The sequence below is a fragment of the Cydia fagiglandana genome, chromosome 24, assembly GCF_963556715.1.
Source record: "Cydia fagiglandana chromosome 24, ilCydFagi1.1, whole genome shotgun sequence".
In the NCBI taxonomy this organism is placed as follows: domain Eukaryota; kingdom Metazoa; phylum Arthropoda; class Insecta; order Lepidoptera; family Tortricidae; genus Cydia; species Cydia fagiglandana.
The window spans coordinates 7,702,195-7,761,808 of record NC_085955.1 but is presented as its reverse complement, the minus strand read 5'-3'; the positions used below and the strand labels follow the sequence as shown (position 1 = coordinate 7,761,808).

Below are 59,614 nucleotides of genomic sequence, written 5' to 3'. Positions count from 1 at the left end.
TTTTAAATACTTACAGTCAAATACCCTATTGTGCAAACTTGTATGGACTGACATTTTTCTGACATGGCTATTTGTACGTTACGTACAAATGATGTAGAAATAGCCATACATTTGACGTGCCCCTCCCCCGAAAAAATCGGCAGACTGTTTAATACAGAAAATGACCGCCAAGGCGTCTCCACTTACTAAATGCTCTAAGTTGTAAGATAGGGAACGGGCATCAACTGTAGGGGGCAGCATAGGAGCCCCCCGTTTATGGGTTTGGCCGGTCGAAGTATTTAGCAGATGGCGTCAGCATATCTTGCCCTGTCAATCCCTAGAACTGTGACAATTTTTTTTTTAATGGACTTGTAAGCCGTGGGGATACCAGCCCTTAAAGGCCTGGCCAAACACAGAGCGCGATGCAGCGCCGCGTGATGCCGACGCGATGCCTGGTCAAACAGGGCGCGCGCCGATCGCGCCGGCCTCACGCTCTCAACACGCCCTCATCGCGCGCGTGAGCGCGGCGCGGCCGCGTGGGAACGCGGCGCACCGCTCGCTGCCTAACATCCGATCCGACTGATGTGACCCAGCGCGACGCGGCGGGCCGCCGCGTCCGCGCGGCGTAGCGCTGCGCACGCGCCGCGTGGACGCAAGGTACGGCGCGGCGCGGGGCGCGACAGAAGCGGGGCGTGATACCGGCGGGACGCAGTCTGTTTGACGTCGGTAACCTGTTAGCATGTGCCGCGGTCGCGCGGCGCGGACGCGGCGCTGCGTCGCGCCGTATGTTTGACCAAGCCTTAAGCCAAATCACATAGAAAAACCGGGCAAGTGCGAGTCGGACTCGCGCACGAAGGGTTCCGTACCATGAAGCAAAAACAACTAAAAAAAATTGCAAAAAGAAAACGGTCACCCATCCAAGTACTGACCACGCCCGACGTTGCTTAACTTTGGTCAAAAATCCCGTTTGCTGTATGGGGGCCCCACTTAAATCTTTATTTTATTCTGTTTTTAGTATTTGTTGTCATCATCATCTGTGAAAATTTCAACTGTCTAGCTATCACGGTTCGTGAGATACAGCCTGGTGACAGACAGATGGACGGACAGCGAAGTCTTAGTAATAGGGTCCCGTTTTACCCTTTGGGTACGGAACCCTAAAAAGGGGCAAGCTATGATGGAGCCATCTATGCAAACCTTTGACAGTTGCCAAACCCATTGGCGGGAAATGTAAATTGTAAATGTCAAGTTTAAGCTTCCAATGTAGCCCACAAGAGGGCAGAACCTACAATGCACAAGATAACGTGAACTGTCATGCTGCGCCGTCAAATAGAACAGAAAGCGTTGGGCCCTTGCGTCAAACTCAAAAGTGGTTACGTTTTCTCATTGGTAGTCTGACTCTTTCGCACTCATGGGATGTTCATATACGTGATGGGTTCCCTTTCGCACACTTAAGCTGTCTGTCAAGCGCGAGCGCGGATTCTAGGTCTATGGGTAGAATTAGTGGCAGGTTCTGCTGGTACCTATAATGGTCAATCGATTTAAATTACCTACACCTATGTATTATAAATTAATGGCTACAAATATAATGACCACCAAAAAATACTTTGGTACCCTAAATAAAAAAATCATGCTTACCAAAAAAAATTACTGAACACCAAAAAAATAAGGCCTAAAATTACAAAAGTACCACCGTTTTAATTACGACTGCACTTCAAATTGTATTCGAATACCAAATATATTGAATGATTACCAAAAATCATTAATGATCACCAAATCTTGAAGACCAAATTAATGCGATATTTTCACCTAAATAAACACTATGATTACCAAAAAATGTATACATATTACCAAATAAAGTAAAATGCTGCCTAAATTATTAGCCCCTCCCGCTCAACCCCCCGTACCCCGCACCATATACCTATCTAACCTAACCTACTTTTCTAGGAGCATACTGAAATGCTACTAGAAAAGTAGGTTAGGTTTGTACTGCTATCAGTTAAGTGGGCTAGGTTAGCACTGCGACCCTTACGGAAATGAATTGCTACTATAAAAGTGGGTTAGGTTAGGTTTAAACTGCGACCCTTACAGAAAAGAAATGCTACTAGAAAAGTGGGTTAGGTTAGGTTTGAACTGCGACCCTTACAGAAACGAAATGCTACTAGAAAAGTGGGTTAGGTTAGGTTTGAACTGTGACCCTTCCAGAAACGAAATGCTACTAGAAAAGTGGGTTAGGTTAGGTTTGAACTGCGACCCATACAGAAACGAAATGCTACTAGAAAAGTGGATTAGGTTAGGTTTGAACTGCGACCCTTACAGAAACGAAATTCTACTAGAAAAGTGGGTTAGGTTAGGTTTGATCTGTGACCCATACAGAAACAATTGTGGTTACAGTTTTGGTGGTCATTTACTATATTCGGGTTTACAATGATTATTTTGGAGTCATTTGCTTTAATAGGATAGCAAGATTTAAAAATTTGGTTATAATTTTACATTAAAATGGAGTTCTAATTTTGGTGGTCATTTACTATTTTTGGGTTTACAATGATTATTTTGGTGTCATTTTATTTAATAGGATATCACGATGTGAAAATTTGGTTATCAATTGACATTAAAATGGTGTTTGAAATTTGGTAATCATTTACAATTTTTGGGTTAATAATGATTAGTTTGGTGTCATTTCCTTTAATAGGATAGTAAAATGTAATAAAATTGGTAATCATTTCACATTAAAATGGTGTTATAATTTTGGTGATCATTCATTATTTTAGGGTGGTAAAGTACATTTTTTTGGTATTAAATTTTATTAAATCTGGTGATCAGTTAAATAGCAGCCTAAATTAATTATACGCGATATAATCTGTTTTCATAGTTTTATTTTATGAGTAACTATCGCGGTAACCCGGGTAACCCATGGTCTAAAAAAACATGGTCTTCTCTTCCCAGAGTGACACAGGCTACGTCACAATAGCATTGCCACTTTATTTCAACATAACATGTTACATGGGTACATTATACCTATGGTTAATAAGTTAGGGTTAAAATATTTCTTTATAATTTTCATTTATATGTATTTTATCTTAAATTTTACAATAACACGTCATTTTTAGGGTTCCGTACCCAAAGGGTAAAACGGGACCCTATTACGAAGACTTCGCTGTCCGTCCGTCCGTCTGTCACCAGGCTGTATCTCACGAACCGTGATAGCTAGACAGTTGAAATTTTCACAGATGATGTATTCTGTTGCCGCTATAACATATGTATGCCTCATAAGAAGGCTCAGTCACCCAAAGGGCAATGGAGAGGGCTATGCTTGGAGTCTCTCTGCGTGATCGCATCAGAAATAAGGCCATTCGCAGCGGAACCAAAGTTTCCGATGTAGCCCTCCGAATCGCTAAACTTAAGTGGCAATGGGCGGGGCACATTGCCCGTAGAACCGATGGCCGTTGGGGCGGAAAGGTTCTCGAGTGCCGACCACGAAGGCGCAGCGTAGACCCCCCACAAGGTGGACTGACGACCTGGTTAAGGTCGCGGGAGTCCGCTGGATGCGGGTGGCCCAAGACCGGTCCTTGTGGCACTCTTTGGGGGAGGCCTATGTCCAGCAGTGGACGTCCTTTGGCTGATATGATGATGATGATGATGATGATGATGATTTTCTGTAATTACTATATTAATACTCGTATACTTGCACCAGTTGCACCATTCACTAACCCGGGATTAACCGGTTATACCTCGAGTTACCAGGGTTACCAAATTACCAGTACAATTTGACACTGGGGTAACGGTTTAACCGGTTAACACCGGGTTAGTGGGATGGTGTAATTTAATTTTATGCAATTAATGTCTTAGCAGGTTGAATTATGAAAGGTTCTGGGATAATGGTAAATGAAATATGTTATGGGGTTTTACTATTTAATTAAAGATAGTTTTCTACATAACACTTGTTTTATTTTATATAATCAATTAAATTGTACAGATCCACTTGAGATTTATTAAGTCATGGTTGATGATTGCACTCGCGCCTCGTGACTCGGCTCGTGGCTCTGCCACGGTATCGTCTTGGGTCGTCCCATTCGTTTTTCGTCAAGTTCTTAAATTAGTCCTATTCTACTTTCGTCACCCATTCTACATTCGTCACAATCGTCGGTGGCTTTCAATGTAGAATGCGTGACGAAAGCAGAATACTGTATAATAAAATCAACAAACGGCTAGACATCTATAGATTAAACCGGTACGATTGCAAATCTAAGTTATTAACCTGGCTCCAAACACAAACTTACCAGGAGACTGAAATACTTTTAAGCTGCCTAAAATAATTGTACCTTGTAAATTGTATTAAAGTAATTAAAACAAAGTAGATTGAACTTCTCTCTTATTGTTACATATTACAACTGAAACATTGTATTCTTTTTTTTTCTTATACATATTGTATCGTACAACTTTTGTTAAAATAGCTTTTATTTTTGCCACCACTACTGTGTAACCTTTAGCGGAGGAATCGCTGACTCCCGAGTCACAGGCTCTGACCTAGTTCGGGAGACAGAGGCTCGACCTTGGTGAAACTGTCACAAACCTAATTATAAGCTTTCTGTATCTACCATAATATCGACACTCTGTACTATTTTAGGTTTTAAGTGAATAAAGATTTATTATTATTAAAAAAAAAAAAGAATAGGACTACTTTAGAGTCTGTGCGGAAAGAGAAGAGTCGTGGGATTTGAGGGCGCGCCAGTGCTATTTTATGGTTTTTGCTATGCTGACAACACTGGTCACGTGATTATAGTACGACACTAAAGGTCATGATACTTGAATCCCTTTTGTTCCGGTTTTTTTACCACGGCTTACATACTAAACGGAGCCTGGTGGTGGTGTCGGCTCGTCAACTCAATCCTCTGATTTAGCGCAGGCACTAGTTTTCTTTTTAAAACACACTTGTTTTTATGTCTCAGATACTAAAAAGTGACTGCGATTGACAAAACTGCTAAAACTAGTTAAGAATCTGCCCAATACAACTGTAATTTTAGTACCAAACAAGATAGAGTCTCATTTATGTACTGCATTTGTTTTTATTCCAACAGTTATTTAAAACGGGTAGATCGGGTAGAAATTGGGCAATAGAACTGTAATTTTATCTGGGATATATTTCACCCATTGTAAACTTGACTTGTAATGTATGTGTACATTATTAATAATAAATATGAATATGAATAAAAATAGTGCATAAGTAGGTAGGCCTTATTGGGATATGTCCGGTTCTCTCATCTCACGATATTACGCCGTCAATCACGATACGAAAAGTCACTGCTAAATATGAAATATAATTTTGTTTTGTAACTAACATAACCTACAAATAAAGAAATATTTTATTAGGAAAAGTTTTATTCAGAACCTAGTAAATGAACTTACAAATAAAGAAATATTTTATAAGAAAAAGTTTCATTCTTTGTAATCGAAGTCTGAATTAAAATATTCAATGTCACTTATGTTTGAGCTAGCTTCAAAACAACCAGGGACACTCATAGAACTATCTTCATCTGAACTGGATGTGCTTGAATCCGGCACGTAGATTACGAATTCTTGCATATCACCTACTTAGCGGTCTTTTATTCGAGATACCGTAGGTACTTTTACACAATCCTGAAAAAGAAATTACATATAAATATGCATAAAATGGCAAGTATCAACTATTTGTCAGTTATTTTAAAGATCATGAATGACCTGCATATTTATGAAAATTAATATATTTTGAATGAATACACTTACCGATTATGTACCGGAGACAAGTTACTTAGGGGGCTTATTAAATAGGTAATTATTTAATATTAAATACAACATCAATACCCGCGAATAGCGGAAACACGTTCCGCGACTTTTTGTAAGTCGATAGTCGGCTTTTAGCCGTTTCTTCCCACTGACAAAACCGAACAATGTTAAATATAATTTTCCTTGTGGTTTTATGTACGGTTTTATCGTGTTTTGAAAATATTTTATACATAAAACTTGCGGTTTTTGTTAATAAAAATATACATTGACAGAAGTTTGTTTACTTTTTACAAGACAGGTGTCAAAGGTTTGATTGCCATATAAAATTTAAAATGTTAGTTCCCGTTTCTGCCACGACTCTTCTCTTTCCGCACAGACTCTAAGAATGAATGAATGAAAACATTTATTTTCAGGCAACTATTGGCCCAAAACTTAACGAAACTTAAGAACTTGACGAAATACGAATGGTTACGGCCTTAAGCCCCCTCCAGATTTTCGCAGACAGCGAAATCGACTCCACACTCGCGTTCACGGCTTCGCCCGCGATTCACGCGCATAGTCTGGAGGGGGCTTTAAGCGCGGGGCAGAGGGGCTACCGCCAAAACCGAAATTCGCAAATTGCGGGGATCTTTCTCTTTCACTCCAATGAAGGAGTAATTAGAGTGACAGAGAAAAATGCCCGCAATTTGCGAACTTCGATTTTCGCGGTTATAGCCCAGAATTCATGGACGCCACTAATGCACAGCCAAGTAATGCTCAACCTAAGAATGTACAGCCCAATAATTGGGTAGGTAAAGTTTTTTGAAGATAGGCAAATTATATTTTTTCCCGATAGTATTCATTATAGCGATCACGGAAATGCAGCTCTTTTATTTTTATATCATTTTATTGATTAAATAAAATTTTTTAAATGATCGATATGACGTTTGTGAGGTGAAATGGCAGATTCCAGTAATTAATTCCTTGGCGCGTAGTAAATGGGATGAGATAGAAAAAAAATCGATGTCAACTGTCAGTGTCATTCTTGGAAAATAACTTGCAAATAATTGGAAAATAATGGTCGGACGAAACATTTGTGTTTTCTTGTAATTGGATGTCGGTGTGATTTCTAGAATAAGTATTTTTAACGTCCCTAGCACGATCAACACGGATATTTTGATAATGATAACGATTGCTTTCGACTACTTGGCACTGCTTCTTGGAGAACATTTTCATTAACGCCTCCACCACGACTCTTGGACTGCTACACGAGTCATTTTGGATCTCAGTATCAACACAATAGATGGAGACGATCCCGGAAACGTTCGAATGGAAATATAATATTACAGAGATGAACTCAAAGTGCGTCGTACCGTCTTGTAGGAAGTACAGATACGTTACTTTCCAAATTCAGCGTATTTGAGCACACCAAAGTCTTTAACAGCGATTCGGTGCCAAGCTTTGAAGATATATTGGCCAAAATGGTAACTTATACGTTTGTGAGGACTATATAAACGTGATTGTTGTATTATACATACATAATGATTAAGATTGTAATAGTCTTATAACTAGGTCGTTATTGGCTATTATATATGGGCTCGGCAAGGTGTTCACAATATCTGAACACGCACGCCCTGATAATAGAGGCGTGTTCAGATATTTATGAGCACCCTAGCTGCACCAATATATCTGATGGCGACTGTACTTTAGAAAACTTATAATATAAATTCTTCTATCTGTGAGTACCTGTAATTGGCTTTGTATTGTTACCTAAATCTATATAATGTTTTTGCAGCTGTTGGTACTCCTTACAAAATAAAATAAAATAAATCCAAAATAATATAATATAAATCCAGTAAATTTCGTTTCGTTTTATTTTAAAATCCACAAATTATTATCCTTAAGCATTAACATTACAACAGTATATAGAATCACGCTGTGTGGCGTGCCCTTGAAGAGAGTTGAGCGGTTCAAATATGGTCAATATGGATAAGTATGTCTGTAGGGTAAATGTGCTTCACGTTGGGGCCTGTTTACATATTGATTAGTGTTGATTGCGGGTTTAATACATTTGCCACTATACACAAGTAGCAAGTGTATCAACTCGCAAAAATACTACATTTTTGCTTCCATTGAGGTATACATAGTAAGCACTATTCTCAAATTATGTGAGGAAATAAAACAAATTCAATTTATTAAAGCGTATTTAATAGGGGTAAAGTGACGCGAATACAATTAAAAAAACAACGCATATTCTTAGTTTATATTAAATGTAGATGGCTTTTTAGTTTTCACTTGGTCACAGAAATACGCTAAAAACCACATTCAGAGTAGGTGTTTCTTGCGTTTTGGCTGTCCTTCTTGTGTCCTTCCACAGCATGAGCATGTCGTAAGTCCTGTTGTATTTGTCCCAGGACTTAGCAGGAAGCTAGTTATTCATTATTAAGTTTGCTTCTGCTTTCAAATGAGGCGGTGCATGCCGTCTATTCCAGGTCGTTTTCGTCACTTGAACTCATTTTGTTTATTACGAGTATTAAAATAACAAGCGGTAACTTATTGAGTATTGCACAACGAATAAACTTTGCCGCCTTTTATTTGCATATTTTTTAAAATTATATTACCATAGATACAAAGCATACGGTACGCGCATGCGTCAATCCGCGCGCACCGCGCAGCGCCCTTTCGCGGTGCTAAAGCGGTATCCAGACGGGACTGATCAAATCGGTCGATCTGATCAGAAATGAAATTGGCGTCAATCTCCAATTTTAGATTTATGGTGATATTAGACCCATTTAAGTTGAAAAAATGCCCCATAACGAAAATACTAGCCTCACAAATTGGTGTTCTTGTGTCCGCACCTCATTTTATTGGTCATTATCGGCGGTTGAATTCGGCGAGCTAAATTGGCGTTTGCGTCCATACGTCCCGATTCGATCGGGCAATTTAATCAGATTGGCGAAAAATTGACTAATCTGGATACGCCTTAAGCAAAGAATATAATACTCACTAGGAGAAGAACGGTAACTCCATACAAAAAAATGTCCCCAACCGTTTATACGTTTATACTACTGGCGCCCTCGATGTGTACCAATGGAACTAAAGTTGACAACCGGTTTAGCCTGGCGGGTATTGGTATTATAGGTATATAGTAATTATGTTGATAAACATATTTGTTATCTTCATATCACGAAATATATGAAAGATGCAAATATTACCCCTTGTTTGTGGTATTATCTATTGATTTAAATAAAAGGCATATTTATGTTTATAACATTGTATTATGTTTTACATATAGAAATATACACTGAAAATTAAACCCTGACAACTTAATAAAAATAGACATTAATAAAGCGCATTCACAAAGTTTTCAGTATTATACAAATAACATTAGGCATGCCTACCTATTACACTTTACACACAGATACACTACACTTTACACACGGCATTTTACACAGATTTCTAACTTGTATTCATTCATACATTTCTTCACGGTTAATTAATACGCTTTCCAGATGCGTTATGACTCGGTTCCTTCTGAACCCACTAAAGCTGTATAAATTTCACTCTAGCTGCTTCAACAGCCGTTGCTCCGCATTTAGCACATTTTCTATGTGCATTGCTGTAATCTATGTAGGTACAGACTTACAGTCTTAAGTGGTTGTACCGCTACGTTGTATTTATTATTTAAAGATTTAATAAATAAAATTTTCGTTATGAACTTTAACCACAGCAGTTGGACAGAGTCATTGACAAATATATTTGTTTATTATGGTGGGTAGACGTACCTACCCTCCATATATTTTATGAATATTGATAAAGACAGTTGGAAGCAAATATTCATTATAAAACTTAATCGCGTGTAATTAAGTTTTAAGCGTTTTAAGTCCCGTTTTATGATTAATTATGTATAAAATTCGTGATAATTTAAATCAGAGTTGGGAGCAATGTTGCTGTAGAAAAATGTTTTTATTTTTATTACTCGCAACTTTTTCTCGGAGGCCAACGCACACATAGAAGCTTCAGGCGCACACATGCGCAATTATTTGGGGACATAACTTTCTTAGGAAGTGAACAGGCCTTGGCCTTAAGCAACATCGAGTTCACGATAATTTGACATATAATAATAATAGATTTTTAGCATAAGTTGCATTTCATAAAACTTAACCCAAATCATTTGTACATTTTCAAGTCAAAGATAAAGACATGTTGGTTTTAAAATTTTAATAAGTATAGACCATAACATTGTCATGATCTTCTAACATTGTTAAAATAAGAGAGTCTCCCATTTTCATTTTATTGCATTTTTTATAAAATGTCTTTAGATTCTCGGGATATCTTGGTCCTAATTCGATTGCTCTTTTTTATGGAAATAATTATATCCTTCAGATTCACAGGATGCTCGGAGAGGCTTAGCCGAATAACACTGCAAGGAAGTATGTCATGGCTCAATGGTTCTAATTAGCCATCAGTATAATACCGCCAATGAATGTTTACATCCACCTGAAAATAAGAACAACATTCATAAAATGAGGATAACCACACAAAACTAACAGATGGTTGAAATTGTTAGAAAAAATTAGACCGATTTCTTGTTTACGAACTTAACAGCTCATGGCAATTTAATAATAAAAATCAAAACACAAGTGAAGAAAGTTTTATGTACCTATGTATTTCACGGATACGTACTCCTGTACGGCCATTGCTCCTCTAATTCAACGGCATTGTGCCTATCACTGTTATGATAATAATTTCAAATTTGTTAGAATCTGCTCGCAATCTCGTATGAACTCGCTTATTTTTCTTGCAAAACTCTGTCCAAGGGTCAGCGTAGGGGCCGTCGTGTAGGGGTGGGGAAGAAAACGTTGTCCAATAATTTATGCAGTGCCAAGTTATCGAAAGTAAATTCAATCTTTGTCCAAATACGCGCAGATGTCGTGGGGAATCAGAAGTCCGTGGGTCGTGCTGAGGTCGCCGAAAATCTCAATGATAACATTAATAGCAATTCGCAAGGTAACATGAGGCTTGTCCGTTATTTTTCGGGAATGAGAGCTAAGTGACACTGACAGTTGACATCGTTTTTTTTTCTATCCCGTCCCATTTACTACGCGCCAAGGAATTAATTACTGGAATCTGCCATTTCACCTCACAAACGTCATATCGATCATTTAAAAAATTATATTTAATCAATAAAATGATATAAAAATAAAAGAGCTGCATTTCCGTGATCGCTATAATGAATACTATCGGGAAAAAATATAATTTGCCTATCTTCAAAAAACTTTACCTACCCAATTGGCGTCCATGATGTAAAGCCTAACAAGTTCCTTTTTAGCCCTCGCCACGTTGCGGATTTTCGATGGAACTAATTTATTTTAATGGCAATTATTTTGTTTGACATCCGACATTGAAAGTCATTGAATGTCACCGATGTAAACAAATCGAAAATGATTGTAAATATTTCAGGATAATAATAGATTTTGCAATCAAAATGCCCAAAAAAATTCACACCGATGCTAAACAAATAATTTTAAATACATTAATATACTTGCGACAGAAAAAGGATACGGGATTCAGTAGCATTCCATTAAACAATGTTGTGAAATTATTTGTTGACATGACGGGTACTGATTTTCATAGTGAGTTTGTAATAAACTGGTTAGTTTTGTACTAAATATGAATATTAATTATTAAATTATTATTTTTCTCATTTAAGGCGTCTTTAGTGCTATAATCAAAAATATTTATTATAAGAATGAGCCATTACCACCACGAGTGACTGAATCTGGTAAATATATATACGGAGGTCGAATATTTAGAATCAAATTATGGCGGATAGGTAAATTATTCATACTTAATTATCAACTAAACATGCTCTTTCGATTGGGTTTCGATTGGGAAACATACTTCTACAACTCACATGTACATAATTGTATACCTCACTCGCTCTTGCACGATGCCAATACACACTGTCCCGACTATTCATGACGTACACGTATTGTTGCTATATGTAAGCTGTTTGTAGCGACATTATATCAGGGCTAAAAAAGAACTTGTCAGGCTATACATCGTTTATTCTAATCAGAGATGTGAAAATTACTTTATAAAAAGTATTTAAATACAAAATACAAATACTTCCTTGATAATACTATTTCAAATGCAAAATACAAAATAGTTTGTGAATTTGTATTTAAATACAAAATACGAAATAGGTATTTTCATAATACTTTTTAAAAATACAAATACTTTGCGATAAAAGGTACTCTGAGTAGTGAATACCTAGTCTGAATTTAAAAGTATTACTAGGAATTTCCGAGTTGAAAAGACTCTCTTTATTCTTTGAAATCAATCCCCTATCTATAGTTCGTTTTTTTAGCATTAGAAAGAACTTGCAAGAAGGTAGGCGATCTTGACATGTCTTTTAATTGAAAAACGCTTTTTAAAATTCAAAAACTATTACTTATGAAGCAGAAGAATATAAATGATCGTATTAGATTCATAATTGTTACATATTTGCCGTAAGTTATTTTTTAAATGTGTTTTTCAATTAAAAGACACCTTAAGATTGTTTACCTAATTTCTAATGCTAAAAAAAACGAAGTATAAAGTGCATTTTCTAGTTGTTTGCTCATATTAACCGGTAGGATGTAGTGTAGGTATGGATGATGGTTTTTAACGGCCAACTTTAAAAGCATTAATTTGTAATGTTTTACACCTAGTATAATGCCTCTCGTTAGTGTGATGAAAATGACTCGTTTGTGTTTCACCAGGGCAGAAAAGTTTGTTCTCCTCTCGTGCCTTGAAACCCTCGCAACACTCAAGATCCCACTTTTTTAACCACTCGCTACGCTTGTAGTCATGTGCGACGTTACTAAACAGATTCAACAGTTCCATGTTAAAAGAATCAGAGAGAGAGTTGCCAGGATTGTAACATCAGCTGAGATTGTAACTCCTACCTACATTAATTACCTACCTACTATAAAGTATTTTGTATTTTGAAAATAGGTCCCAAAAACTATTTCAAATAAAATACAAAATAGTTTTCTTCAAAAGGTATTTAAATACAAAATAGGTATTTTGCATTTTGTATTTGCATTTTAAATACAAGTATTTCAAATAAGTCACATCTCTGGTGATTATATTCTCTTTGGTTTATTCTTGCTAGAGTTAGACCAAGATAAGTCTGCAACAACTACGTGTGCTATCAAAACCGTCGCAGAATTGTCTTGGACTAACTCTAATCATGTATAGAGTCCTCCTAGTGAATATTGTATTCTTTGCTCGAAATGCAAGGGCCCACCATGTAGGGCGTCAAGGGTGTGTCGCATAGATATCTATAGATCCGCTGTCATCGTCAGATAAGATAAGCTTAGTCGAGTGGCGATTATTTTAGCTAACTAAAATCGGTCAACTGACCAAAAGTCGTTCGCACTATAGACGAGCGAGTTACAAGTGAGTAGAAAATGAAAGGCTGGTTCGGTTCGGAGTATGATGTAAGTGTGGCCTTGTGGCTCTGCAGCTGGTGAAGAAACTGGTAGTGATGAGTTATCCATGCCCTCTACAGGTGGCAAATCGGGAGATGGCAAGTGATTATCTGAAGGTGACCTTACTGGCAATATCGGCACTAAGTTATGCTGTACCTGTTCAGGCAGCGGCGATAACGATCCTGAGTTCATATCTAGGTTCACCTCAGCGATAGGCGATGATGGAAAAGGAAGCTGGTAAACACTCCTCTCTGCAGCTCGTGGTGAAAGAGGAGGCGTTGGCATATTCTCCATTTCTCCAGGTGACTGTGATGCACGAAGTATATTATTTTCAAATAATAAAGGCAAGCCAGGGAGAGATTCAATTGACATAGTATCTGCCTCAGCCGCATTTGTACTGAAAGCCGACGAAGCTAGCCCTTTTGGTGGGTTTACGTGTCGTGCGTAAATTAAATATGCTTCCAGAACTAAAGGAATCGCCAGAATCTGAATCATTTGAAGCCGAAGTTTCGATTTTAGATGTAGGTGGTTTTGAAGTAGAAGGTCACGTGTAACTTACAGAGCTGTCACTTTCTGAAGAAGTCCTGGATCATAATCCTCATCGGTACCGTATTCCCCGTCATCGCTAAAGGAGTCCGGCGAACCTTCTCGGGACGAAAAGTCTTGAAACAGTTTCAGAGATGCCTTGTTTTATTACATGAGCGGACTCCGATGCGGCACACAGCGAATACTGCGGGGTGCACCGACACTTTGGGCGACGTGAATGAACGTTGTGTGTGTGAATGTAGTCATGTGTGCGTGTGTCAAAGTCGTTCACATAATACCGACAAAACTTGATAAATTGTGGCGGTAGGCATTTGATAATTGTAAGCGTTGTGGCACAGGAATTAGCTACTAGGGTCATAGTAAGGGCTCTTGGCGTTATACGACGTAGTGCGAATTAATGAACATTTAAAGTTGAAGTCAATAGACGTTGTGTCTCTTATTATGATATAATATTGACGTTATAAAACGTTGCTGGGCCGAACGTGTTAATTTAGTCAAGTGGCTAGTATTTGAGATACTAAACGTGTCTGAACACCAAAAATTTAGTCAAGTAGATTACTAAGAGTGGTGGGGGAGCTAACTCGCCAGAAAACATAGATTATAATGGATCCACTTGATTAATTCACTGACTACCTTATCTACTCGACTAAATGTGTGTTATCAATTTAAATTTTCTTCTTAGTTTTAAGTTAGTGATAAGTTAGGTCCCCACCGAAAATCAGCGCTGCGGCTTACCGTCGTAGCATTACGCTGAGTGGGGGTCCTATTTAACGTCTATGTCTCGATATTAAATTTGTAATTTAAGTTGTTGGTAAATAAATGTATTTTCTTTCTTTTCTTTCTTTCTAAATTGTTGGTGTTCGGACACGTGATACTCGCCACTCGACTAAATTACTAACGTTAGTCCGAACTAGGCTTTAGTATGATGTCACCGCGGTTAAAAATGTTTGCATTTCAACTACATTTAGAATATTGTACGCTTACTCACACATAGACAGTGTACTTAGACGTGCGATCTTGCGCTCTAGTTGGTACACACACACGCTAAATTGATGGTAAAAATGACAACCGAAAGGGTAATACAATATTATTTCTCGACTCGTACCAAAAATGCGCAGCCCAATATTTGAAAGAGATTAGTGGATGCGGATTATGGGGTCGTACATTATATCCCTGTGAAAAGAGTGGCTTCGAATTATCGCCCCGGACCAAACTTGCGCGGACCGAGAATGCTCAACACAATAATTCACGTATAGCCTGACAAGTTCTTTTTTAGCCCTGATATAATGTCGCTACAAACAGCTTACATATAGCAACAATACGTGTACGTCATGAATAGTCGGGACAGTGTGTATTGGCATCGTGCAAGAGCGAGTGAGGTATACAATTATGTACATGTGAGTTGTAGAAGTATGTTTCCCAATCGAAACCCAATCGAAAGAGCATGTTTAGTTGATAATTAAGTATGAATAATTTACCTATCCGCCATAATTTGATTCTAAATATTCGACCTCCGTATATATATTTACCAGATTCAGTCACTCGTGGTGGTAATGGCTCATTCTTATAATAAATATTTTTGATTATAGCACTAAAGACGCCTTAAATGAGAAAAATAATAATTTAATAATTAATATTCATATTTAGTACAAAACTAACCAGTTTATTACAAACTCACTATGAAAATCAGTACCCGTCATGTCAACAAATAATTTCACAACATTGTTTAATGGAATGCTACTGAATCCCGTATCCTTTTTCTGTCGCAAGTATATTAATGTATTTAAAATTATTTGTTTAGCATCGGTGTGAATTTTTTTGGGCATTTTGATTGCAAAATCTATTATTATCCTGAAATATTTACAATCATTTTCGATTTGTTTACATCGGTGACATTCAATGACTTTCAATGTCGGATGTCAAACAAAATAATTGCCATTAAAATAAATTAGTTCCATCGAAAATCCGCAACGTGGCGAGGGCTAAAAAGGAACTTGTTAGGCTTTTTTTTACTCCCATCGAGACCACGGTAGTAGTCCGGCTGAACATGACATGGGGGTGCATTAAATTTCGACACTGACAAGTTGACATTGACAGTTGACATACGGAAATAAGACAATCGACACTGTTTGGATTTGGAATTTCCATTGCTCTGCAAGCATTTTTGGAGTCTTCCCAATCCCATTGTTATTTCTATAGTAAATAAAATAACACAATAGATGTTTCTATCTATTTAACCGTGTTCACGTACTGAATTTATGAGTTTTCAGAATGGAAGCTCAATTCCCGGTACTGTGTGCTTTTACGCCTTTGAAACCTGGTTCTGAGAAATTCCAAAGAATCCCTATTACAACCAACGTCGTAAGTATTTCGAGAAAGCAATTAGTGAGCAGTAATTAGCTTAAGAGATCGATTGTAGCTCCAACTCTTGAAGTAGTGTATTTATTTTCTAAATAGCACAAGTACATCCGTTCCACACCAATTTTGGTGGCTAGCCATAAGCCGCGCGTGGCGCTGTCGCCACCTAGCCGCCATATCTGTCCTGATCGTAACAGACGCGCTTTGTTAGAGAGTGAGTCTTCTGTACCTAGTACTATTATTTATTCTGTGATAGCACACACAGTTTATTGTATTAATAACATTATCATAGACTCTTTAATTCCGTTACGAGTGTTTTGTTTAAATATAAAACTATTTTTTTAAATCATCAATCATTATAACAAACAAACAGTATATACTGTAAACAATAAAATGTAATGTTGTTAAATTGCACAATTAGTTGCAACTGTAGAAGAAAATAGCACAAAAGAAAATAACAATATGGTCTTTATTAACACTTTCGCAACCGGGCAAAAAACGGCGCACTACCCCAGAAACCGGTCGTCTATATCTGCGTATAAAACAACCCTCGGGGCGGGTTGTCCGGCATCTGAGCAAACATTACGAGTGCCTACCAGGTGGGTTCTCGGTAGTGAAAGTGTTAACTTTCATTTACAGTCGATTTCTGTTTAATTTCTGAAAGATTGATAAGAAACATTCCTATGAATAAAGTTTTGTATTACATTTTATCATCATTATCTACTATATTAGAGATAAAGTAAAGGGACTATTCAGTAATTACGTCATTTCAAGGGGTGGGGGGGGGGGGGTCTGGACTGGACATCAGATGATGGTAGCAAGACGTAGGAGGAAACAGGGTCATTTGAAGCATCATTTTTGGATCATTTTAGGGGGGGGGGGGGACAAAAATGATCAAAAGTAAATGACGTATTTTATGAACAGCCCCAAAGTGCCATCATAGCTATAAGACAGTGTCAAGTATGGATATGATTATTGCACTTTTACCCCCTTATTCATAAACGTTTGCTAAAGTTGACAAGCCGATAATAATCGTTTGTCCCTTTCCGACGTATTGGTATGGTGAAAAGGGACAAACGATTATTATCGGCTCGTCAACTTTAGTACACGTTTATGAATAAGGGGGTTAGAGTCTTGTCATGTCATGCGTCACTCTCACTTACACACTAGTTAGAAATGGTGTAGTGGAATGGGTTTGGTTATTAAGTAATAGTTATTTATAGTAATAGTAATAGTTATCGAGGAATATTCACACTTGTATCGTACAAACTTTTACAGTACATATGGCCCTTTAAACTTTTAAGTTTTAACATACCCACGAAAAGTGCTATTTTACGCACTAGTGCGGGAAAATAGGACCATATGTACTGTAAAATAATGTAAGCTCTGTAATTTTCAGTTCAAGCTTGGCCGTGGACAGCACAACACAGTTGTCATACCCTACAAATGCCTCTCAAAAGACCATTGCTTATTCAAGAAAGTAGAAAGCAATTGGCTGATAGAAAACTGTAGCTATTCCAGTATAAAAGTTAACGATAATAGGCTCCGTAAAGGTGAAACACACAAACTGTGTGATCAAGACATTATTAAGTTGGAATCATCGAACGAATTGGTTTACAAATTCATGTCAAATACAAATACGAAAAGCCCAAAGTGCAAGAGACGCAAACTCGATGAAAATGTACAAAATGATAATAATTTAAAGAAAACTGAGTCGACAAGAAGTATGCGTAGTGATATCAATAAGAATCTAAACGATACACAGATAAATATGAAAGAGCAGATATTATTGGAGCAGAGTAAGAGAGAGAAAGAGATATATGATGACTATGCTGTTCGTATTGAGAAACTGAAGGGGTCTAAAAAGAATGTGAAGAACCAGAAGGCTTTGCTTAAAATGCGGAGAAATGCTCAGCTGGAAATCAATAAAGTGAAAATGGAGGAACGGATAGCTTCTGCGATGGTAAGTTTTGTATTTTCTTTCATCTATAATCTATTAAGATGCCCGGCAAACGGAAACATGGTCGCCCTAAATCGACTTGGCGCCGTTCTGTGGAGCAAGAGCTGGGTGTATTGGGGATGGGGTGGGAGGAGGCTACCCAAGCTGCCCAGGACCGGAGTCAGTGGAAGAAAAAGATTCGAGCCCTACACCCCAGCAGGGGGTAACAGGATGGAAAGAAGATAATCTATTAAGCCCTTTTATTCTGAATTAAAGTATGTCTCTAAGGGATCATCCATTAATTACGTCACACGAATTTCTAGGTTTTTTGGCCCCTCCCGTAATTACCCTTGTCACGCTTGGTCACATTTTGCAAATCCCTCCCCACCTGGTGTGACGTCACATTTTAGGCAATTTTGTTTTCAACGAAATCGGCAATACTAACTCGGCATTATTTTTATAATTAAAAAAATATTTAACCTAAAAGAAATATTAGTAATTTTATAACACAAAACCAATTAAGAACGAAAATTGCCTACTTCCAAAACTTCATTATTTAAATGTACAGCGAATGAAAATATATAAATTAATTTTCGGTTACTTACTGATGAATAGTGATGAAGTTAAAATGACGTCACAATGTTTGTGACTCCCCCCTCCCCCCTGTCACAACATGTCACATTTTCTTGACCCCCTCCCACCCCCTAAACGTGTGACGTAATTAATGGATGACCCCTAAGCTCAGTGTGCCGCTTGGCAAAGGCCTTCTCCAGCTCTTTCCATTGGGGTCTGTCGCAGGCCACTCTTCTCCAGTTCGGGCCCGCTGTGAGTAGGGTTGCCAACTTTTTTTTGGTGGAATATTAGTATTTTCCAGAATAAGGCATCAAAAATATAGTACATTTCAAAAAAATATAGTACTTTTCCCACCCACAAAATGGACGGACGACCTTGTTAAGGCCGCCGGAAGACGCTGGATGCGGGTCGCTTCCAACCGGTGCGAATGGAGGTCCAAGGGGGAGGCCTATGTTCAGCAGTGGACGTCTTATGGCTGAGATGATGATGATGATGATGATAGTACTTTTAGATAAAATACTAAACATGAGTGTAATATACGTTTAATCGGAAATATAGTATTTTAGCGTACTATATATTTTTTCAAAAGTATATAGTACAAGTAAGTAAGTATATAGTATATAGTATATAGTACCGGGGAGCCGGCAGGCCTCGTCGGCGATGGCGGGATAACTTGGACTCCTTCTTGAGAGGCTGGCCAGATATTGCACTAAATAGAGACGAGTGGAGAAAGAGGGGGGAGGCCTTTGCCCAGCAGTGGGACACAGTGGGCTCTGAATAATAATAATAATATAGTACAGAGAGCCAAAATATAGTACAATACTATATAATATAGTACGGTTGGCAACCCTAGCTGTGAGTTTGAGTTCGTCCTCCCATCTTGTTCGAGGTCTCCTCTGGCTCCGTATGCAACCTCTTGGGTACCAATATGTTACGATTTTGCTCCATTATTCCTGCCTGTCTCTCAACATGTGGCCAGTCCTCCACTACTTTGTATGTTACCACTCAATTACAAGTCTATGTATACATGTAAACAGTTAAATACAGAGAGAAAAAAAACCGGGCAAGTGCGAGTCGGACTTGCGCACGAAGGGTTCCGTACCATAATGCAAAAAAAGGCAAAAAAAAAACGGTCACCCATCCAAGTACTGACCCCGCCCGACGTTGCTTAACTTCGGTCAAAATCACGTTTGTTGTATGGGAGCCCCACTTAAATATTTATTTTATTCCGTTTTTAGTATTTGTTGTTATAGTCTGTAGGAATCCGGCCTGTTTTGAAAAAAGTCGTCGACATCTCTTCTAAATACCTAAAACTGGTATGGATGTGTTCCTCGTGATCTCTAGAATACGAATTGACCGGTTTTAGTTTATGGAGGGGGGGACGTAACGAAAAAAAGGGGGGCAAAGATGGCGGCCGACCATCATTGATATTTGTTCACATCTTGAGTCCTATGGGACCGATCGGTTCGTGTGAGGTGTCTTTTGAAAGAGTATTAAACGTGCTATTATTGTTTCATAATAACCGTAGTCATAACTGTAGTCGTTTACAAAATATTTTATAATATTTGATTTTTTACCGTGCATGGATGGCATAAGTACTGCTTAAATATGCGTCTAACTTAATAAATTACAACTATACCGCAATTATTTTATTACAAAATATACGAGACATTTCATTAGCTTACCAAAAACATAAGTTTTATTGGTGTATGATATTATATAACCAAGTAATAACGAATTTTGTTCAGCATGGGTCACTACACAGCGTCACGTAAATGGCGGGCGACCGACGTGAACTTTTCATTATTTCTCGGGTTCTAATTTATTGATCAATTGGTGATAGATACCATTTGAAAGAATATTAAACGTACTATAATTGGTTTTCAATAACTGTAGTCATAACTTTAGTCATTTTTAAAATAATTGAAAACATATAATTTTTTACCGAGCATGCATATGAGTACTACTAAAACATGCTTCTAACTCAATAAATTATAACTTTACCGCAATTAATGTTATTACAAAATATACGAGACATTTCATAAGCTTTCCAAAAACATAAGTTTTATTGGTGTATGATATTATATAACAAAGTAATAATGAATTTTGTCCAGCATGGGTCACTGCGCACTGTCATATAAATCCCAACAGATAATTAGGCGACACTTAGCACCTATTTTCTTACCTAAATACATAGCCTGGCTAGATATCTAGAATAGCTACATATTTAGTCTTAGTTTACAGTTTACAGGCTCTGGTGACATAAAAGTGTTTTTAAAGGTTCATCTAAAGATTTAAGATCTACAGTAGCTGTTTTGGGCGCTATAATGCATGTTAAGCTGCTAGTGTTATAGCTTATAGCTCAAAGTGAATTGAACAAGCTTAACATCAAACATCAAACATCAAACATCAACATTTATTCAGCAAATAGGCCACAAGGGCACTTTTACACGTCAACATTGAATTTACATAAAAGCAAAAATAATAACATCAACAATTTTATAAAATAAAACTAACAATTCAATCTAACGTATTACAATTACTAAGAGATGTATATGGTCTCTTAATGTCGAATTACATACAAAATACAGATAAAAAAACACACAAAAAAAATCTATAATATTTAGAGGTGTAAATGTCTCTAGGTGTCAGAACTATAATATTATATAGTAACAGCTATATGAGTAATAATCTGCAATTTGCACTTAAGGTTCTAAACGTGTGATAAAGTCTTCTACTTATAGCTTTTTATATCGCAATCGCTACTTAACTCTCTTGTATGACTTACAGTCGAATAGAGAAGTTGTGAGTCGCTATTATAGATCTAAGATCATGTAGTTACAAACGAGCGTTATTTAAATACCGTAGCACTCTCTAATCTCATAAATGTCAATAGAGTCATACGTATAAGCTAAAACTACAATGCCAAACGCCAATGAATCAATAGATAAGCGAAAACTATAAATTAGACCGTAAAATAAAATAGTAAATAAATATAGATATTTTATTCAATAATGACTGGTTTTTATTTACTCGCCATTAGATTTTACTTCAAGTTATCACATTGTGAGCTTACAAAAATGCAACGAAAGTAGATAGTGGCAAAGGAAAATAATGTGCAATTACCTTCTTGAGTGCCTAATCGCCTATTACAAATGTTGACCATAAATGCTTATTTAACATCTAAAGCTGAAACTATCACCTATGTGGACCTACGCTGCTACTCAAATAGTAGTCACTTATTTTGCATCCTGGAGCGTGCGGCGCAAATATCCATTTAAAACGCCACAAGCCTCAGATCTCAAGACAATTTTAAATTATTAACTACGGAGTGGGTTTGAAAACGTTTTACGTGTAGACGTGAGTCAAATAACAACACAGATATTAAGTACTTTATATACAGTGATCTTGCAATCATGAAAGCTACGAACTTAACGATGTTATAAACCTAGAACTGGGCTTTTGTCAAAACATACTTAAGTTTCCTGTGATAAAAGACAAAACAAACAAACCATCATTTTATATCGATATTTTATAACATAACCTCACATTTTGGATACCTACATTAAAAAATGTACTGTCTAACAATAATAGAATGCTGCTGGTAGACCAACAAGCAAACACACGGCGCGGCGAGCACCTTCTACCAGGCGCTCGCCGCGCCGTGTGTTTGCTTGCTTGCTTGGCGAAATTGGTCCTGGCATACATATATGTTTATAGTTGTACGGTAACTAAACAATATTTTTGGAAAGTTAATCAATACTTTGTTGATTTTATCCCAAAAATTTCTCGCTATATTTACTACATTTCTCGCTATATTTACTACATTATCTCTTTCTCAAATTATTTCAGCCACTAAGCAAACCTCTATAGGTAAAAATTAAACATCATATTTAATATTTTTTTAAATGGTTAATTTTGGGTCTGAGATTTCAAACAATCAAGTATTCACAGAAAATTTAATATGCTTGCACATGGTATCCACCAAGTATTAGAAAAATAGAACCGGAAATATAATGAAAACTCAACGATGGCCGGGCGGCATTTACGTGACGGTGCACAGTATCTTAGCTGAACAATTAATGATTACATAGTTATACAACATTATACAGCAATAAAACTTATATTTTTGGATAGCTAATAAAATTTCCCGTATATTTTGAAAACATTTATTGTGGTGGTGTTATAATCTATTGAGTTAGAAGCATGTTTTACCAGTACTTGGTCCATGCACGGTAAAAATCATATATTTTCAATTATTTTGTAAATGACTACAGTTATGACTACGGTTATTAGAAATCAATTATAGTACGTTTATTATTCTTTCTAAAGGTATCCATCACCAATTGATCAGTAAAATATAACCCGAGAAATAATGAACAGTTGAGGTCGGTCGCCCGCCATTTACGTGACAGCGTTTAGTGACCCATGCTGAACAAAATTCGTAATTACTTGGTTATATAATATCATACACCAATAAAACTTATATTTTTGGAAAGCTAATTAAATTTCACGTACATTTTGTACGAATATTATTGGTGTAAAGTTATAATTTATTGAGTTAGGCGCATATTTTATCAGTACTTATGCCATCCATGCACGGTAAAAAAATCATATATTTTAAAATATTTTGTACATTACTAAAGTTATGACTACAGTTATTAGAAACCAATTATAGTACGTTTCATAACCTTTCAAATAGTACCTATCACTAATTGATCAATAAATTAGAACCCGAGAAATAATGAAAAGTTGACGTCGGTCGCTCGCCACGTGACGTTTACGTGACGCTGCGTAGTGACCCGTGCTGAACAAAATTCGTAATTACTTGGTTATATAAGATCATACAATAATAAAACTTATATTTTTGGAAAGCTAATGAAATTTCTCGTATATTTTGTAATAACATTAATTGCGGTAAAGTTATAATTTATTGAGTTAGACGCATGTTTTGTCAGTACTAATGCCATCCATGCAAGGTGAAAAATCGTATATTTAATTTTTTTTTGTAAACGACTACAGTTATGACTACAGTTATTATGAAACAATAATAGCACGTTCAATACTCTTTCGAAAGACACCTCACATGAACCGATAGGTCCCATAGGATTCAAGATGTGAACAAATATCAATGCTGGTCGGCCGCCCACTTTCCCCCCCTTTTTTTCGTTACGTCCCCCCCTCCATAAACTAAAACCGGTCAATTCGTATTCTAGAGACCACGAGGAACACATCCATACCAGTTTTAGGTATTTAGAAGAGATGTCGACGAAAATCGTGAAGGAGAGGACTTGTGTTTAATTTGCCTATAGACTATTATAGCGGCACGGTTCGTGAGATACAGCCTGGTGACAGACGGACGGACCGACGGACAGCAGAGTCTTAGTAATAGGGTCCCGTTTTACCCTTTGGATACGGAACCCTAAAAAAACGAACTATAAACATATGTAAACATCCCTATTTCAGGCACAAACAGAATCAAACGCAAACAAACGTTCCAAAGACAAACCGGACAATCAGAATGGACAAGGGGACCAAAGAACCAACGACCAATCAGAAGCCAGGCGAGAGCAGGACAGGGCGCGGATGAAAGAGAAACGGGAGCTGAAAAAACTTCGCAGGGAAACTAGGCGGCTAAAGCTTGATAAAGAAAAAGTAAGTTTTAACAAATAATCCATACTAATATTATAAAGGCGAAAGTGTGTCTGTCTGCCTGTCTGTTACCTCTTAAGCTGAACTGATTTAGTTGAAATTTGGTATAGAGATAGTTTGAGTCCCGGGGAAGGGCATAGGATAGTTTTTATGCCGGAAATCATCCCTAAAGAAAAGGGATGGAATTGAGAAAGTTAATAAATTGCCTGATAATTGATGTAAGCAATGCGCGAAATGAATGATTGCTATTAGCATTATCCAGGCGCTATACCTACTTTAGCTGCTGTCACTAATTCCACGCAGACGAAGTCGCGGCCAAAAGCTAGTAGTAAATAAACCCTTTGGGCTCCAAGAAATCGCTTCCGAAATGACATTCAAAATTCAATTCTCAGTTTAAAACTACAAGGGTGCATGATTCATCCCTGAATCGCTCTCAAACTTCGGTTTTGTAGGAAGTGTCATTTCTGTACGGTAGTACTATTATTGTTCTTATTCTGTGACTACGTGACTAAAACCGGCATCGTCTTGGGTCGTCCCATTCGTTTTTCGTCATGTTCTTAAATTCAAAAGTCAAAGTCAAAGTCAAAAATACTTTATTCATGTAGGCCTAGTAACAAGCACTTATGAACGTTTTACATAATAATATATTATCTTAAGCTAATTATCAGAGCAATTTATTGAAGTTAATATTATTCCATAGTAATATTGGATCGTCAAACATAAAAAAAAATTGTATAAAAAATACTAGTCTAGAATGTTTCTAGAATAAAATCTAAATGTCAATAACAAATGTCAATAAAACTTAACAAAGAAGTACATACATTGAATTATCTATTTCGAGTCACCATTAATCCCACGTTGTTTTATCACTCATGTAGTCTTGTGTGGTATAATAAGCTTTAGAAATAAGTTTACGCTTTACATAATTTTTAAATTTATTAATTGATAATTCAGTAATATGGTTTGGAAGTTTATTATAAAATCTTACACAATTACCCATGAATGATTTTTTAATTTTATGGAGCCGTGTGAAGGGCACTGCGAGCTTATGTTTATTTCTAGTATTAATATTATGAATGTCACAATTTTTCCTAAAATTAACAATATTTTTATGTACATACAGAATATTCTCATAAATATATTGACAGTGCACTGTCATTATGTCAATTTCCTTGAATTTATCTCTAAGTGAGTCTCTATGGTTCAATTTATATATTGCTCGAATAGCCCGCTTCTGCAGAACAAAAATGGTATTTATCTCTGATTAGTCCTATTCTGCTCTCGTCACTCATGCTACATTGAAAGCCACCGACGATTGTGACGAATGTAGCATGAGTGAAGAAAACAGAATAGGACTAATTTAAGAACTTGACGAAAAACGAATGGGACGACCCAAGACGATGCCCTAAAACCTAAGACTCCCCCCTGTAACCAAGCGTGGTATTTTGACCCCCCCTCCCCCCCAAACTGGTCACGTAGAATTACGTTCTCTAAGGCCCACTTGCACCATCCCAATAACCCGGGGTTAAGCGGTTAAACCGTTAACCCAGTGTCAAATTGTACTGGTAACCATGGTAACTCCATTTTAACCGGTAAACCCCAGGTTAGACGGTGCATGTGGGCCTAAGACTGCCCTTGAATCTTAAATAGGGTTTGCACGACGGATCCGAAATGTATGGGAAGATCCGCGGATCCGGATCCAGATCCGTATAATTTCATACATTTCGGATCCGGATTGCAAACCCTAATCTTAAATTATTAATCTTGCAGAAGCTAAAAGAACTAGAGAAACAGAAACTACGCAGAGAGAAGCAATTGCAAGACGAGTTGGACAAGGTGAACAAAAAGCTGGCGAAAGAGAGGGAGCTACACGAGAAAGAGAGAAGAAGAGCTGAGCAGCTACTCAATCAGAAGAAAGAGGAACTTAAAAAGGTACCTGAGTATACTGAGTATTTTAATTTTTAACAAGTAGAAACGTCTGCGAACGATGCTATTAAACTTAGAATAAATTTAAAAGTGGAAAAATTACTGTCTTGGGGAGACTTGAACTCACGGCCTCTGGATCGATACTCCAGCGCCCCCCCCCCCCCCCGACCTCTTGACCTATAATATGGTGGAAAGATTTGCTGGCTAGGGATGAGGTCTTGGTGGCTCAGATGGCAGAGCGCTGGAGTATCGATCCAGAGGCCGTGAGTTCAAATCTCACCCAAGACAGTAATTTTTCCACTTTTAAATTTATTCTAAGTTTATACTGAGTATATTGAAATTTCTCATGCCTCCTCTATAGTTCTTTTTTTTTAGCATTAGAAAAAAGGTAAACAATCTTGATGTGTCTTTTAAACGAAAAACACATTTTAAAAATAAGTTACGGCAAATATGTAACAATTATGAATCTAATACGATCATTTATATTCTTCTGCTTTCATATGTAATAGTTATTGATTTATAAAAAGCGTTTTTCAATTAAAAGACATGTCAAGATCGCTTACCTTCTTGCAAGTTCTTTCTAATGCTAAAAAAACGAATTATACACGATGGGCCAACGCCGGCCACTTTAATAAGGGACGCAGCCATGCGGTAGAATGAGATAGCAATATCACTTGCTCCCTCTAACGCATAAATGCGTCCCTTGGAGTGGCCGGCGTTGGCCAATCGTGTAAAGGCGCCATCACAGATGATGATGTAGTAGTAGTAAAATACTTTATTGTATAAAAAGAAATATAAAACATGAAGGAACACACATCATTAGCACAGAATAAATAATAGTACTCAGTACAGAAGACTTACTCTCTAACAAAACGCGTCTGTCACGATCAGCACAGATATGGCCGCTAGGTGGCGACAGCGCCACGCGCGGCTTATGGCAAACCCCAAAATTGGGGCCGAACGGATGGACTTGACTTACCTGTAGCAAAGCGACGAAATCGCAGAGTGAGCCACGCCTGTCATTAGTACAAAGGCGCACATATACCTTTCAGGGATCTCTTCCAGTTAACCCTTGAGCAATTGAGGGAGAATTATTATGTATATCTATTGTCGCTACAACAAAAACCGGCCAAGTGCGAGACGGACTCGCGTTCCAAGGGTTCCGTACACAATTTTTAACAATGTATTTTTAGATGTGAAAACAAGCGCTGGTGGCCTAGCGGTAAGAGCGTGCGACTTTCAATCTGGAGGTCGCGGGTTCAAACCCCGGCTCGTACCAATGAGTTTTTCGAAACTTATGTACGAAATATCATTTGATATTTGCCAGTCGCTTTTCGGTGAAGGAAAACACCGTGAGGAGACCGGACTAATCCCAATAAGGCCTAGTTTCCCGTCTGGGTTGGAAGGTCAGATGGCAGTCGCTTTCGTAAAAACTAGTGCCTACGTCAAATCATGGGATTAGTTGTCAAGCGGACCCCAGGCTCCCATGAGCCGTGGCAAAATGCCGGGATAACGCGAGGAAGAAGAAGAAGTATTTTTAGATGTGAAACGCGAGTGAATTGCCTTTAAAAAACCTGTAGGGGTCGGATCAAGAACTAAGTAATTAGTCCGACCCACGCTTGACTGCATATTTCTAATAGGTTTTCCTATCATGTATCATTTTTGTGGCTATTATCTTAATTAACTTCTAAACTGTTTATTTTAAGATTACTAAAAAACCGGGCAAGTGCGAGTCGGACTCGCGCACGAAGGGTTCCGTACCATAAGGCAAAAAAAAAACAAAAAAAGCAAAAAAAAAACGGTCACCCATCCAAGTACTGACCACTCCCGACGTTGCTTAACTTTGGTCAAAAATCACGTTTGTTGTATGGGAGCCCCATTTACATCTTTATTTTATTCTGTTTTTAGTATTTGTTGTTATAGCGGCAACAGAAATGCATCATCTGTGAAAATTTCAACTGTCTAGCTATCACGGTTCGTGAGATACAGCCTGGTGACAGACAGACGGACGGACGGGCGGACAGCGAAGTCTTAGTAATAGGGTCCCGTTTTACCCTTTCGGTACGGAACCTGAAAAAATTGTCATTCTCAACATTAGCTCTTTTATTTAATATGTAACATGATATAGTTTAAAAAACATTATTTTTTAATTTTCTCCTTTACCGCCCAAAAAGTGGCCTCCACGTTTAAAATTCATTTGTTTACGTAAGATGTCCGTCTGTGGGTCACTAATTTACATACCTATGTGTACCAAATTTCAACTTAATTGGTCTAGTAGTTTCGGAGAAAATAAATTGTGACAGACAGACAGACAGACGCACGAGTGATCCTATAAGGGTTGCGTTTTATCCCTAAAAAGTACGGTACCCTCGGTGGACGAGACCGACTCGCACTTGCCGGTTTTTAGGGTTCCGTAGCCAAATGGCAAAAAACGGAACCTTTATAGATTCGTCATGTCTGTCTGTCTGTCCGTCCGTATGTCACAGCCACATTTTTTAATTGATGTTTATGTCTGTCAAGGTCTCACCAAGCACCAGTTCCAACTCGAAGTTAGACATGGAGTCGGAACTGCAGTGCAGCATATGCTCGGAGCTGTTCGTCCGCGCCACCACACTCGGCTGCTCGCATAGCTTCTGCCGGTACTGTATCCGCAAGTGGACCGCCAATAAGAAGGAGTGCCCCATCTGCAGGTAATAATGGATTAGGGCGCAAAATGACGTAGTCAAAATGGGTTATCCGCAGATGGTCTAGAACGCAAAATGACTAGTGTGTTGTTTTGCCTAAATCGCAATTAGTCTACATCGCAAACGGTCTAGAACGCAAAATGCCCACTTTTTATATCACCACATTTTACATAGGTAGGTTAGGTTCGTTAGGTGTCTTCAAATGGCCGAAGGGCAAACAGCAAAGAATAGTCGACATCGCTATAAAGTTAAGGTAAAGCGGAAAAAATAATTCGGGCATTTTGCTTTCTAGACCGTTTGCGATGTAGACTAATTGCGATTTAGGCAAAACAACACACTAGTCATTTTGCGTTCTAGACCATCTGTGGATAACCCGTCAAAATGTCCCTTTGTCCCAAAAACTTCGATTGTTGTGTTTCACGGTAGGCCATGTGATTGACCTAGTGACGCATGATGTGTCATTGATGATGTCAATGAGGTTTGTTTACTGTATGTGCTAGTGGTGCCACCTACGCAGAGCTTTGCATAATATTCCCTATTGGCCTTCTTTTTTTTCAGAGCGGCCATAACTTCGGAGTGTAGAAGTATAGTGCTCGACTCGCTGGTCGAGAAAATGACGGAATCCGCGGAGGCCAAGAAGAAACGCCAGGAGCTGGTCAAAGCCAGGGACGGTACGTTCTAGCAAAGAGAATTACAGAGAGAGTTTAGAGGCATGCATATAATTGGCGACCTCCTATAGTTCGTTTTTTTTAGCATTACAAATAAGGTAAACAATCTTGATGTGTCTTTTAATTGAAAAACACATTTTAAAAATAAGTTACGGCAAATATGTAAGAATTATGAATCTAATACAATCATTTATATTCTTCTGCTTTCAAAAGTAACAGTTTTTGATTTTTAAAAAGCGTTTTAAATTAAAAGGCATGTCAAGATCGCTTACCTTCTTCCAAGTTCTTTCTAATGCTAAAAAAACGCACTATAGCCTATACTCTGTATCTTTAGGTATTTAAATAAAAGTAAACAAACAATTTGTACATTTTCGGGTTGTTATAACATTTATTGGTTAACCAACCAAATACAAAACCGCGTGGATCAGTCACGGAACGACCTGACTTTAACCTACATTATTTGATCGTGTAATGTTTTCATCTACCCTCAACTGGCTTAATCCATTTGAGGGTAGGTTTTGTTTACTTTTATTTAAATACCTAAAGAATCTAAAGATACAGAGTATAGAGGGCGCCTCGCGTATTTTTAAATTCGGGATTATTAAATTGCTCGGTTGCTATTAAGTACTTCACTTTATCATGCACTGGCAGGATGTTTAATTTCTTAAATAAGACCGTATCATATTTACTACAGTTAGCTTTAGTTTTTTTTATCTATTATATTTTTTAATAACCGCACTTGTAAGTCTAATATTTTGTCCAAATAAGTTTTAAAGGTGCGTCCATAAGCTATCAAGCCGTATCCAATTACAGCGTCAGCCAGTGCATGGTATAATATTCGTAATATTTTATTATAAACTATATTTTTACAAGCTTTTATTTACTTTCACCTGTCCCGATCTCTGTCAGTCTGTAATCAAATCTTGCAAGTTAAATTTGATCCATTCCCGGTTTGCGATTGAGCTGAAATTTTGCATGCGTGTATAAATCGGATGACAATGCAATATTATGGTACGAGCTGATCTGATGATGGAGACAGGAGGTGGCCATAGGAACTCAGTGATGAAACAACGCAACCTAATTGTGTTTGGAATCTCTAGAATACCCCGGCAACCTTCAAATCAAGAGTGAACAGGCACCTTCTGGGCGAGCTCGCTCCATCGTAGGCCACGTCTACGCCTCGGCTAGTCTGTGGCCATGAGTAAGCCCATTCATAATAATAAAAAAAAAATTTGTCTCAATGAGTATTAGTTGTCTGTCGTAAGAAAAGTACAGTCAACGATAAAAGCTTGTACCAAAAATTAAATTTTTGCCAAAAACTTATTTAAACTAATAACTTTACACTGTATAGACCTTAGTCTATTACATATTACATCTATGTGTATTTTCCTATTTATGTTTTTATCTATAGTTAGGCCTAGGTACCGAGACTGACTGAAATAGCAAGACACGTTCGTACGTTTCCGTGAAAATACGATGGAAAATAATTATACACTACATCTGTACGTGTTTTTGTAACTTGTGTGCTAAAAAATCTTCATCTTGTGTTGCTTTGTTTTCAAATATAGTTTTTATTTTCAGAACTGGAGGCTAAGGAACCCACAACGACTGCCAATAGGTATGATCTTCAATATCTTTCTATGATTATTGGGTGCTAGCACAGAATAAATAATAGCACTAGGTACAGAAGACTCACTCTCTAACAAAGCGCGTTTGATGGCGACAGCGCCACGCGCGGCTTATGACTAGCCACCAAAATTGGTGTGGAACGGATGTACTTTTAGCTACCTGTTGCAAAGCGGCGAAATTGCGGAGTGAGCCATTGCATGGTGGGGGTAAGTAAAGCGATCGCAGCGCATGCGGTGGTGAAAATTGGAACTAACGGAGGATAGCCTCTTTAACATTTCATACAAGTTATATGGCTAAAACGGAACTAATTAACGATTACTCCTGAGTTATTAATTTACTGTATGAAATGCTTAATATAATAACGAACGTATTTATTTTGATAATTATTGATGCTGTGTAAATAGCTTTACTAATGCCACATATTAATACGTGATCTTTTTATACAGGGTGCTTCCTGTAACAGGAGCAATAAATTAAACTAACGGCTGTACTCCTCAAACTGACCAACATTTGTTCAGCAACTTTAAAAAATTATGAATCCTTTAAACTTCCTCTTTTTCATACAAAATAAATATTGCCTTCAATGTACGCTGACATCAGTGTGTTTGACGTTGCTTGTCACGCTGTAAACATGACAAAATTTGCAATACCTACATTGCGTCTTAGAATAAACTTTAAAGTGCAATAAAAATCAAACCATGAGTTATTTTCAAAAGTTGCTGAACAAATGTTGGTCAGTTTGAGGCGTACAGCCTACAGTTTAATTTATTGCTCCTGTTACAGAAAACACACTGTATAAGAATGGGTATAGTAAGTTATCTTCTCGCTACCTAATAGACAATTTATTTAACTTTCAGCGGAAGCCAAAACTACCTCTTCGATCCCAACTTTATCCGTGATTTCTTGCAAGCCGAGAACTCGAACTCTGAATCAAGCTACCACGGCCGAGAATCTTCACTCGAGCCGGATTCAGACATGCTCGTACCCATGGACACGGACTCGGAGCCTTCTGGCTTTGGTGATTCTGATGTGTTCTCGGGTCGCGACGAGAATGGAGAATCGGAGTATGATGAGCCCGAGAATGAAGAGAATTACGAAGGATACTCGGGGGAAAGTGATCGTGAAAATGACGAGATTTACGATGAAGGTGAGAATTCTCGTGTTTATTTTTACACGCCTTACCGTTATGGTATTCGGGTTATGTATGTTGAATTTTAAACGACTCAAAAAAAGGTTTCTAAACATAAACACCCAAGATGGGGCTTCGTAGCCCATTTTTTATAACTATTTTCGTCTTTCGTTATATTTGTCTTAGACAAGTTTGATATTTAAAAAAATCTTACTATTTTTACTAAATATGTTCCCAAAATTGGATAGTTATGCGTTAATATTACCATAAAAGTGGGCGATGTATATTGTACTAAACGAAACATCTTTTCAGTAACTTGGCTGGCACAAATCCAAAATGGCGGCATTTTAATTTGTATTGACCACAAAAATAAGTAAATTTTCTGCGTGTATAAATGTTCTAAAATGCCTCATCTATCACCCCTTAAAACTACGTACGACAATTGTATAAAAATAAAATTAATGTTGGAAATAGAAAAGTTTATGTGCCAGAATACGTTAGAAATGATAGTACCTACCTATTTTATAAATATTTGTACCTGTTTAAATTCTCCAGCGCCGGAAAACGAGGAAGAAGAAGAGCACGAGGGCAACTCGGAGAACGGCGGCCACGATGACGAGAATTATGATGAAGTCGAGAATTCTCCGACAGACAACGAAGATCAAGTACGTTATTGAATAGGCTACTTTCCTACTAGTCAAATCAGCTTCTTTTAGAACTGTCAAAACGATTTTTTTTTTATAAATAATTACACAGTTTGGTCACAGAATAAATAATAGTACTACCGTACAGAAAGGAAACTTCCTACAAAACCGAAGTTTGACAGCGGTTCAGGGTCGAATCATGCTATCCCTTTCTAACATATGGCACTATCCCTTTCGGCTATTTAGGGTTGTCAAAATTCAAGTGATTATCTTATCTGTGGTCGTGCACGCAAAAGGAAGTCAAGTGGTGCCAACCCTAAAAATTGCTCGGAGCAATGCTGAGCCGAGCGGAGCCGAGTTTGGCCGAAGTCAGGAGTTTCGCACCCCTGGTTTGGTCGACATAGTGACCAGTGACTGCTTTTTTTGTGAAAAGATTGGTGTCGTGGCCGAAAGGGCGGAGAATAGATCAGATTCGATACCAAAACGACTATTATTCTCGCAATCGACACGTGTTGGTCGTCCTAAATACCGTTGGGCAAATAGAGTGGAGGCAGAGGGGCTACCGCCAAAACCGAAATTCGCAAATTACAGGGAACTTTCTCTCTTTACTCCAATGAAGGCGTAATTAGAGTGACAGAGGAAAATCCCCGCAATTTGCGAACTTCGATTTTCGCGGTTATAGCCCAGATCTCCGTGAGCTCGGTGTCGGCGAAAGCTGGCGGGATACCGCTCTGGACCGATCAAAGTTGCGTGCTCTTGTGTTGGAGGCCAAGACTCATTTTGGGTCACCACGCCAACCAAGTAAGTAAGTAAATAATCGACATCTAGCATCGAGTAGCGGAATTATCAGTACCGCTACTTGATACTAGAATTCTCGAGTGTCGCGTCTCACGAAAATTGTATTGAACAACAATTTACAGCATATCTTAAAAGCACAACTACTTGAAAATAGACCAACGACGTTGAACGAGTAGATAGATAGTCCGGTTAATGCGGTTATAATATTAGCTGAAAACAAATGTTGAGCATTAGACTTCGGCCGTCGGAACATCTATCGTCAAGTAGTAGTAATGCTAATTCCCCTACTCGATGAGTGACGAGTGAGTGAGCACTCTATGTATTTTTTTCTCTATGGTATGAGTGGTATGACCCACATATTTACCCTCAGAATCACCTCACCACACCACCTCATGGTCAGACAAAACAAAATGTGACGTCCCACGGGTAAAGGTACCTTATGGCGGTTGGCGCTTACGCTATTATTAACGTCGCTCCAATATTATTGCGGCGCTATGCGACGTAAGCGCCAGCCGCCATAAGGTACCTTTTGCCGTGGAATATCACAAATCATCTTTTACTGCTCTTAGAATATTTTAATTATGCCCGGTAAAACTTATTAACCCTTTACCATGCCGACAGTTCAAAAATTACTATCGAATGTTAGTCTTACTCATCGAAAATAGAACACATGTAAACCTTAGCCTGATAAAGGGTTAACCCGGGCCATTTTGATAAAACAACTAGAAAATCTGCTTACTAGCAGATAAATTAAAATATTTTCAGTTTTTAAAAAAATGGCATCCAAATCGGTTCACCCGTTTAAGAACTAAGTCGGCATAGACACACACAGCGGTCGAACATATAACACCCCTCTTTGCGTCAAGGGTTAAAAAGGCATTTTTGCTCCTCCAATAAAAATCATACTTAATTTCAGGACGAGAATGATCCGGAATACCATGAAGGTGAAGAATCGGCGTCGGAAAATTACGATGAAGGAGAACCAGAGAATTATGATGAAGGCGAGAATTCAGGGCCGGAGAATTATGATGAGGGAGAGAATTCAGGGCCGGAGAATTATGATGAGGGTGACAATACAGAACCAGAGAATTACGATCAAGGTGAAAATTCAGGTCCTGAAAATTACGATGAAGGTGATAATTCAGCTCCGGAGAATTATGATGAAGGCGGTTATTCAGCGCCCGAGTACGATGGAGACTCGTATGCGGAAGATGGCGGTGACGATGATGATGATTATTATTAATAAAAATATCACACACAAGAGTGGATGTCACGGAGGTTATGCCGAATTTCTTTAGAACCATTTTTGTGTTGTGAACACTGAACACTCATGTGACGATTCTATGAAACTCGCTTTTAGTTCGTTTCATAAACCCACACACCGTATTTTAATGACGTTCTTTATGTATCAGTCACATTTAACCTATTAATAATATGTCGTTTTAATAATAGTGTTTTATTATTACAAGCTTTTATTTATAGGTAGTTTCACCTGACCGTTTTCTGTCTGTCTGTAATCAAATCTTGCAAGTTAAATTTCATCCATTTCCCGGTTTCCCATTGAGCTGAAATTTTGCATGCATGTATAAATCGGATGACAATGCAATATCATGGTGCCATCGAGCTGATCTGATGATGGAGACAGGAGGTGGCCATAGGAACTCTGTGATGAAACAACGCAACCTAATTGTGTTAGGGGTTTTTAGAATTGTCTCGATGAGTATTAGTTGCCTGTCGTAAGAAAACTACAGTCAGCGATAAAATTAACTATATTAAATACATATAATAATTATTGACTTTTTTATTGCAATAAGTACAGTCAACATATTTATATTACAAAGTAAAACGAATCGGAAATAAAACTAACACAGTAATACTAATATGAATGTACCCTTCTCTCGTAATAACTAATAATAATGTTAACTGTGTACATTAGTTTGATATAAAGAACCCGCAAATGATATGACGTATGTCACCGCGCATAAGTACAGTCCAAGAATTTAATTTCCGACCCATTTCGTACTTTGTCACAGTGACAATCAATATGAAAGCCGCTGGAGACCTCATACGGTTGTCACTGTGACAAAGTACAAAATGGGTAGTAAATTAAATTCTTTCCCCCTTATTCATAAACGTTTACTAAAGTTAACAACCCGATAATAATCGTTTGTCCCTTCCCATCATACCAATACGTCGGAAAGGGACAAACGATTGTTATCGGCTTGTCAACTTTAGTAAACGTTTATGAATAAGGGGGTTTGACTGTACCTACAGTCAGCCAATTTGATTCCTAGGTCACTACATGTAGAACCATGTCATAATGAAACAACTAGTTCATCCTCTACGCCAGTGCTTATTGAGTGTTGTATGGCATTTATATAGTAGTTACAGAGACTAGGTTTTATAGTGGCCTATGGGAATCGATTCGGTTGACTGTACAAACACTGTCCCGGAGAGCCTGCGCCCTTCAAGAGTGTTCCTTTATGGGCATTGTTTAGATCAACTAAAGGAGTCCCATCGCCGGACAAGGCTCGTAGCCTTTGTAAAGAATCCTTGGAACATAAAAAGAAAGCGTCCGCCATTGTGATCCGGGCGCCGCCGTGGAAATATCTCTACATCTACACTTAGCAAACAAGAAAATCGGCGTTTTCCTTCTTAATAACACAGTAATTACATGTACTGATGTGCCGTCAAAAACGTTATTAAATTGCGAAATTTCCACATAGTGAAATTTAGATAAGTTCTCATATTTTTGAATGGGAATAGAAATCTACCATTTCCAGACAAAAAAATCCATTGAATCCAAAGAAATTTTCATGATTTCGAAACTCTCCGCAACTGGCATGTCTGTATTCACATGTGCAACTGAAAGATAAACATTAGCAATCATAACTCAGGGTAGAGGTACAGGGCAACAGAGATGACCAGTATGTTCACACCCCCGCGCTTTTCTCCTTCAATTCGACTCCATAACTTTTCAATTCTATATACAGGGTGGTAAGATAAGTCGGGCCCTGGAGGGCAACTACCTTAAATCCTAAATCTGGCTCATTTTACTCAAAGGAGACATTCCTTTATTTTTTTAAAGAAACAAAACAGCATTCAAAGATTCTCTAAAACTCGCTTGCCTCGCCCGGGACTCGAACTGACTAAAAATTCCAAAAAATAAAAGCTCGCAATTTTATTCTACTAGTCGACATAGTTAATGTTAAGGTGGTTCGCCTAGGTTACTCAAAACTTAACTCTCGCTAGATGGCACCACTTTTGCAAAATTTCAGATTTTATTTATTTGTTAAATGGTCTTGGTAATTGTATACTTAAAAGTATGTTCCGCGCACTCTTTAAGTAAATATTGAACTATTAAAATAAACATTGAATACTTCATTGTGCAAAAACCACCTTTTTAATTCGACGGAGTGTTGCTGTCACGCTTTTTCCTACTATTACTCACACATGCAAACAGTGTTTCCGTGATCCTTGTAGTAGACAATTTCACACAACGTAAGTATGTTGCAATAGCGTAACGGTATGTTCGTGGAAATACGTGCAAGAGGATTGGGGTTCAAGACTGGTGCGAGTAGGTAATTTCTTTTTGTTTCTCCTTTGTGTTATCTTACCTTTAAACGAGCAATTATTAAATATATAATTATTTATTTATATATTTGGATGGTATCAGAAACGGCTCTAACGATTTCGATGAAATTTGCTATAAGGGGTTTGATCTCTTAGCTAGGTCTATGAGAAAACGCGCATTTATGAGTTTTTATGTTTTGTAAGCTTTGGTCGGTCTCCCAGATATTCAATCTCCGCTTGGCAACTAATCCCAGAATTGGCATGCGCACTAGTTTTTACGAAAGCGACTGCCCTGACCTTCCAACCCAGAGAGTAAACTTATTTGGATTAGTCCGGTTTCCTCACATTGTTTTCTTTCACCGAAAAATAGGTATCGGTGTATAAATAGGTATCAAATGCTATTTCGTACAAAAGTTCGAAAAATCATTGGTACGAGCCGGGGTTAGAACCCACGACCTCCGAATTGCTTTCCGCTAGGCCAGCTTCCCCCACATACTCAGTGTTATCAGGTTTTTTTTAAATCAAAAACGATTACTTATGAAAGCAGAAGAATATAAATGATCGTATTAGATTTATAATTGTTACATATTTGCCGTAACTTATTTTTAAAATGTGTTTTTCAATTAAAAGACACGTCAAGATTGTGTACCTTATTTCTAATGCTAAAAAAACAAACTATAGTAATAATTGTGTTTTTCTTTCATAGACAAAATCCATTTTTTTTAACCACAGGAAATTGTATACACTTCTTTTTAGGGTTCCGTACCCAAAGGGTAAAACGGGACCCTATTACTAAGACTTCGCTGTGCGTCCGTCCGTCCGTCCGTCTATCACCAGGCTGTATCTCACGAACCGTAATAGCTAGACAGTTGAAATTTTCACACATGATGTATTTCTGTTGCCGCTATAACAACAAATACTAAAAACAGAATAAAATAAAGACTTTAATGGGGCTCCCATACAACAAACGTGATTTTTGACCAAAGTTAAGCAACGTCGGGAGTGGTCAGTACTTGGATGGGTGACCGTTTTTTTTTTTTTTGCCTTATGGCACGGAACCCTTCGTGCGCGAGTCCGACTCGCACTTGCCCGGTTTTTATTGCAGTGAGGATGTCCTGATTGTAAAAATCAGAGATATTAGGTAGAGTATAATTTCTAATTATCTTTGCAAAAATAAAAGAATACGTGTAGCCCATACTTAATAATCGATTTATGATAATAAGAAAAATTAAATAAAAATAAAAAAACAATACGAAATTTAGGTGTAACAAAAATACAAAAAGTTATGTTCAGTCAGCAGCAGAAGTCGCTATACACTCCAGGTGCTCAAAGCGAGGTAAACGTTTAAACTGTCAAAAAGTTGTTGACTGTCATGGTAGTATTTACTTGTGAGCGCTCAACGTGTCACAAATATGTTAACAGTCGCTATTCATTAATTTCTACACTTACAACAAGTCATTGATACCTTAGCTGTCAAAAAACCAATGGTATCTAAGCGGTCAACGTGTCAAATATATCTGAACAATATGGAAAAATAGACTTTAAAGCATACAAGTATGGTCGAATATTGAATAAAAGATAGCCATGGTAATTTCAGGTTTGCGTTTTGACAATCATCGAAAGCAGTACAGTCTTGTCATCACATACATCTATCTCACGTTTTGCCCTTCAACCATTTGACAGGAGCCTCTCGGTCAACTTACTGCAAATTATTTCTTTTAACAGAATCGTCAAGACGAATGACACATAGCAAAAGCTAACTGAAGCCGAATTTAGAGCCAATTGTCAAGGCACGTCGTGGTCTCAGTAACAGGTGTTTGCTTTTCAAAGCAGAGACCGCGGGTTCAAATCTCAGTCGTACGCACCTAGAGATTATACAGCTTTTTGTTTTTTTTTTGGGTTTCATTTCTATTATTAATTTGTTTCTTCTGGTTTTATGTTAATTTCGCATAAGTTTATATAATTTTTGAAGATAATGTCACATGTAGCGTAGGTATGTACGACTTTCTATCAGGACGTTGTAGGTTTGAACCCGCAGTGGGCGTTACTTAGATTACTCCTGTGCGGAATGCCATTTGATATTTACTACTCAAAAATCACGTTTGTTGTATGGGAGCCCCACTTAAATCTTTATTTTATTCTGTTTTTAGTATTTCTTGTTACTTATTATAGCGGCAAAAGAAATACTTAATTTGTGAGAATTTCAACTGTCTAGCTATCACGGTTCCTGAGATACAGCCTGGTGACAGACGGACGGACGGACGGATGGATGGACAGACGGACGGACAGCAGAGTCTTAGTAATAGGGTCCCGTTTTACCCTTTGGGTACGGAACCCTAAAAATGCTGGTCTCTTCGAAAACTGACTAAATTAAATTAAAGGATATGAAAACAATGCCTTTTTATTAATTTCAGACATCATGTTTCATAGTAACATTTATTGCTTAAGACCTACACAATCGATATCTAAATAGAAATAGTCTTAGTTTTATTTTTCAAAACGTTCGGGGTTCGATTCCCGAGCTGAGTACACATTTTTTTTAATGTATGAATGCAGTTTTTCGTGTTACTAAAATCGATGACATGATTCCTAAGAAGAGATCGGTGTATATCTTATAGTATCAGATTTTCCCATACTGGCCGATCTAAATGGGCCACCCTGTATAGTATATTTTAGTACAATAAGTGGGCTAAATAAATATATTAACATAGGTATACATATAATATGATCAACGGTTTGGAAGAACAGCCGCATATGACAGTTAAAATAAAAAAACCGATCATTCTAGTAGAACCTACTTATTTATTGAATAAGTTTGACACTTAACGATAAAATACTTCTTTAAGAAAGGAGGTGTCAATTCGTAGTGCTACAGTATTTATTTTAAAGTTAAACATGTTAAACAGATAAAATGTTGATGCTTAGTTACCATTGAAATAACAACTGCTTAGCAACTGGTGGCACCCGGGCTGCTGACGTACGTGATTGGCAGTGCGTGTAGGTATTAATGACAGCAGCTTGAATTTGATTGCTTAGTTACCACTGACTTTTTAACCGTTATTGTCATTGTGATTAAATAAGGGTGTGTGTGTTAAAGAAAAACTCAGAAGTTAAGGTATTTGTGACGAACTGAAAGCCTACGTGAAAATGACATCTTAGATGTCCTTATTTTTGTGACGATTGAAGTGTATATGTTTTCTTGGACACCTTGCCCGCTCAGGTATATCTGCTGCTGACTGTTCCAGCATACAATGACTGGGGATCGAACCGGGAATCTTCCGTTTGCAAGCAAAAAAGCGACTGTTTGCATAACACGCCATGATAGTTCTTAGCTAAGTTGACGAACTTCTCGCTTAGGTCAATTAACTAACTGTCAAATATCAGTGTCAACAAAATTACACTAAACATGACGGCACTCCAAATTCGAGCCGTGGTCAGCCCGGCAACGTCGGAAATGGTATGGCAACGTCGCAAATGTATCTGTACAAGTGTACACGACATTTGTGACACACACATACGTAAAATTGATGAAAAGTTAACTATGATTTTTGCATGATTTCTGTATGAAACATTGTTTTCCTGTTAATTTCGCGCAAACGAATATTCGAAAGAAGATAAATGCGGAAATATTTGTGTACTAAAAGTACTAATAGTGTGTAGTTACTTAATGAGCTTTGATTGAATTTTGTATGAAAAGCGAACCACCTTAATGATAACATTTCTCCAAGAAACATTAGGTCTTACACTCGTCTGTCGTACTAAATATCCATAAAATCTAATATTTAGTACTTAAGAGTTTTTTAGACAAGCCAAATTGAAGAATAAAAGAAAAATGCTTTGAATGCAGTTTTGTTTCTGTTCACGCCAAATCAACGAGAATCCATGGCTCGTTGTAATTAAAAAGGTATAAGTAAAGTCAGTCAATTCATTCATTCATTCATTCGTTGCAATGGACATTCATACACCCCGTTGCATCGCACTCTTCTATTCGATTCCTCGGCGCGAGCGGACGCGTGCCCGGGGCGCGGGTCGGAGCTGACCGGTCAAGTCGGCTCCGCCATTTTGTCCTCAGTATAATTGTCTTACATTATGCCGCGGCGGCCCTTAGTTAACAAGTCAGTAGTTTACGTATTAAAATAAGATGTATCGCTAGAGTTAAGTTCAGTTAATATAATAGTTTAGTAAATTCAGTGCCTTTCAATAACGACGTCACGTGGTCCTAACCCTGAACGGGTTCTATCCTCATCACAGCCGCTAGGGCAGCGACTGTACGTCCCGCAGCTGGCAGGAGAGTTGGAGTCGTCAGCGGAGCGCAGCGACGGCACACTCGACGGCCGGTAGCTGGTCGTCGCAGCCACGTGTCTCCAGGTCAAGAGTATACGGAAGGCTAAGTAATACTAGATCATAGGAAAGATAGCTGGGGCAGCTCCTACAGTACATGTGTACTTGCGCACCAGGGAAGCGCCAGGAACCCATGTTGGTGGCCCATGTTTAGAGTAAGAGAGACGAGAGAGAGAGAGTAGCTGACGCAGCTGCCCGCCCTTGTGCCAATCATTTTAGGCGGAACCTATGATGGGACCGGCTTTGTCCGCATCAGTTTCTTTATAAAAATAAAGGAATGTCTCCTTTAAGTAAAATGAGCCAGCTTAAGGATAAATACTATATTTTGTCTGTGAAAATGTAACTAGCAATATGGTGAAGTAAATAGCAGTGGAGGGAAATTGTTGACTGATTCCGAATAAAACACTATGTATACGTCTCTGTTGATGGAATAACCACATTAAACTGAGCTATTATTAGTAGTTTATGTGACTGCTACATAATAAAAGGCATTAAAATACGAGTGTGGGTTTATGAAACGAATGAAATGAGTTTCATAATAGTATTACACGAGTGTTTTAATGCCTAATTATGTACAGTTACATACACTGCTTTATCTACACACATATTATAAACTTTCTATGATATATTCACTAACTTCATATTACAGCCGACTTTGCTCTCTGGCGGAACTCGCGGATATGAGATGGCGTTTCCGAAATATCTTTATCGCACATTTTACACGAAACTTTTGTTATAGTTCCTTTAAAAACAACAAAACAAATTATTTTTTACTTATAAACTAATTAAAAGATAAACTGTACGTCAAATGGCGGCAAATGAAAACTTTTTTCACGCACGTCACACATCCGTAGTGTTTTTTTTAAATTCAGAGACAAACTAGAGTCGGGGTCGATTACCATATCGTCCGATACCAACTTACAGTCGAGATTTGTCAATATTGTATGCAATTGTCTTTTGATTTCGAATAAAACGTCATCTCAATTGATATTAGAATAGGGGTCAAATCAAATAGCTTTTTTTTTCAGAGATGTTCGAAATTTGAAATGCATTACCAAATCGATTTTGATATAGTATTGAATCTATTACCACATTTTCACAGATAAGAAATTTGCTGTAACAAAACAGTTTATCGTAATGTGGGACATTATTTACGAATTTTGAAGGGATTATAGACAGTTTATGATATGTGTGTAGATAAAATTATAAACCATTTTACGAAACAACAAAGTTATGGTATCCTATATATGTGTGTTTCAATATGTTTCATTAAACTTGTTTCATCGAAAAAAAGTGTTTCACATATTTCGCATTCGTATGATTGTTCATCGGTGTGTATTTTTTTATGTCTCTCTAATTCAGATTTTAATGTAAAGTGGTTGTTACATTCTTCACATCTATACGGCTTCTCTCCGATGTGACTCATTTTATGTGTCTCTAAACTAACTTCTTGACTTATTTGCTGGTTACGTTCATTACATTTGTATGGTTTCACGTCACTATGGACTCTTTTGTGTGTCTCTAAATGATGTTTTGTTGTAAATTGCTTATTACATTCTTTACATTTGTATGGTTTTATTCCACTATGGATTCTCTCATGGATAACTAAACAATATTTTTGTGTGAATTCTTTGTTACATTCATTACATTTGTATGGTTTCACGCCACTATGAACTCTTGTGTGGATCTCTAAATGATCTTTTCTTGTAAATTGTTTGTTACATTCTTTACATTTGTATGGCTTCATTGCAGTATGGATTCTTTCATGGAGAACTAAAGAATTTTTTAGTGTAAATTCTTTGTTACATTCTTTACATTTGTATGGTTTCACAGCACTATGGACTCTTTCGTGGTACTTTAAATGATCTATTCTTGTAAATTGCTTGTTACATTCTTTACATTTGTATGGTTTCACGTCACTATGGACTCTTATGTGGTTCTGTAAATGATGTTTTCTTGTAAATTGCATGTCACATTCTTTACACTTGAATGGTCTCAAGCCACTATGGACTCTTTCGTGGTACTTTAAACCATCTTTTCCTGTGAATTGCTTGTTACATTCTTTACATTTGTATGGTTTCACGCCACTATGGACACTTTCGTGGTACTGACGTTTCACGTTAGCATGGATTCTTTTGTGTTTCTCTAAATGATGTTTTCTTGTAAATTGCTTGTCACATTCTTTACATTTGTATGGTTTCACGTCACTATGCACTCTTTTGTGGATTTCTAAATCATATTTTCTTGTAAATTGTTTGTAACATTCTTCACATTTGAATGGTTTGACTCCAGTGTGGGTTTTTCTATGTTTATACAAAATAAGTTTTGTTGCAAATCGCTTGTTGCATTCTCCACACACGAACGGTCTCTCTGCTGAGTGGAATCTTAAATGCTTATTCAGTAACAAGTTATTTCGAAATGCTTCATTACAAACTCCGCATGTAAGTTCCGGGTGTGTATGTATTCTGATATGTCGGATTAAAGTAAGTTTTGTCGTAAACTGCTGACTACACATGTCGCAACAGTAGGTCTTATTCGTTTGTGGTGTGACATGGTGTTGTTGATGTGTGATTAAACTAGAGTTGTGTGTGGTGTGTGTAGGGCGAGTATCGTGTGTTTGGACTTGTTCCTTGGCGGGTGTGTGAGCGGGCACGTCCTGCACACTGCTGGCGGGGCTCGGCTCGCGGTGTGACGTCACGTCCTGCACACTGCTGGCGGGACTCGGCTCGCGGTGTGACGTCACGTCCTGCACACTGCCGGCTGGGCTCGACTCGCGGTGTGACGTCACGGGCCACGGCTGGCTCGCGCGCGGGGAGTGGCGGAGGCGCTCGAGCCTCACGGAGCACGCCAGCGCGAGCTGCTGCCTACAGCGCAGGGACAGAGGCGCCGAGCTAACTCCGTACTCGCCGGCTGAAGACACTGAAACGACATATGTATTCACATTAGAGTGAGGCATGATGCAATAATACCTGCGCCAGGAATAGCATTCTGAGACATGGCGTTACACAAGCTACGTCATTAACGTGCAATAAACTATCATAAAAACGTTTTAAAATAAATGGAGGTAATTTATGCGGGTTAATAAGTATGACATAAATTTGGGGTAAAAACGCTACTAGAGAAGCTTTGGGTAATAAATTATGCGAAACTTGGTATGCGAAATACGTTTCGGACATAATAAACCATGCCAAATAGATGGCACCCGCTCTGGGTCCAAATAAATTATAAGAGAGTTATTCCCAAGTTAATCGTTGCTTCGCCATGGTGATTATACGAAAAATTAAATCTTTCAGTGAATATTACTGACTAGACGGTGAAAACCTGAGTCATTTGCGTTTTGCAGACGATTGATTTTATTCTCAGAATGTCCAGAAAATCTAGAACAAATGCTACAACAACTATCAGACCAAAGCATAATAGCAGGGCTTTCAATGAACACACAAAACCAAAATTATGACTAACGGTTCACAAATAGGTCCCATCCACCTGGTACATCCAAATTTTCAATGTATTAGAGGAAAAAATTTGCAGATTGAACTTTTTTTGAATGATTTTAATATTGATATTTTATGTCTTACTGAACATTGGTTACATAATAATGAATTAATGCCCCAATTTAATAATCACCAGGTGGGAAGTTCGTTCACCAGACTTAGTTCCATACATGGTGGGTCATTAATTATATTAAATAGTCAGTTAAAATTTAAGGAACGTAAGGACATTGTATCCATGTCTGTTGAACGGACTATAGAACTAAGTGCAGTAGAATTAGAGCAATTTATTGTTGTCTGTGTGTATAGGCCGCCATTAAATAATTTTGAATTATTTGAAAACATAATGGAATCTGCCCTACGTAAAATATCATCTTCTAGTAAGAAATTGCTTATATGCGGCGACTTTAATGTAAATATTATGGAAAATTCAACAATGTCTTGTAGATTATTGAATCTTTTTAAATCTTGTAATCTCAACCACATGTTTATGGAGCCCACTAGAGTGACTGCTACTAGTGCAACCTGTATAGATAATATTTTCACAGATATTTTTCCTATTGCTAAAAAAGTTATCAGCAATTTAGAATCTGACCACTTAGGTCAATTAATGGTATTTGAGGCATTTAGGAAAAATACCATGAGAAAACAAATAACTTTTGTACCAGTAACCTCGGACCGCGTGGAAAGAATGAAGCTAAGTTTAGTTCAGGCGCTACCCTTTTTGTCTTCCGATATGAGTCCTAATAGTATGTATAATTCATTCTTTCACACTTTTATGAATCATTATAATGCGATATTCACCTCAAAATCGGTCGTAGTTAGTGGTGCATCAGTTTTTAGTGAGTGGGCTACTGCGGACTTACATCAAAGAAGACGTGAACTGTATGCCTTATATGAGGAACGGCGGTTTAATCAGAGTGATGAATTTAAAGAACATGTGAAGGCGTATTCGAAGAAGTTTAAAGTAGATTGTCATATAGCTAAGCGAAATTATCTAAGTCAGAAAATAAAAAGTAGTTCAGACATTATTAAAGCAACCTGGAAAGTAATAAATGTGGAGACTGGTCGTTCGAAACACACAATTAAAGAACTTAAACTAAACATTGATAACAAAATTATAGATTCTAATTTAGAAGTAGCTACAGAATTTGAAAAATTTTTCACCGAGGTACCAGTATCTACAACTAAGGATTTAAATTCATCACCCTCATCTGCTGTTACATTATTAAAAGATAACGCTCCAGAGTGTTGTGGAGACCTTCATTTTGAACATGTTTGTACCTCAGATGTAATAAAGGCGTTTAAATCAATTAATGTCAAAAAAACTAGTGACCTATGGGGAGTCTCTGTCCATGCTGTCAAATCCTTAGTAGAAGTTGTAGCGCCTGACTTGGTAGTTATATTTAACAACAGTGTTGATTGCGGCGAGTTTCCTGATCTAATGAAACATAGTCTTATCTTATTGTTTTCGGGGGCCCTTGCGGATACACTTCGACCCATAGGGATCTTTTGTGCAGTTACCCCCTAGAAGAGATCCGTCAACTACTCAAGAGCTTTTCCCACCATATCCATGTGTCGGATGATGGAGCTCATGGGTAGCGTTTTAAAGTCCTTTGGTTCCAGGTATCCTGCTCCAAAGTCCTTCATTCTTTGTCTGGCGAGGGCGTGACATTCACACATTAAGTGTCTTACTGTCTCTTCCTCTTCGCCACACATACGACAATCGGTGTTGTCAGAGTGTCCCATCTTGGCCAGAAATCCTTTGACCCCGTAGTTTTTTTTTTTTTTTTTATTATGAATGGGCTTACTCATGGCCACAGACTAGCCAGTGGCCAGTAAACACCCCCGTTATGATTTGGAGTTGTCTTTTGCTAAGTTTCCAAAGCTTTTTGCTCCAGCCGGAGTCTATTCCTTGCATAAAGAGCTTTGCATGCTTTAGACCCGTCAGACTATCCCATTCTTCCTGGTGTTTAGTCTTGGTATGGTCTTTAATAGCCGTTGTGATGGTTCCCTGTGAGAGCCCCACGAATGGTTCCGGACCTATAAGGTTACTTACAGATCCGGCTCTGGCGAGTTCATCTGCATTTTCATTGCCTATGAATCCCTCGTGCCCTGGGATCCATACCAGTTGCACCTTGTTTTGCCTTCCAAGCTGGTTCAGAGCTTGGACGCCATTATATACCAGTCTAGAGTCCACTCTGGGAGCTTCGAGCGCTTTGAGAGCGGCCTGACTGTCGCTGAGTATATAGATATTCTTCCCTTGGGTTCGCCTAACTATATTCTCATGAACACAGGCAATTATAGCGAATGTCTCGGCTTGGAAGACAGTGGCGTAATTGCCCATGCTTATGCTACTACTAAAGTCATTTGCATAAATGCCTGCCCCCGTACCAGATTCTGTCTTAGACCCATCTGTGTACCATATAATGTCGTTTTCATCAGAGATTGGTGCTTCAAGACCTTCGGTCCACTCAGCCCTTGTTGGAATTTTAACGTTAAAATTCTTATGGAACACAAACTTGGGTTGCATCTTATCGCAGCCCATGTTCGTAATCCTTTCCATGAAATTGTCGCATTCCATGTTTGTGTGTTTGGTCTTTGGCTTGCTATCGCTCCAGAGTCCTGTTAGGGTCAACCTGTGTAGCGATTTCCGCGCCTCAGATTGTATCACTAGGTGTAGCGGCGAGAGGTCTAGCAGTACCTCCATCGCCGCTGTTGGCGTCGTTCTAAACGCACCAGTAATAGCCATGCATGCCGTTCTTTGTATTTTCATAAGGGCATCCCTGCATGTGCTCTTTAGTGTCCTTGGCCACCATGCCAGGCATCCGTACAAGATGATAGGCCTTACCATCATGGTATAGATCCATCTTAGTACCTTTGGGTTTAGACCCCACGTTTTGCCATAAGCCGATCTACACATTCCAAACACTCTAAGTGCCTTGGTGGTTGTTAGTTCGACATGCTTTCTCCAGTTCAGCTCTTTATCTAGTGTAACGCCTAGATATTTCACTTCATTGGACATTTCCAGTACCCTTCCATAAAGCTTCAGCTGCTTCATGCCATTAAGGGTCTTTTTCCTGGTAAACGGTATTACTACTGTTTTGCCTGGGTTTATGGAGAGTTGATGACAGTTGCACCATCTTTCCACTTGCTTCAGTGCTTTATTCATGATTTCCGATACTGTTCCCGGGAATTTCCCGTTTACAAGAATCACTAAATCATCTGCGTACCCTACCGTATGTATTGGGCCTTTGTTTAGTTCTTCCAACAGTGAGTTAACTACCAGACTCCAGAGAGTTGGTGAGAGAACCCCACCCTGTGGACAACCCTTCGTAGCCGTAGCTAATATTTCATCTCCCATAAGGGAGGATTTTATTAGTCGGCTATTTAGCATAGTACCAATCCATCTACAGATTGTTGGTTCTATGCCATGAAACATAGTAAAGTAATTCCTTTATTTAAATCTGGTAGCAGCTCTGACCCCACTAACTTTAGACCGATATCTGTGCTACCAACATTTAGCAAGATTTTTGAAAAATTAGTTCTTTCTCAATTAGTACGACATTTTAACGTTAATAATTTGATGCATAATAAGCAGTTTGGCTTTACACGGGGTCGCTCAACAACCGATGCTGGTGTTGAGCTAATTAAGCATATTTTCGATGCCTGGGAGGAGTCACGAGATGCTTTAGGTGTCTTCTGTGATTTATCTAAGGCCTTCGACTGTGTTTGTCATGAAACATTAATCAGGAAACTTCATTATTACGGCGTTAGAGGATCGGCACTGAATTTACTTAAGTCCTACTTAAATGGTAGAATACAAAGGGTCGATGTGAATGGACAGCGATCACCTGGGTCATTGGTCTCTATGGGTGTACCACAGGGGTCAATATTGGGGCCTTTCCTGTTCCTTATCTACATAAATGACTTGCCATTCCTTGTTAAGACCCACCATGATATAGTATTGTTTGCAGACGACACCTCACTTATTTTCAAAGTCAAACGACAGCAACAAGCTTACAATGATGTAAACAATGCTATTTCAAAAGTAGTAAATTGGTTCAATGTTAATAATTTAATGTTAAATGAGAAAAAAACTAAATGTATTAAGTTTGTCACTAGTAGTAACGTAAGGCATGTGCAAGCAAGTGTCATTGTGAAGGATGAGGAATTGGAATTAGTTGATAGTACAGTTTTTCTTGGTATAACTTTAGATTCTAAACTCCAATGGGGTCCCCATATTGCTACTCTTTCGAATAGACTGAGCTCTGCAGCTTTTGCAGTGAGCAAAATCCGTCAGTTAACTGATGTGAAAACAGCTCGATTAGTATATTTTAGTTACTTCCATAGCATTATGGCATATGGTATTTTACTGTGGGGCGGTGCTTCAGAGATAAATACCATTTTTGTTCTGCAGAAGAGGGCTATTCGAGCAATATACAAAATGAACCATAGAGACTCACTTAGAGATAAATGGAAATTGACATAATGACAGTGCACTGTCAATACATTTATGAGAATATTCTGTATGTACATAAAAATATTGTAAATTTTAGGAAAAATTGTGTAATCCATAATATTAATACTAGAAATAAACATAAGTTCGCAGTGCCCTTCACTCGGCTCCATAAAATTAAAAAATCATTCATGGGTAATTGTGTAAGACTTTATAATAAACTTCCAAACCATATTACTGAATTATCTATTAATAAATTTAAGAATTATGTAAAGCGTAAACTTATTTCCAAAGCTTATTATACCACACAGGACTACATGAATGATAATACAACGTCTTTTTTTCTTCGCTGATCATTCGGAGCGACAAGTCGCGTTTAACGCCTGCACTTATAAATTCAAACGAAAAATATATTTAAGTAAACGTATAACAACATAAAAGTGACCCTAAGTGCACAGTGCGCAGTGTTCAGTTTAGTGTACTCATTGCAAAACGAAGTCTAAATAGATTCGCATCCGCGCGCAGTGATTTGTTTCGATTCGACATCGTCCCGAGTTCCTCTACTCACGCCGCGCTAATGAAGGAGATGGGCGATAATACGCACGGTGTCGAGTCCGACATCGAATCGAACACGGCATTCAAACCTACCTCCACGCTGGTGGCACGATCACCGCCGCATAAATGCGCATCAAATCCTGATTTATCATCGGAATTTCGTAAACGTAAATACGACAAAATGACAAACATATCAGAAGAAGTCAAGGAAACGATCGAGCTCAAGTTTTCAAGCCTGCAGGACAGCATTACTACCACCATAAACACAGCTCTGGCCGCCGGCTTGGCAACCGAACTCGCCAAAATTTCCAACACATTGAGCCAAATTCAACTCGATATTCAAAAGGTTAATCAAGACAACGCCACGATCAACCATACGTTAGACGAGGTTAAAAATCGCCTGTCACACGTTGAAGATTCACTTCAATATTCTGGCTCGCGTCAGGACTCTTATGAGGAAAGGCTACGCTCTGTAGAATCTAGCATGTCGTCATCACAAGGTCAGGCAGGCCGTATCCAGACTCTGGAACGCACCATAGATAAAATGGAACAACAATCGCGAATGAATAATTTAGAAATATGCAACATGCCTGAGAAGCGCGGCGAAAACTTAATTAGTATTATCAGCGACATAGGAACCGCTATTAAATTCACTTTTACGCCTAGTGACATTGTCTCAATACATCGTGTGCCACATGCCGACCCCAGCTGTAATCGCCCAAAAAACATAATAGTGCGTTTCACCTCAGTCATACTACGTGATAATATTTTGGCTGCGTTTCGCCTTGCGAAAGGACTCAATACCTCACAACTAAATATAACCGGATCCCCGCAAAAAATATATCTGAACGAGCATTTAACACTTAAAAACAAGCTGTTACTACGACAGACTCGTGAAGCAGCCGCGAAGCATAGCTTTAAGTTTGTATGGGTTCGACATGCCACAATATTGGTGCGCAAAGATGACACTTCACCAATAATAGCTATACGAGCTGCCCACGAGCTGAGTAAGATATCGCCGAGTTCCTGACCAACATAGATCTAGGCTTTACACTAACTCAAAGATGTGTTGTATTTTTGCTTTTATGTTAATCTTATACCAGTGCTGCATACATATAATGACCACCTGTAATCTATTAAAGTCGCGCAATTTGCGCGTGGGCATTCTATTGTTTTTGTTTAAAAAATTAATAACTTCGAGTATCACATACATCCAAACACGTAAGTATCTAATAGTTATGGGCGAGCGTGTTATCTTATCAGAGATCATATTTTTTTTGCATTTCAATAATAGTAATAATACACTATATTATCATTCTAAACACTCTTATATTATATCTGTACGCAATAATGGATAGTATTTTTTCGGTTTACTATCAAAACTGTCGAGGTCTACGTACTAAAACAAACACTTTATACATGAACATTTTAGCGCATAATTATGACATAATAATATTAACTGAAACATGGTTATGCCCTGAAATAGCGAATAATGAGTTTATAGATACTCGGTATGTAGTTTTTCGAAGTGACAGGGATCGAACGGGCAGCGGACGCGGCGTCGGTGGCGGCGTGCTTGTGGCGGTGCTGCGCGAACTTGGCGCCGCTGTGTGCTCCCCGTTGCCTGCGCCGCCGGGCCGGCCGGCGATTTCACCGCTCGTTGATAACATTGTGATTACTCTACCGCTCGGTGCTCACCATAAACACATTATAAGTGCGGTGTACATTCCTCCCAAACAATCTACCATAACATATGAAACTCACTTCGAACAACTGCAAACTTTGCTTTTACAAGCAAATGCAAAAAGTTATTGGATTGTAGGCGACTATAATTTCCCGACCTTGGCTTGGAAGAACTGTGGAAATTTTGCAACTCTGTCTCCGGGTGAACGAGAATCTAACCACCATAAGAGTCTTATTGACTTTATTTCTATATTCAATCTCACACAGTATAACATATATCTTAACGCGAGCGGTAAAATCTTAGATCTGTTTCTCGTGAACAACACTGACTGCACCAGCGCACCTGCCCCCCTCGCACTTGTCCCCCCGGATGCCCATCATCCTCCATTCTATGTTACTATGACCCTACCTAATTCCCGAAATAAAGCGTTGTTCCCTAAACCAATATATAGGTATTGTTTTAACAAAGCCGACTATTCTAATATTAATAATGATATTGATAAGATCCCATGGTCAGACCTTCTAATGGACCTCTCGGCGGATTGTGCTGTCTCATTGTTTTATGAATACATCTATAAAATTAAAAAGGACCGCGTTCCCTATAAGAAAACACACTCAGATACATTTCCATGCTGGTTCTCACCCGCATTAATTCACATTTTTAAAAATAAAAACAAAGCTTGGATCAAATGAAAAAAGTACCACAATTTGATTGACTATGAAGTATTCTCAAAATTAAGAGACAGATTTAAGACCGAGGCAAATAAATGTTATAAAAAATATCTCGAACGAGTGGAGGACAGTATACACGACAACATAAAATACTTCTGGACCTATATTTCTAATCGAAACCATTCATCTGATATACCTAACACTATGAACTATCAAAATATAACCTCTAATAACAAAACACAAATTTGTAATATGTTTTCAGATTTTTTCCAGTCAGTTTACCAGCCATCCACTGTACCAGATAACTTTAACGTTCCCGAAAATAACCCAACATCTAACATTAACATCCACAATTTGCACATCCCTACCGGCTACATTACATATGAATTAAGCCATCTTGATTTATCAAAGGGTCAGGGTCCTGACAATATTCCCCCAATTTTTCTCAAAAATACAGTTAAAACTATAACAACACCTCTCGCTATTATATTTAATAAGTGCCTGAATGAGGGTTTCTTCCCTTCTATTTGGAAAACTGCAAACATAATTCCAGTGCACAAAGGTGGTTCCAAAAAAAACGTAGAAAATTATAGACCCATATCAATCTTGTCCACACTGTCAAAAGTCTTCGAGAAGTTAGTGCATAAACTGATCTATCCAAATCTACATAATCAAATTATTCCTCATCAACACGGTTTTGTCCAACATAGATCTACAACCACTAATCTTCTTGTTTATACCTCATATTTATTTGAAAGCCTTGATAGTAATACGCAAGTAGACAGTGTGTATACTGATTTCCGGAAGGCTTTTGACAGGGTGGATCATCGATTACTATTGGAAAAGATTGCTTATAATGGTATAAGGGGAAACCTGTGGCGCTGGTTTAAGTCATATATCACCAACCGAACCCAAAAAGTAACAATTAACGGATGCGAATCGCATGCTATTAAAATCAGTTCAGGCGTACCACAGGGCTCAATTTTAGGTCCCTTATTATTCACACTATTTATTAATGATATTGGTAGTTGTTTTAGATTTTGTAATATTCTTTTATACGCAGACGATTTAAAAATATATCATACAATTTGTGACGAAAGCGACTGTAATAAATTTCAACAGGACCTTGATTGCTTCTCCAACTATTGTGCTGCAAATCAACTTGAACTAAACCTTGATAAATGCAAACTTATTAAATTCACCAAAAAAAGATTAATTATAAATAACTCTTACATCTTATGTAACGCAAAACTTGCAATAGTTGAATCTATAAGGGACCTTGGAATCACACTTGACTCAAAGCTGCACCTAGATTTACACATAAATAGCATAATAAATAAAGCATTCAAGATGTACGGTTTTGTTATGCGCTCTAGTACGGAATTTCGACGACCAAATACTTATTTGCAATTATTCAAGTCCTTAATTCGCTGCCATTTAGAACACGCTGTAGCAATTTGGAACCCCTACTATACTAAATACTCAAATGCTCTCGAAACAGTCCAAAAAAAATTCTTAAATACTATGCACTTTCGATGCTACAAAAATAGATTATCTTACCAGCAGTTACTAAAAAAATATGATCTGTTAGATTTAAGTTCCAGGCGAATGTTGCTCGAGTCAATGGTACTGTATGGTCTCTGCAACAACCACTATGATTGTGTTGCCCTTAATAATAAACTCAGTTATAAAGTTCCCAACTGTAGTAGACAACGAGAGGCGCGCCCGCACCGGCTGTTCGTGACCGGCCGCTGCCGCACCCACGCCGGTGAGCGCGCTCCTCTTCGCAGGCTCGTCCACACTTATAACACACATTTTAATCAGGTGGATATTTTTGGCTGCAGTTCTGGTATATATAAAAGACTTGTAACAGATGTACTTAGACGTAATAACAATATATAATATCTAGTGATATGAAGCGAATCAAAATTTACAATCTATTTCCATTAATTAGTCGATGTATAAATTAAAATTTAATGTACTTACTATTTTCATATAACTTATGTAACGTAATGCTGCATGCACTGTTAGCTATTAAGCGTTAAATATTTCATTTTATGATGTACGAATTTAAATTAATAATAACCTTTACCTTGTCAATGCCTTCCGGAGCCTTACGCTCCAGAGGTATAAGCTCCGAATAATCAAAGTACCTACCTAATTATAATAAGTGGTGAACGGTGTTGGTCACACATACTGTATATAGTGTTAAAAATACTTTATATTTAAGCCTTTCTTGTAGTGACTGTTTGTTTACCTAAATAAATTAAAAAAAAAAAAAAAAAAAACGTGGGATTAATTGTTATTCGAAATGATTATTTATTTATTAGGTATATTTGATTATTGATGAGGAAATGGATATTCCGATGTAATACTATCTACTTGTTTGTTACTTATGCTTTTTTTGACATTTAGATTTTATTCTAGAAATTCTAGACTAGTATTTTTTTTTACAATTTTTCTTTAATGTTTGACGATCCTTTTGTGAAATTCTTAGTTTTAAATTTGACATGTATAATAATCCAATTTTATTATGGAATAATATTAACATCAATAAATTGCTCTGATAATTAGATTAAGATTAATTACGATTCATAAGAGCTTGTTGCTAGGCCTACATGAATAAAGTATATTTTGATTGATTGATTGATTGGTCAGGAAATGAATGCTCAAAAACCGGGCAAGTGCGAGTCGGACTCGCGCGCGAAGGGTTCCGTACCATAATGCAAAAAAAAGAAGCAAAAAGAAATACGGTCACCCATCCAAGTACTGACCACTCCCGACGTTGCTTAACTTTGGTCAAAAATCATGTTTGTTGTATGGGAGCCCCATTTAAATCTTTATTGTATTCTGTTTTAAGTATTTGTTGTTATAGCGGCAACAGAAATACATCATCTGTGAAAATTTCAACTGTCTACCTATCACGGTTCGTGGGATACAATATTTATAATATTTCAAACAAATATTTACAAAACCTATCAGATCACACTGAAAACAACACAATATCTATATGAACAAAAAAATCATGTTTTCAACTTACGCAATATTTTGGTGGCCTGATTTCCTTACAAAAATTTTGTTACTTCGTTTATACTGATTCAAAATAGGAAACTATTGTATAAATCGAGCTTATACCCACCTCACAGCATAATACGATTCTTATTTATTAATAATTCGTGCAATGAGTTTTGAGTCATTGAGGTCATCGAACTTGACAACAAAATGGCGAGAACCCTCGCACGTCTTATCTCACTCACACACGCATAGTACGCGTTCACCTACACGAGCTTAGCTCTGCGCGTAGGAACGCGTTTGTTTCATACATTTGATCGCCAGTGTCCGGGGTGTGGTAATAGGGTAAACGTTGTAGAGGGAAATGCTAGGAACACAATTTTGGACTCCGTAACTTTGTTTGGACTAGTTAGGAGGTGAACATATCAAAAGTCCCCGGCTGTAGCCCCGATGCTGGCGGGTAGAGGGGGAAAGAAGGTCGAATTTTTCGGTTTTTCATTGATATCTTGGAAACTTTGCATCTTAGCGACATGACTACTAAGACAAACCGAAAGCTGATAAAATTAGTTACAAGTTTTATCCAGTCAAGTTTTTCAATATCTTGAATAGTTTTTGAGATGCCCGCTCTTGAAAGTTTATTTAGGGATTTTAATTTTATCTTGATATCTACATTAGTGAAGCTGTTAGGCCATGTTTGGTATTATTTTCGTATAAATCGGGGGTGCTGAATTTATTTATGGTATCACATTGACACTATTTCGAACTAAAACCAAAATTAAAAAAAAAACTTGTTTATTTAAATCCCACTTCACGCTGAAACCGCTGAACCAATTTCGTTGAAATTTGGTATAGAAATAGTTTCAGTCTCGATACAGGACATAAGGTAGTTTTTATAACCAAAAACCTTTGGAGGGTGTGAAAAGTGGGGTGGAAGTTTGTATGGGGAGTCAATAACCGCTGAACCGGTTTAGATGAAATTTAGGATAGTATACATGTGATTTAGATGAAAATGATACCAAACATGACTTCAAACCTTACCTTAAGCAGTATTAACCTCAGGAATTCAGTTTCGTTGACGAAGTTGAATTCCCCCCATACTCCATTTCACAACTTTAAAGGATGATTATTGAGATAAAAAGTATCTTATTTCCTGTCCTGGGACTCGAAATACCTGTATACCAAATTTCAATTAAATCGGTTGAGCGGTTTAAGCGTGAAGATGAATTAAAAAAAAAAGGTATTTGTTTAAAGTTTATATGTTTTTTCTTAGGAATGGTGTCAATGTGATACCAAAAATGAATTCAGCGCCCCCGATTTATACGAAAATGATACCAAACACGGCCTAAGAGCTTCACTAATGTAGATCCCATCAAAAACATAAATGTAAAAAAGGAGAGCCAAGTTCAATACAAAAATTATGCTTGGCTGTGGGGTTCGCCGCAAAAAGAATGGAGATCTAAATGAGTGCTAAGTTCTATGCAAAATCCAAATATGTATTTATGGGTCAATTTTCAAATAGGCATTTTTTTGCTGTCCCACGGCTAAAACTCGAAGTCCATAGGACTAAAAGACTGGGTGTGTATATATTTTCATTCAGTGTATTATAAGCTTTAAAAATCATGCACAACTGTACCTAAAATATTATTTGTTCCTGACAAAATCGCATTTGAAGTTCCAAAAACGGCGAAATTTGTCGTTTTTCGCGTGTCCCAGTGGCGGCATAGCGCAATAAAAAAAATCATAACTTTGGATGTAGGCAACGTATTATAAACAACTTTGTATTTCTATAAAGAGCATTTTCTAGAGAATTGATTTAATCATATTGATAAATTAATGCGTTATTTAATAAAACAAGGGAAGCCTTTTTATCGCTGTCCCGCGCGGCACCTGTTTTGTTATGACTTAAATATACCCCCTATAATCTTCTTTGTCTATTGAATAATGGTTAGATTAAATTTACAACGCAATAGTGCGGTTAGTTGGGCATCGATTGACATCAAATGTAGACCCGGAAACAGTTTAATTTATTTAAGAACAGATAAAAATCTCTTTCGATATATTTTGCTACGACTACAATGATATTTGTATGGACGCTTAATACGTTGGTACCTAGTTGGAATAAAAATGTTTATTTTATAATATTAGTTGCAAATATAGTGTTAAAATTTATAGTAAAATAAATAAGTGAATCGGTTGTATTGTGTATGAAATATCGCAAAAAAAAATATTATTGGCGACATATCGCGACATTTGTATGGCGACATTTATACGGTTATTTTGACAGTATAAAATAAATGTCGATTGTGGCATACAAATGTCGACATAGTGCCATACAGATGTCGAGAAGGTGTTATACAAATGTCGTCAGGGTCTTATAAATGCAATAAAAATAATAAATAGTGGCATATACATGTTGATACTGCCATATAATGTCGAAAAAATGCCTTATACATGTCAAAAGTACCTTACAAATGGCTAAATAGTGTCATACAAATGTCGATCTTTAAACGTCCATATCTAGCTAACTATAAAAAGTACAGAGGTGCCTCCTACAGTATATTTTTTGTTGTTAAGAACCCTTCCTAAAACGATGATTATAAATCAGATTTTTCAAAAATAAAAAATTGCCATACAAATGTCGAAAAAACACCCTCTTCAAAAATTTACCCTTATAGGAACAAAATAACATTATAAACAAGTATTAAACTCTATTTCTTTGCTTTATTGGATACCTATAACAATTGCTGTTATTTAAAAAAAATGCGAGATCTTAAAGCAGGTTAGATTTGACTTGGCCAGTTTTCATTACATCAGTCATTTTATAAAGTTATTCAACATATATATTTTGTAATTCTGATAAAAACTGGCCAAGCCAATTGTTGTAAAGAAAACTAGGCAGGTATTGAGATTTAATGTTTTTTCTTGTGTTTCCGCTGCATGTTTTTTACTTCTGTTCTTTGTATTAATTATGTGGTGCCGCGCGCCGCCAACGACACACCGTTGGCCGGTTGTTTAGCGCGTATTACAGGTTTTTTGTATGGGGACCCCCCCTATTTTATAACTTTTTTTTATTTTTAGATTTTTTCCTACGCTTTCACACAATAACTGAGCTGGATTCCAAATTTCATCCTTCTAGGTCATCTGGAAGTAGGTTAGGTTTAGGTACTTATAGGTCAGTCACAATAAAAAATGTTTTTTTGTATGGGGACCCCCCCTATTTTATAACTTTTTTTATTATTAGATTTTTTCCTACGCTTTCACACAATAACTGAGCTGGATTCCAAATTTCATCCTTCTAGGTCATCTGGAAGTAGGTTAGGTTTAGGTTTTACGACTTTTTGACCTTCATATCTTTATAACCGTTTGAGCTAGCTTCATGAAATTTGGGCTTCTAGATGTCCTTATGGATATAATTAAACACACGTAGTTTTATGTGTTAGAAGGGTCAAAAGTCGCACCAAGTGGTTCGTGTAATATTACACTTGGCGCTGGCTAGCCAGTTCCTTTGCTTGAACTTGGCTTGACACGCTGCCGCGTGTCTAGATATCAAGATAAAATTGAAAGCCCTAAATAAACTTTCAAGAGCGGATATCTCAAAAACTATTCAAGATATCGAAAAACTTGACCGAATAAAACTTGTAAAAAAAATTATCAGTTTTTGGTTTGTCTTAGTAGTCATGTCGCTAAGACGCAAAGTTTCCAAGATATAAGTGAAAAACCGAAAAATGAGACCTTCTTTCCCCCTCTACCCCCCAGCACCGGGGCTACGGCCAGGGACTTTTGATATGTTCACCTCTTAACTAGTCCAAACAAAGCTACGGAGTCAAAAATTGTGTTCCTAGCATTTCCCTCTATAACTTCTTATTGCTTGGCCTAAAAGTCACAGCATCATGGCACAGAATTTATTATTTATTTTGTGTCATGATGCTGTACTAGGTACAGAAGATTCACTCTCTAACAAAACGCGTCCGTTACTATTAGGACAGATATGACTGCTAGGTGTCGCAAGCGCCACGCGCGGCCTATGGCTAGCCACCAAAATTGGTGTGGGACAGATATACTTGTAGCTATTTGTTGCGACGC

At 37.7% G+C, this 59,614-nt stretch overlaps 3 protein-coding genes, 1 long non-coding RNA gene and 1 other non-coding gene across 5 annotated transcripts; 3 read left to right on the top strand and 2 right to left on the bottom strand.

Moving 5' to 3' along the window:
* Window positions 1-15,878: 15,878 nt before the first annotated feature.
* Window positions 15,879-35,194, top strand: LOC134676376 (E3 ubiquitin-protein ligase RNF8-like). The gene is made up of 10 exons (XM_063534740.1): window positions 15,879-16,106; window positions 17,503-18,066; window positions 24,082-24,270; window positions 26,038-26,199; window positions 28,714-28,883; window positions 29,436-29,548; window positions 31,127-31,163; window positions 32,032-32,321; window positions 32,859-32,968; window positions 34,662-35,194. Exons 1-10 carry the CDS (start codon window positions 16,017-16,019, stop codon window positions 34,986-34,988), a joined length of 2,052 nt encoding a protein of 683 aa, XP_063390810.1. The 5' UTR covers window positions 15,879-16,016; the 3' UTR covers window positions 34,989-35,194.
* Trnad-auc (transfer RNA aspartic acid (anticodon AUC)) lies at window positions 26,409-26,481 on the top strand. The gene has a single exon. It is a non-coding gene; the product is annotated as a tRNA-Asp (tRNA).
* Window positions 29,914-30,969, bottom strand: LOC134676456 (uncharacterized). The gene is made up of 2 exons (XR_010099927.1): window positions 30,876-30,969; window positions 29,914-30,418 (listed from the first exon to the last, which is right to left on the bottom strand). It is a non-coding gene; the product is annotated as an uncharacterized LOC134676456 (long non-coding RNA).
* A 6,545-nt stretch (window positions 35,195-41,739) lies between the features above and the next one.
* On the bottom strand, window positions 41,740-44,334 carry LOC134676146 (zinc finger protein 888-like). The gene is made up of 2 exons (XM_063534426.1): window positions 42,871-44,334; window positions 41,740-42,255 (listed from the first exon to the last, which is right to left on the bottom strand). The coding sequence occupies exon 1, from the start codon at window positions 44,172-44,174 to the stop codon at window positions 42,891-42,893; it is 1,284 nt and encodes a 427-aa protein (XP_063390496.1). The 5' UTR covers window positions 44,175-44,334; the 3' UTR covers window positions 41,740-42,255; window positions 42,871-42,890.
* A 5,633-nt stretch (window positions 44,335-49,967) lies between these two features.
* LOC134676133 (uncharacterized) lies at window positions 49,968-51,320 on the top strand. Its single transcript, XM_063534417.1, has one exon. The coding sequence runs from the start codon at window positions 50,187-50,189 to the stop codon at window positions 51,192-51,194; it is 1,008 nt and encodes a 335-aa protein (XP_063390487.1). The 5' UTR covers window positions 49,968-50,186; the 3' UTR covers window positions 51,195-51,320.
* Window positions 51,321-59,614: the final 8,294 nt, after the last annotated feature.

Coding starts and splice junctions, on each gene's coding strand:
- LOC134676376 (XM_063534740.1), top strand. CDS start 16,017: ATGGAAGCTCAATTCCCGGTACTGTGTGCTTTTACGCCTTTGAAACCT. Junction 28,884..29,435: donor AAGGAGTGCCCCATCTGCAG/GTAATAATGGAT, acceptor CTTTTTTTTCAG/AGCGGCCATAACTTCGGAGT. Junction 32,322..32,858: donor TGACGAGATTTACGATGAAG/GTGAGAATTCTC, acceptor TAAATTCTCCAG/CGCCGGAAAACGAGGAAGAA.
- LOC134676146 (XM_063534426.1), bottom strand. CDS start 44,174: ATGTGTAGTCAGCAGTTTACGACAAAACTTACTTTAATCCGACATATC.
- LOC134676133 (XM_063534417.1), top strand. CDS start 50,187: ATGAAGGAGATGGGCGATAATACGCACGGTGTCGAGTCCGACATCGAA.